This window comes from Nicotiana attenuata, chromosome 6, assembly GCF_001879085.1.
Source record: "Nicotiana attenuata strain UT chromosome 6, NIATTr2, whole genome shotgun sequence".
NCBI classification, from domain to species: Eukaryota; Viridiplantae; Streptophyta; class Magnoliopsida; order Solanales; family Solanaceae; genus Nicotiana; species Nicotiana attenuata.
Window position 1 is genome coordinate 43,315,013 of NC_031994.1, and position 72,089 is coordinate 43,387,101.

General features: G+C 37.7%; 2 protein-coding genes across 4 annotated transcripts; both read right to left on the reverse strand.

Moving 5' to 3' along the window:
• On the reverse strand, nucleotides 13,417–17,638 carry LOC109226908 (mitochondrial import inner membrane translocase subunit TIM17-2-like). Of its 2 annotated transcripts, none has more exons than XM_019391820.1 (3): nucleotides 17,537–17,638; nucleotides 15,807–16,674; nucleotides 13,417–13,741 (listed from the first exon to the last, which is right to left on the reverse strand). In XM_019391820.1, the coding sequence occupies exon 2, from the start codon at nucleotides 16,540–16,542 to the stop codon at nucleotides 15,832–15,834; it is 711 nt and encodes a 236-aa protein (XP_019247365.1). In that variant the 5' UTR covers nucleotides 16,543–16,674; nucleotides 17,537–17,638; the 3' UTR covers nucleotides 13,417–13,741; nucleotides 15,807–15,831. The 2 variants fall into 2 exon arrangements, with proteins under 2 accessions (XP_019247365.1, XP_019247366.1); XM_019391821.1 differs by lacking the exon at nucleotides 17,537–17,638 and adding an exon at nucleotides 17,372–17,441.
• On the reverse strand, nucleotides 21,372–26,206 carry LOC109226909 (mitochondrial import inner membrane translocase subunit TIM17-2-like). 2 transcript variants are annotated; one of them, XM_019391822.1, is made up of 3 exons: nucleotides 26,091–26,206; nucleotides 24,146–25,011; nucleotides 21,372–21,674 (listed from the first exon to the last, which is right to left on the reverse strand). In XM_019391822.1, exon 2 carries the CDS (start codon nucleotides 24,879–24,881, stop codon nucleotides 24,171–24,173), a length of 711 nt encoding a protein of 236 aa, XP_019247367.1. In that variant the 5' UTR covers nucleotides 24,882–25,011; nucleotides 26,091–26,206; the 3' UTR covers nucleotides 21,372–21,674; nucleotides 24,146–24,170. The 2 variants fall into 2 exon arrangements, with proteins under 2 accessions (XP_019247367.1, XP_019247368.1); XM_019391823.1 differs by lacking the exon at nucleotides 26,091–26,206 and adding an exon at nucleotides 25,446–25,517.

The window sequence follows — 72,089 nt, forward strand, 5'->3', positions numbered from 1 at the left end:
ATTTATTTTGAAATGGGACCTCAAATCGAGGTCCAAATCCCCAAAATTTGAAAATCCTAGGTTCTACCCAAAACACCCAATTTCCCCCATGAAAATCCTTGATTTTGAGTTGAAATCATGTGAAAAGATGTTATAGATTAGAAAAAATGAGTTAGAAATGACTTGCAATCGATTTGGAGAAGAAATTTTCTTTAGAAAATCGCCCAAGAGAGTTTAAGTTTTGAAAAAGTTGTAAAAATAGTTGAAATTCCGTCTGAAATTCATTTTAGCAGGTCTCTAATGTCGCAATTGCGAACCCTTAAGAAACCTGGTTCCTTGCATTTGCGAAAATATTGTCGCATTTGCGATATCGCAATTGCGATAAAGGTGTCGCATTTGCGACTTCTGGCGTGTACTGAAGGCTTCGCATTTGCGAAGCATACCTCGCATTTGCGAGGTAATGCTAGCCCTGGGTTATTCACATTTGCGTCAAAAGCCTCGCATTTGCGAACCTTGCTTGCATCGCAATTGCGATGCCTGATCTCGCAAATGCGAGATCAGAGGCCTGCTACACACCTGCAACACACCAGCAATTTTCCTAAGTCCAATTTCACTCCGTGGCCTATCCAAAACTCACCCGAGCCCTCGGGGCTCCAAACCAAACATGCACGCAAGTCCAAAAATATCATGCGGACTTGCTCGTGCGATCAAATCATCAAAATAACATCAACATCTATGAATTAAACCTCAAATTCATGAAATCACTCAAGAACATCAAAATTACTATTTTCTCAACTATAGGTCCGTTTTATACCAAACCAATTCCGATCTTTACCAAATTTTGCCGATTCAACTTAATCATTATTTCAAACTTATACTGGGCTCCGGAACCAAGATACTGGCCCGATACCATCAAGAAAATGCATCAATTCACTTCTAAAAACCTTTATAGTTTCCAGAAAACAATTTTCTTTAAAAATTTATTTCTCGGGCTTGGGACCTCGGAATTCGATTCCGGGCATACACCCAAGTCCAATATTTTACTACGGACCCTACGAGACCGTCAGATCACGGGTCCGGGTCCGTTTACAAAGAATGTTGACCAAAATCAACTCTATTCAATTTTAAAAGCCAATTTCCTTATTTTACTTAGTTTCCACATAAAAGCTTTTCCGGAAATGCGTCCGGACTGCGCAGGCAAATCGAGGTGAGACAAAAAGAGGTTTTTATGGCCTCGGAACACAGAATATCACTTTCAAAACGAGTGATGACCTTTTGGGTCATCACACTTTTAAATTTTAAGTAGTTTATGACCCGCTTTTCTACAAAAAAGTTGGCTAGTTACGATCCAAAACTTGAAAAATCTCTTCGATTGTGCAGGAAAGGACAAACATCATCTTCTCAAAGCATAGCTCGTGAAGGAATGGAGAATCAGGAAGTAGAAGACATTCAACCACCAGTCCATGTAGAGGATCAGTTTGATGAAGTAGCACCAAGGCCAGCAAACAAGATCCTAAGGGATTATGCTAGACCTTACCGCTTCAACTGTGAATCTAGTGTCAGAAAACCTCCAGTGGCAGCCAACAACTTTGAAATCAGGACGGTCCTGATTCAAACGATTTAACATTCTTGCATCTTCACTGGAGACACAAGTGAAGATCCACACAGTCATTTAATTAACTTTCTGGAACTTGTTGAAACAGCTAAGTATAATGGAGTACCTCCTGAAGCTATCAAGTTAATGCTATTTCCTTTTTCTTTAAAAGGAGATGACAAGACTTGGTTGCGAAGTTTGCCACAAGGTTACATTACCACATGGGACCAAATGACTCGGAAATTTTTAAACAAATATTTTTCCCCAGTTTATCAAGCTTGGGAAAGATTAAAAGTAATGTTAAGAAAATATCCACACCATGACATTCCTGAACACATGCAACTGTATATTTTTTATCACGGGTTAAAACCCTCTGCTAGAAATGTGATTGATGCAGCTGCAAGAGGTTCTGTAATGGGAAAAACCACCGAGAAAGCATTGAAATTGTTGAACGAGATTTCTGAGAATGCCATCCAATGGTCATCTGAGCATGTAATCATCAAGAAGGCTGCTACGGTAAATCAGGTTGATGCTTTAAATACACTAACGCAGAAATTGTTTCTTTGGCACAAAAGTTTGAATCTTTTCAAGTAAATACATAACAACCAAGCCAATCTGAGACTTGTGATATGTATGGAGGAAACCATATGAACCATGAATGTCAAGCAAACAATAAAATGACGAACAGGTCCATTCTGTCGGTTATAAACAGTACCCTTTTGGGAGTCCAATGGCACAAAAGCATCCAGGATTTCAATGGAGCAATCCAAATGGGGCAAAAAACTCTCAAAGCTTCCAAAAGCAACAAGTACAAGGTCCGTCGGGACACCAGAATCAGAACCGTGGGCAACCAAACTATAGACCTTATCAACAAGCAGGGCCATATCAGCAAAGGTCTCAACAAGCTCATTCAAGTCTTGACGACCTTTTGTATAAGTACATTAAGTTCACTGATGAAAAGATGGAAAGCCAGGGTGCAGCCCTCAAAAATATAGAAATGCAATTAAGCCAACTGGAAACTCTTGTGTCAAAAAAGATTCAAGGTCCCTTGCCAAGCAATATAGAGAAAAATCCAAAGGAGCACCTTAAGGCCATCGCCTTACGATCAGGTAAGGAGCTTGATGAACCATATGCAGACCAGTCAGAACAACAGGTAAGAATGTCGAAATACCCTCTGAACTATCTGAAGAGAAAGAAGTCAAGAAAAAAGAAGAAAACAATATTGAAAAATTGACTCCTTTCCATGTGACAATTCCTTTTCCACAAAAACTGAAAAGAGAAAAACTTGATAATCAATTTTCAAAGTTTTTGGAGATTTTAAAACAAATTCACATTAATATTCCTTTCGCTGATGCTTTGTTGCAAATGCCTTCTTATGCCAAATTCCTAAAAGAAGTTTTGTCATAAAAGGAAATTGGAAGAAGTTTCTGTTGTGATGCTTACTGAAAAATGCAGTGCTATACTTCAAAATAAGCTACCACAAAAACTTGGTGATCCAGGTAGTTTTACAATTCCATGCACTTTGGGAGGAGCATATTTTGAAAAAGCACTTTGTGATTTCTGGAGCTTCAATTAACTTGATGCCATTTTCTATCTTTAGAAAATTAAATCTTGGTGAAATGAAAGAAATAGGTGTTTTTCTTCAGTTTGCAGATCAAAGTACTAAGGAACCTAAGGAAATAATTAAATGCTCGTAAGAGTAGATAAGTTTGTTTTCCATGTAGATTTTATAGTACTTGAAATGAAGGAATGTCCAGATGAACCAATCATTTTGGGTAGACCATTTCTTGCCACAGGTAGAGCCATCATAGATGTCCATCAAGGACAACTAATATTGAGAGTTGATGAAGAAAGAGTCATTTTTTATATGCAAAAGATAATAAGATTTTCAGGAGATGAGACATCATCTTCGTGTTTTTCTATTGACATGCTTAATTATCTTACAGATTAATTCAAAGATGATCAATTAATTCCAGACTCAATGGAAAGATGTTTGGCCAAATTTGGCACCATACAAGATGATGATCCTATCATTAGAAGAGAAGCCGAAATACTAGAAAAAGATTCTGAAGAGGAGGAAATGGAACCAGAACAACTTCAACCAAAAATTGAACTCAAAGTTCTCCCATCTCATTTAAAATATGCTTATCTTGAGGAAGAATTATTTTCAGTAATTATTTCATCTTCTCTTACTGCAGGACAAGAAGAAAAACTGATTAAAGTGTTGAAAGCACACAAAGGAGCCTTGGGATGGACTATAGAAGATATCAAAAGGATTAGTCCAGTTGTTTGTACGCACAGAATTCTCATGGAGGATAGCTACAGGCCAATAGTCCAGCCCCAAAGGAAATTGAATCCAGCAATGCAGGAAGTAGTAAAAAAGGAGATCGTAAAGCTTTTGGCGGCAGGTAATATTTATCCCATTTCAGACAACCCTTGGGTAAGCCCTGTTCAGGTAGTACTAAAGAAAGGAGGTATGACGATTATAAAAAATGAAAGTAATGAACTTATACCTACCAGAACTGTCACAGGATGGAGAGTCTGTATTAATTACAGATGTCTCAATGATGCCACTAGAAAAGATCATTTTCCTTTACCATTTATTGATCAAATGTTAGAAAGAATTGCAGGATATGGTTTTTACTCTTTTCTTGATGGCTATTCAGGGTATAACCAAATACCAATTGCACCTGAAGATCAGGACAAAACAATTTTCACATGTCCTCATGGAACATATGCCTATAGGAGAATGTCATTTGGTCTATGCAACGGCCCTGCTACATTTCAGTGTTGCATGTCAGCAATTTCTTCTGACATGACTGAAAAATTTCTTGAAATTTTTATGGATGATTTTACATGATTTTACACTCTCTGGCAAAACATTTGAGGATTTTCTTCACCACTTGACCTTAGTTCTTAAGAGATCTGAAGAGACAAACTGGATTCTTAATCGAGAAAAATATCATTTTATGGTTACTGAGGGAATTATTTTAGGACATAAAATCACTGCTAAAGGGATAGAAGTTGATAAGGCTAAAATTGATCTTATAGCAAGATTATCCCCTCCCACAACTGTTAAAGGCATTAGAAGCTTTCTAGGTCATGCAGGTTTTTACACACGGTTCATAAAAGACTTTTCAAAGATTTCAAAATGGTTGACTAACCTTTTGATGAAAGATATTAAGTTTGATTTTTCAGGTGATTGTTTGAAAGCATTTGAGACCCTTAAGGAAAAGTTATCAACCGCCCATGTAGTTGTGTCCCCAGACTGGAATCAACCTTTTGAGGTCATGTGTGATGCTAGTGATACTGCAGTTGGAGCTGTTTTAGGCCAGAGAAAGGATAAAATCTTTCGTCCCATTTACTATGCTAGTAGAACAATGAATGAGGCTCAACTAAATTATGCCACTATAGAAAAAGAGTTACTAGCAGTAGTATTTGCTTTTGATAAGTTTCGATCTTATTTGATAGGAACCAAGGTCACTGTTTTTACTGATCATCCAGCTTTAACATACCTCTTAGCAAAGAAAGATGCTCGACCTAGATTGTTAAGATGGATTTTACTTCTACAAGAATTTGACCCTGAGATAAAAGACAAAAAAGGAACAGAGAATCAAGTAGCTGACCATTTGTCTAGATTAGAAAACTCCCCCTTGAGTTTAGCGAAATAAAGGAAGAATTTCCTGATGAACATATTTTCTCAGTTAACTCAATTGTGACTCAACCACCCTGGTTTGCAGATATTGCAAACTACTTGGTTGGAAAGTGGACACCCCAAGATCTCTCTTACCAGCAAAGAAAAAAGCTTATATCTGATGTAAAGTATTATTTGTGAAATGAACCTTACTTGTTTAAAAATTGTGCAGATAATATCATTAGAAGATGTGTGCCTAAAGAAGAGATGAACAAAATTTTATATCACTGTCATGATGGAGCAATTGAAGGTCATGATGCAGCAAACCGAACAGCCTTTAAAGTTTTGGAAGCTGGATTTTTCTGGCCGACTCTCTTTAAAGATGCCCGAGCATATGTTGCACAATGTGACATGTGTCAGAGAACAGGTAACATCACTAAGAGAGATGAGATGCCATTGCAATCAATACAGGCATGTGAAATATTTGATGTTTGGGGAATAGATTTCGTCGGTCCTTTTCCTTCCTCTCATTCTTTTGAATATATCCTTGTGGCTGTGGATTATGTGTCAAGATGGGTTGAATCCATCCCCACAAGGAAAAATGATGCTCGAACTGTGTGCAATTTTCTCAAAAAAAATAGTTTTACCAGATTTGGCACACCATGAGTCATCATCAGTGACCAAGGGACTCATTCTATGAATAGACAAATTTCTGCTTTGCTGACAAAATATGGTGTGACTCATAAAACAGGAAAACCATATCATGCTCAAACTCAAGGTCAAGTTGAAGTTTCCAACCGTGAGTTAAAAAGAATTCTTGAAAAAACGGTTGGAATCTCAAGAAAAGACTGGGCTTTAAAATTAGATGATGCATTATGGGCATACCGAACAGCGTTCAAAACGCCAATTGGAACATCCCCATATAGATTAGCCTTTGGGAAAGCTTGTCCTTTGCCAGTTGAATTAGAACACAAAGCTTTTTGGGCACTAAAAGCATTAAACTTTGAATTAGCCTCTGCTGGTAAAAATAGGTTTTTTCAGGTTAATGAGTTGGAAGAAATAAGGTTGGAAGCCTATGAAAATGCAAAACTTTTTAAAGAGAAAACAAAAAAATGGCATGACAAATTGATCCGACAAAACAATTTTAAAATTGGAGATCAAGTGTTGCTTTACAATAGTCGACTCAGGCTATTCTCGGGAAAATTAAAATCAAAGTGGACAGGTCCTTATAATGTAACAAATGTTACTCTATATGGAGCAATTGAAATCCAACAGAACAATGGAGGCGACAAGTTTAAGGTAAATGGTCAAAGACTAAAATTGTAATTTGGAGGACATTTTGAGCAACATTCATCGGTCACTTTGATAGACTGATGAATTCCACAGGTAATAAGTCGAGCTGGCGATGTTAAACTCATAACTATAGTGACATACCCGTAGCCATTGAGGGTGAAGCAATGGAGCCTTATAAGTCCAACATAGGTTTGATAATTAAATGATTAACCAATTAACCTGGTCAATATCCAGGTTACTGTACAACCAGAGCATCTCATGAAGGCCTCTATAAAAACAGAGTCACCTACACAGGAGCAACTCCATGGTGATCGGCATGCCTAAGTAACTAGTTGGTGAACCGTTTAATGATTCAATTCGAATGTTGGCTCAGGTAATTTTTGGTTTATATTTAAACCAGGACCAAATGACTGATAAGGCCTTAAATTAGTCAGTCTATCATACATAGAACATGTGTAGTCACAGTTTCTTTCAAGCTTTCTTTTGTGATTGTTAATTTGAAAGCCAAAAAGGTTTTTTATTTTATTTTATATACATTAGTAGTAATTTTTTCTTTTCCTTAAATTAATACTTATATATGTATATCTCTTATCACGTGTTTTATCCAAGATGATGAAACAGTTCACGTGTCGAGGGGGTATGTTCTGATGCATCTCTAGTATATGTTATATATGAATCTAATTAATTATATATATAAAGTTCTATTTTCTTTATATCTTTATATATAATTATTTTTCTCTCCTCTATCCTATTTATAGGTTTTTAATTAACAAAATAAATTCTTTACTATATGTCCAATGATTAATTCTTTTCATCTTCACCGTGTAAATTCCATATCTATGATTTTGATTTTGTGAAGGCAGGAGCAAGCATCTTTATCTCCGGAAATCATTGGAATTGAGAACAATTATGATCGCAAAACAGGTAGAATCAATAAACTTGGCTTGAACTTGCTCTAAATGTTTCTCAAAGCGAAATAATAGGTGACACTGAAATTAGGCTTTCTTTGATTTACCATTTTCTAGCCTTCTTATTTTCTAACCAAATACATATAAATATTCTATTAGAACCCTTCTTTGAGCCTTTATCCCATTTTTTTTTCAACGCCTTGATCTCTTATAAAGAAGAAGAAAAAGAAAAAAAAAAGGAGTAATTATATATATACATATATAGTCATGAGATCTTCCGGGTAAAAATGAGCAGAGATTGGTGTATATATTTTTTTTTTTTAAAGGATGGAAGAATAAAAATTATATGAATATAAGATATTTGAAATTACAAAAAAAAAAGACAAAACAAAAAAAAATTGTTATCGAAGGGAGGAAATGTCGAGCACCAAGAAATGTTTGCTCCAAGCTGGGGAAAAGAAGTCACTCTAAAAATATCCTTATCCTACCAGCCTGAAGCCTAACATTACAAGCCAAGAAAAGTCCTAAAAAGATTCTAAAAATCAGTGTTGAACCTATATTAGTGGAGAAAAACATAAGGAGCAAGCATATGGACAAGAGTATTGCCACGACCCGAATTTCCCACCCTCGGGAGTCTTGATAGCGCCTACTAATAGGAGCTAGGCAAGCCAACTCAATTTACTTCTTTTAGCAATTATCGTCCATTTAATGAAACAAAACATAATATGATAAAACGGAAGTCTCAAATATAATTAACCGAAAGAAATGCGGAAGTTTAACAAAATTCTCTACCCAAGACTGGTGTCACAATACTCACGAACGACTAGAGAATACTAAATACAAGGTTTGAATGAAACATAGAACTGTCTGCTTCGGTACAAATGATAACAAACTGAATAAAATAGAAAGGGACTCCAGGCCTACGGACGTCAGCAGGGCTACCTCGAATGTCCCTGGACTGAAAGCTCGCTCCCAGAATGTTACTGCTACTCAAATGCTGCTCTAACACCTGGATTTGTGCAAAAAGATGCACAGAGTGTAGCATCAGCACAACCGACCCCATGTGCTGGTAAGTGCCTGGCCTAACCCCGGTGAAGTAGTGACGAGGCTAGACCAAACTACCAGATAAACCTGTGCAGATATATATACAAGTACAACAAAATAATAGCGAAAAGTAAATAATTAAAACTGGGAGGGGAACATGCTTATTGGGTAGCAGATAAAACGGAATATCAGGAATAACAAAAGAAACTACATCTGATTTCTTCTAACACAGAATAAGGGAAAACAAACCACTTTCACTTGTTTCAATTTCCTCTCGTTGCAGGCGTGCAACTCGATCCCATTTCTCATAATATCACGTGGTAGGCGTACCACTCGCTCCCATTTCATAATATCACGTGGTAGGCGTACCACTCGCTCCCATTTCATAGTATCACGTGGTAGGCGTACCACTCGCTCCCATTTCATAATATCACGTGGTAGGCGTACCACTCGCTCCCATTTCATAATATCTCGTGGTCGGCGTGCCACACGATCCCATTTCATAATATCTCGTGGTCGGCGTGCCACACGATCCCATTTCTTTCAACACAATACACAAAATAATCTCGGCAAGGGAGAAAGATGTTATAATAAACTATCCCGGCAAGGGAAAAAGATAATATAATAAACTATCCCGGCAAGGGAGATCCAGCTATAACCAAACTTACTCAATTTCTACTTAACACAATTAAATGAATACTCAGTCTCATCAATTACTGGCTCAGTGTTAAAGATTTCCAACCAAGTCCTCATAAATAATAATTAAGAATTCGATAATATAGCAATTCAGGACTCACGGTCATGCTCGATACCAGTGTATAAATACTCGTCACCATGCCTATACACCGTACTCGACAAATAGCAATTACCAAAAAAGACTCTACTCCTATTCCCTCAAGCCAAAGTTAGACCAAACACTTACCTCAACTTCCACGGCTAAATCAATCCACAACGACCGCTTTCCCTCTCGAATTCGGCTCCAACTCAATCAAATCTATGAAATAACAACTTTACAACATTAATATAAGCTAAACAAATCAAACCCAAAGCCTAAATATAGTTTTCTAAGCTTTCTTCCCAAAATTCCAAAAATCGACCCCGGGCCCGCTTGGTCAAAACTCGAGGTTCGAACCAATTTCATATCACCCATTCCCCCACGAGCCCGAATATATAATTTGTTTTTAAATTCGACCCCAAAACGAGGTCTAAATCAAGAAAATATAGAAAACCCTAACTCTACCCATTTCCCCCAATTTTCACCCTAATCTACATGATTTAAGCCTAGGAATTTGATTAATAATGATGGAAAATAAAGAAAACAAGTTGGAATTTACTAACCCAAGTGGTCTTGATGAAAGGAAGCTTCAATGGATGCCTAAGGACCTTGGAGAAGAAGAAACTCGGATATTTTTATGAAGGGTCCGCGACTAAACTGTTCTGGAAATTAAAAATATAACTGGGCAAAATTACCCTTCGCGTTCGCGGAAAGGGAGTCGCGTTCGCGAAGGGTTGACTTAACTAACCATCGCGTTCGCGATGGGGAAGGATGCGAACGCGAAGAGAAAAGGCTGGGGGTCCAGGATTTAGGTCTACGCGATCGCGTGTACACATACGCGAACGCGATGAAGGGGGTTGAGATGCTACGCGTTCGCGAGTGATGGCATACGAACTCTAAGAAGGAAATTTGGCCAAGTCCCCCAGGATCAATTAACGCTATGCGATCGCGAGGATGCTGACGCGAACGCGAAGAGGGATGAAGCTGAAGCTTCGCGAACGCGTGGGTTACATCGCGAACGCGAAGAAGAAAAATAAGTTCTGCAACAGCTGAAGCAAACCTGCACTTTCCCTAAGTCAAAAATCATCCCGAAACACCTCCGAAACACTCCCGAGCCCTCGGGGCTCCTAACCAAACACATACACTAACTCAACAACATCCTACGAACTTAACCGTGCGATCAAATCGCCAAGATAACATCAAAAACAATGAATCAAACCTCAAAATCAATAGTTTTTCTTCAACTTCATAAACTTTCAAATTTAGAACTTATAGTCCGAAACAGGTCAAATGACGTCCGATTTCAACCAAACTTCACAGAAATATCTTAAATCACATATAAGACCTGTACCGGGCGCCGGAACCAAAATACGGGCCCGATACCAACACGTTCTAATCAATTTCCTTTTCAAATTTCCATATTAATTTCTAAAAAACAATTTCACAGAAAAATTCATTTCTCGGGCTCTCGACCTCGGAATTCGACTCCGGGCATATGCCCGAGTCTTATATTTTTCTACGGACCCTCCGGGACCGTCAAATCATGGGTCCGGGTCCGTTTACTCAAAATGTTGACCAAAGTCAACTTTATTCATATTAATATCAAAATTCATCAATTTTTACACAAAATTCATATTTAAGCTTTCCGGCTACGCGCCCGGATTGCGCACGCAAATCGAGGCAAGTAAAAATGAGATTTTCAAGGCCTCGAAAGCACGGAATGAAAGAAAAACAGGTGATGACCCTTTGGGTCGTCACAGGTATGGTATTAACTGAATAAGTGATCAAAAATCTATCAATTCTGAAAGATTCAAGGGAAGAAGATTGCAAGTTCTTGTTGATCAAAGCAGAATTCAGAAATAAGGTAAAAAAATTTGGTGAATTTAAAAAGGTTAATTGTATTGACCATATTGGAGGACATTTATTTTGTATAAATTTTCTATCCTACAATAGTCATGGATTTTGGATGATATATTTTAAAAGTATTCTTTTTCCTCGAGGACGAGCAAAAGTTCAAGTATGGGGGCATTTGATTGATATAAATTATTCATGTAATTTCATATGTAAAAAAAATAAGTTTTTCAAATAAACTAGGAATAAAAATATCCTATCCTTGCATATTTTCTAACAAATCTTGTAGGAAAAAGAAGTTATGAAAATAAGGAAAGAAGCTAAAAGACAAGAGAATGAAGCAAAGCCACAGTTGCACACATCATTTTTATATTCGCAAATGTGGAATATACATATAGGCTTATGGAAAGATACAATTAGAGATGAAAAGGAACATATTTGTATATGTGGAATCTATATGTCACATTCGCATCCATGGAACCTACATTTGCAAGTCTAACCCATGAAGTCATGAATGGAAGCAAAAGAGCTATAGATGCATATGTGGAATCAATATACACAAAGGTCACATTTGCATATATGGAACCTACATTTGCAAATCTAACCCATGAAGTCAAGAATGGAAGCAAAAGAGTCATATATGCATGTGTGGAATCTTACTTGCAAAGGTCGCATTCGCATACATGGAACCTACATTTGCAAGACTAACTCATGAAGTCAAGAGTGAAGCACAAATGTCATAGTTGCATATATGGAATCTACATACACAAAGGTCACTTCACATACATGGATTTCACATTCGCAAAAGTGGAACATGACAAAAGCTACTCATTTTTTCCTATAAATAGCAAGCTATCTTTGTATAAGCATATTCAATCTTTGTAAGACAAGAACTAGTCTTGGTCTTTCTTTCTTTTCTTTTCTTATAGTAAAAATATTTCTAGTCTTCTAAATATCCTTTTTAGCTTTTCTTACTCCATAATGGAGTAATTTCTTTTTGTTGGGATAGTTGATGAAGCATGATATATTTTATAATATTTTCTTAGTTTTTATATATTCTTGGCTGGAAACTTTTTATTTACATTTCATACTCTGCTGAAATGATGGTTTTTAATTACTCTATCATCACATCTACATATTTTATCTCTAAGTTATTCATATATTAATTTTATAATTCTCGCGGAGCAAAATTAATATATAATAGCTGATGAATAAAATAGTAGTGTGAAAGTAATTTTTTCAGTAAACTATTATTTCAAGTCAGTAATCTTGCTTGCCTCAGTTTTAATTCTCACGGAGGAATTGTTATAGGCAAGATTATTGATCCTTGGTAAAAATATTCTCACGAAGTTTTTACTTTCTTTTAGCACAATTCAAGCAAGAAAAATATTTCGGTTTAAACGTCACTAGTCTTGAATTGATTCATTAACATAATTCTCACGAAGTGTTATTAATTGGTTATTTCTTAGTGAGCCAAATATAATTATATTAGAAATAAGCAATTATTCTTTAGAGAAATAAGTGTAAAAATTGAGATTTTATTATAGTAATATTATCAAGTGAATTCAATGATTCCCAACTCTTTTTTAAATTATAAATTTTCCAAAAATATTTGTTTTGCTTAAGTAATTAACAAGTTTTAAACCTCACTCATTTTTCATCAATTTGATTCTCTCAAATAGTAGTTAAAATATTATAAATCTGTAGCATAGATTATCCAGTCTCTGTGGGACGATATCTTAAACTATATTAGAATTTGACAGAGTACGAGCAGAAAATTCCAATACACATTGGCCTCGTCAGCTAGACAACTTAAAGAGGAGCCCAAAGGCTCGGACACATATTAGAAAACTTCGATTTATCGGTTTAAACGAAAACCGAAAACTGAGCACCGAACCGAATACCGAAACAATAGAAAACATAATCCGCAAACTAACCAAATAAGCCGAAAAACCAAAACCAAATAAACCGAAGTTTACAATTTGGTCGGTTTTTTGGGTTCAGTCGATATTATATGAATATAGCAACAGCCCTTGTGCATTTGCCTGCTGCCATGATTAGAACGGTAGATATTACATGTATTTTTCCAAGTGTATTTGTATTCATTTGATTCTTCAATTCTCTATGTAATGTTTCAAGAATGAAATAAATTGTTTGTTATGATTTAAGGAAGTTTAAGAGTTCTAACCCAATGTTTCACATGTAACTTAGCCCCCATTGATTAAGTTAGAATATAGCCTCAATATTGAAACCACAAATGACCTCCCTATCTCCTGGAATAAATAAAATAGAAATACATTACTTTGTTAGTTGAGCAATTTAAGAATCTCAGTACATGTCATCCAGAAAAGTGGCCCTGCAAAAAAGATCTTTATATGCTGCCCAAGGTGTTTCCATATACAACCACAAACATGGCACATTATTTTTCCATTTGTTTGATCATTCAGGATTGAACAAAACTTGGCAACTCATACAATAATCAAAAGTTAATACCATTAAACCTATGATGCAATATATCTTAATGTCAAGTACTGTAGATTAAACTGCCTGCATCAATATAAACCCACTATGTCATTCAGATCCACAATAAGCCATTTACTAATCCCAAAAATCGGCACGGATCAAGAAGTGTGATGAGTGTCCTGACCACCAAGATGCTCCCCCTACAAAACAGATTCAACGAAATGTGTTGATTATAAATTGCTCATAAAGGATAAGAGTTAAGAAACAAGAAAACATGTCAAACAACAACAAAGACGGAAGATTAATATATCCTGCTTATCAATGATCTATAGGAACTCAAAGAACTTATGCTTCCAGATCCGTCTTACATTAATTCTTTTGGTAACAAGTTCTTTTGGATGTTTCCCTCTTTCTCCTTTTCTTCTTTGAACATAGGAGATGGACGGGGAAAATTCCAAACCATAGCACACCACTGAAGCTCACAAAACCAGAACCAACACAAAATACAAACAAGAAAAGAACAACGAAATGAAGAGGACGTGCCAAGAAACGAGCCCTCTGCTACTAGGTCTACAGCTTCTACTGAAAGCAAGGTGGAAACGGAAAGTACTAAAATCTTCGCTGGTCTTCTGACTGAAGCAGAGAACCTAAAGTATCTTTGTTAGAGGAGAGACATGCATTGCTGGAGTTCTTATTGTGAGTTGTGAACATGGTATATCACTAGAGAGGGGAAGAAAGAAATGGTTCCAGTGCTGGAAGAATGAGACATAGAGAAAGAAGAAAGAAAGAACATAATGTTAGCGTTTACACAAAAGATAACAGATAGAAGCCTCACTAAACAAAAGGTCCAATATTTTATCCCTAAAAGTGGCAAACACAGAGAAAAAATGAATGTGCAAAACATTGAGCGATGAGCACAAGCTTTTAGATGTAAGGTAAACTCTCTCCCAACAACATAAGGACACGGTGGGAAAAGAGAGATCTTCCAGAGAAACTTTGATAAAGAGTACTAACATCTAGCATGCCAGCCAATTACATATCTTTGACGTCCATCCCAACGAGTGCAGCACGAAGGTCAGAAAGAAACTTGCTGTTGTGGTGACAGAGGAAGGGAACCATGTAGTGACCAGATGGGAGGTCTCTGTAGAGGATTGTAAGCAGAGGCATGAGAAATTGGAAAGCTTTTGAAGGGTTGGAGAATGACTTTGTACATTTTAGTTAACTTTGGGTGCATCACTGAGGTCCCTGTTAGTTTTTTATTAATGTAAAGAGAATATGTTCTGTTAATGTATAGGAAGATTGAGAAATTTGTAGATTTGCCAACAGGCAGACTGACAAACTTGTAGATTTGTCCATGCTGGTATAGAAGATTTGACTGTCTTTTTAGAGAACCATCTTTTGGTCTAAGCTTTCTACTTCTCGTATACTGCTTGCATATCGGGGAGTTCTCCCACGTCAATTAAATTATATAACTTACAAAAAGAAAAAAGGAACTAATCATAGCTCATGTTCCCAATACTAGTTATCTATTCTATGTTCTTCTCCATTTTTAAGAAAGAACAAACTTGTGTGACATATAAGTATTTCCAATATATTTTTATAAACCAGAAAATCGGGAAGACCAATGGCGCACAGCTTGAAACTCAGTGGTAATGGGCCCTCCCCTCTACCCTTCTCCACTCAATACCAGGCTTTTGTTTGCGGCAGGTTCGAATGACATGCACCCAACACACACATCACGAGCAGCACTTTTACCACAAGAGCGAAGGCCTAGGGGTCACCAGTATTTCCTATATTACACGCACATAACATACCGATGTGCCAAAAAGTTATCGTCCGGATGCTAACAATGAGGCATCTCGAAGAGTTAGTACTGTTTTCTAAGGTAGAAAAGTCTATTTCAGAGATATAATACAAGTCCACTAATGAATTCAAGAATTTCAAAACCTACAAGATTCAAATATACCAAAATCAGAACACATCTAATTAATAAGACACAAGTAGTCAATAACAAGTTCCCAATTTTATGGTAATCTTCATTCCAAGAGAGCATGTCAATGCATATAAAGCGAGACTTTATTTCCTTTGTCCTGCACAGTTTCCATAGAGACTACAGAGCACATAATGTCTTTTGAAGGAAGACATTTATTCAGAAATCTATACTTTCCATGAAACGTCACAAAACCTTGGCTACACTGATAAATTAATATACTGGTTCACACTACATAAGGAATCCAAATAATAAAGAAAATAACAGTCACCAACCTGCAAAGAATTTCAGCTCTTAAACTCATTTATATTCAAAAGTAGGTGGGCTAGGAGCATCAAAGCTCTCTAAAACCTGTGTCTTGCTACCACTGTTTGACGCTGTCTCCTCTTTTTTTCCACCGCCAAAAAGCCCTCCAAGCCAGGAACTTGAGGAAGAAGAGGACGGTGCTGAAGATTCAACCATCATGCCATCAATACTTGCTGGAGCTTGACCAGGAAGCTGCCCCATTTGTTGACCAGGCAGCTGCCCGGTTGGATACCCAGGCACACCAGGGGCATTTGGTAGTGGCTCATCCATGGGCGGGAAATTCTGGGGAGCACTCATGACTTTATTCAACATAATTCCAGCTCCCTCTATCAACGCAAGTAAAACTCCACCAAACATTGCTGATCTAGAAGCAGCACCTAATCCCTGCCGCATCTGGAGAAAGCCACCAGTTGCAGCACCAGCAATGATTGAGTTCCACGGATCTTCTTTCTGACGGAGATAAACCATTGTACAATCAAACGTGGAGAACAGTCCACCCCACACAGCAAAACTACCACCAATACGAGGTGCATTCATGCGCACAGCCTGTGTACCACCAACCAAGCGCTCACCTTTGGGTGAGTTGTATGTGCCTTTTATGAAGTGGAAGGCCGCACCTCCAACAGCACCCATACCAAATGCTCCGCCAACATCATCAAGTATACGGTCAGGGCAAGGTTCACGAGAGGTCTCTGGTGTTCCCATTGTTAAAGCGGTCGATCCCTAACTGGGAGGAAAACGGTTAAAAGGGGGAAGACACCAACCACGCACACTTGCTTTTACTTTCCAAGTAAGTGATTGGTTTGATATATTAACATTAAAAATCAAAGATTTCACCTGCATAAAAACAGTTCTCATCAAGCTGTGCCATCATTTTGAGAAACACCCCTTCCAGGGGCTGTTAAGTGAAAATCACACTGAACACTGAAAACAACAGTATTCCATTAACACGAACACAAACTTTGCATCGAACACTTATACCAAGAACAGTTTTTTTTCTTATAGCTCTCAAACTCATAATTCAGCTTAAGTAACAAAGTAAATTCCGTTTTATATATGAAAAGGTTGATAACTTCTTTCTCAGCTACTTATCCACTCGCCAGTTTCTTTATAAGCCAAAGCATTATTCTTCATAAAGATTAAACTATATGTTTCGTGCAAACAATTATTGACGACCAGATATCTTAACAACTTTAGATCACTCTTGGAAAGGATATCTTAACAACAGAAAATATTTCAGCGAGCTAAACAAGCCAAGCTATAAACATTTTTTATAACCAAAAAATCCCCGAGGGCCAATGGTGCACAGGCTTTTGTCTGGGATAGGGTTTGAACACCCAAGCTATAAATTTAATAAATAAATAACTAAACCCTCCTTCAACAAAGCTAGAAAACACACGAACCCAAAATTACCAGAAAACAACAACTTGCGCTACAAAAGCTGAAATCTTTAATTAATCAATCAATCAACTTCGCCTCAATCCCAAATTAGTTGGGTCAGCTATACAGATACTCAGTATCACTTCTTCGTTACCTGGGTCTAGAACTGACTATATTTGCGAAACTCACATAAACAATGAAAAAGCTGAGATCTTGAAGTTTAAAAGTATTTTTTTTCCAACAAAACATCTGAGAGTTAAAACACTGATAGCAAAAGTGTTACAGAACAGGAAGGTTAGTTAAAAGAAAAAGATTTTACCTGAGAGAGACGTCGAAGGGAGGCAGTGACACCGACCCAGGTGTGAGAGACGCAGAAAAATTGAAGAAGCTGAAAAACCTAGAATAACTAGAAAAGGGGTGCGCCTTGGGTCAAGAATTTCATGGGTAGTACCCATAAGGTACATGAACCGGGTTGGTTCGGTTTTTATTAAAACCAAACCAAACCAACTATATCGGGTTGGATTGGTTCGGTTTTATCGAATTTTTCGGTTTCTCGGGTTTTTTTGTTATGTGAATATTATTTCAATCTTACTTTGTTAAATTTTTTATAAGTAAATATATGTTTAGTAAAAATTAAAAAACTTGACAAACATATGATCTATTTAAATATTTTTTACGGTAGCATTTTATTAATAACACATGATAGTTATTTTTTTAGTCCTCTTATAATAATTTTTCGTTGATGTATACTTATAAGGTTAAACGAATTTAATAATTAAACATAAAAATCAACATGATACCTAATTAATGATAAGTTCTATTTTATTTTAGATTATCAAAATACCACTTTAAATTTGAAAAAGATATAAAAATTTAATAAATCTTGATATATGAACAAGGAAGAACAAAGAAATTGACGCATTTCAGTAACACTTGATAAGAAAGTGATCATATAACCCATTATTTAAGGTTAGTAAAAATGGAGTACTTCATATTCTATTAAATATTACATTCCATAAGAGAATCCCAAATATTTCTAGAATTTTTGTAAAGAAAATTCTATATAAAGTCTTAAAAGTATATATAAAAATTATATATTTATATGTCGGTTTGGTTCGGATTTTTTAATACCAAATCAAATCAAACCAAACCTAGTCGGGTTTTTTAATCGGTTTGGTTTGACTTTTCGATTTGGTGCGGTTTTCCGGTTCGGTTTGTACACCCCTACCGATAACCATATGGGTTAACGGGTTACTTATTTTCTTTCCTTTTTTGTTTTTTCTTCTTTTTGGTTTTTTGATCGAGCGACGTGTTAATTATTTTCTTCTTTTGATGCCCACAAATTAAAGTAATTCAAGTAAATACACGGAAGAGTTAAAAAATTTACTATATTTTAATATGTTATAGTAAATTACTTATTATTTTTATTAGATAATCAATCAATGCTTTTTACGAAATTTATATGTAATTCTTTATAAGTAATATGATTGTATAAATATTTTTATACCACTAATGTATATAACTCAAAAGTTAAAATGCGTTAGATCATTGTATTTTAGCTCTCATTATTCTTTCACAAATAGACAAGCAATTTTATGAAATTTCGTGGATGAACTGGGGGATGACCCAAATTAATGTAAGTATAATAAAAAATATAAAAAATGGAAAAATGCGTTGCATTTTTTTTTTTCGTGGATGTCATGGTCTAATAAAAGTGCATTGCATGTAGCCATGTACAATGGAATTGAGGGATTGCAAAAGATCCAATAATATATGAGTTTCTATTTCAAGAACATCAACTTGGGAATTTCTGTAAAGCTAAAATTGGTGTGACCACTCGGTTAAAAAAATAAAACACAATGACTAATTCTTTTTTCACTAATAATGTAACTCCATTCATGGCTAAAAATGAATCTTAATCAAATATTAAGGATATAGCGTATATGTTATTGGAAGGTTTCTTTCTTTCAACTCTTCTTCCTTTTTGATGAACCTAAGTAAAGGAAATAACTTCTTTTAGAATCACAACTTTGTGACACAGGCTCGAAAACTCGAGTGTATGTCTCGGGGCATTTGCATCTATACCCGTTTTTTGTGTCACGTTTTAACTTGTGCCTGCTTTGCAAAAAAAATTACAAACGTACCCGCTTTTTCGCATAGCTTCAGCATACGGGGCTGAAATAGCAAAGGCAATCACGCAAAACTTCAGCATTCTAGTAGCCGGACCTGAAGTTCAGCGCTAGAGCTGAAGAACTTCAGCTGTAGAGCTAAAGTTCCCCAGTTACAAAGACAAAAACTTTAGCTCTAGAGCTGAAGTTCCCAGTTACAAAGACAAAAGCTTCAGCTTTAGAGCTGAAGTTCCCCAGTTACAAAGACAAAAACTTCAGCTCTAGAGCTGAAATTCCCCAGTTACAAAGACAAAAACTTTAGCTCTAGAGCTGAAGTTCCCAGTTACAAAGACAAAAGCTTCAGCTCCAGAGCTGAAGTTCCCCAGTTACAAAGACAAAAACTTCAGCTCATGAGCTGAAGTTTTCTTGTAGAGCTGAAGTTTTCTTAAAAGAGATCCTTTTTTCCTCTTGAATGTATGCTTTCACTGCAGCTATTGTATCCTCTGGTTCAACCATTACGACAAGTACGGCCATCTTTAGTTCTGTGATACTTGTAAACGTTTTCGAATTTCTCTTTGCATTTCTTGGCACTTCTATGATTACCAAGGTCAGCCAATTTCCTGCACATAACAATGAAAACAATTGGAACATAAACGAAGGACAGAAAGTCTCATTCAGTAAAAATTAATGCTTGATTCTGTCTTTTGATATTCAATTCTCAAAAGGGTGCACAGGATATTGATGCATAAATTTGTATTTTCTTATTGATTACTAGCACAATTAAGTAGATGTATATTGCCTTTTTGCAGTTATTTTTTAAACCCATCTCTTAAATGACTATGGATTTAGATTTTGTCTGTTGGACGCATATAGGCAAAATGCATTTCCATGCATCCTACTTAAACAATAGCAAAGCTTTTTCATCAGGACTTCTTGACGTTATTGAACTCCACAAGCCTCAAAAAGCATCTTAAACTAATAACTGGAAAAAAAAAAAAAAGAAGAAGAAGAAGAAGAAAACGAAGGAGGAGGAGGAGAAAGGAGCTGAAGTTGTTTAAAAAGTGGGTACAAGTTAAAAGTTTTTTAAAAAATGGGTATAGGTTAAATGAGGGCGACCAAATAGGGCGCCCCGTGCAATTTTTACGTATGTCTCTACCCCTTTAGGCCTTTACCCTCCTCTCAACTTTAATACCATGATTCTTCGGGAGAAATTCAATCAGATTTAGAAGTGGTAATTGAAAAATAGCCATAATTCTAAAAGTAATTTACATTTAACTACTTTTCATGTAAAGATAAATCTGAACGAAAACACTGTTCATAATCCGGAAAATACTCCAGCATAATATACCAAAATTCCAGTATAATATACTAGTCCAGTATATTATACCGGAGTTCCAGCATAAGTATACCTGAACTACAGTATATTATACTGGGTTCCAGTATAATATACTGGAATTCCAGCATAATATAGTGGAGCTCCAGTATAATATACATGTCTAGCATAATATGGGAAGCACGGGCGAAGCTACACTATGGTAAGGGTGGCCAAATGACCACCCTTCGTTAAAAACTACACTGTATATATAGGTAAAATATTAGGTTTTAGAGGTATATAACGTATATTACACACCCTTTTGTCAAGATTTCTTTTACTTCTTTCAAGTTTGAACACCATAGAAAAAATTATATATTATGCTGGAACATTTCGTGTTACAGCAAAATACTGACTATTTTTAAATGACTTTGCAAACACTGGCTATTTTTTAATTATCAATCCGGAAACTGGCTAGCCCGTGCTATTTTTACTGATACTTCCGTGGCAAGGTTGGAACTATGACGTACGCCTGGTCGCACATCAGATGTTGCGTCCTTACCATTGAACCAAAGCCCCAAGGTCTATCTAGAGGCATTTGCTCTCTGAGAAAAGGTTTTACTATCTAAGCATGCTTTCCTTTTTTTCAGAAAAGGGCATTCACTTAAAAAAAAGTACCAATAGATGTAATATCTACTCTAGTCGAGCAACTTAAAAAACAAGTCATCCAGAAGTGACTCTACAAAAGCACTTTATATGTTGCCCAAGAAGGTGTTTCCATATACAAAAGAACTTTATTTTTGCATTTGTTGGATCATTCAGGTTTGAACAAAAATGGCCAACTCATACAACAATCAGAGGTTAATACCATTAAATCTATGGTGCAATACATCTTAATGTCAAGTACTGTAGATTAAGTTGCCTGCACCAACAAGCCCACTATGTCATTGAGATCCATAATACGCCATTTACTAATCCCAAAAATTGGCATGGATCAAGAAGCGTGACAAGTGTACTGACCACCAAAGAGTCTCCCCCTACAAAACAGATTCAAGCAAATGTTTTTATTATAAATGCTCATAAAAGGACAAGAAATGAGAAACAAGAAAAAATGTCTAGCAACAACGAAGACGGAAGATCAAGATTACCCTGCTTATCCAGGATCTAACAGGTTGTCAACTTCACCTATGTAAACAAGAAAAGAACAAAAAATTGGCTAAGAATTGAGCCCTCAGCTACTAGATCTACAGCCTCTACCAAAAGCAAGGTGGAAACAAAAAAAACTAAAATATTCTCTCATCCTCTGAGCGAAGCAGAATGTAAAGTACATTGTTAGAGAGAGGAAGACATGCACTGCTGGAGTAGGTGGTTGTGAGTTGTGAATTCGGTATTTCACTAGAAAAGGAAAGAAAGAAATTCATGGTTTCAGTGTTGAAAAAATGAGACAGAGAGGAAGAAGAAAGCGAGAACTTAAGGTTAGCGTCTCATATAACAGATAGCAGATAAATACCTCAGTAGATAAGAACTCCAGCATTTTATCTCTAAAAGTGGCAAACAAAAAGATAAATCGGAAGTGCAAAACATTGAGCAACTAGCACAAGTTTTTAGATGCAAGGTAGGATCTCTCTTGACGACCTGTTTAGATTTACCACTCGGAGCATCACTTAAGGATTATGTTGTGTATAATCCAGAGACAGAGAGGATTAAGAAAAGAGCTGAGTCCCAAAAGAGAGAGCTTTCAAAAGGAGGGAACTAAACTTTGATAAAGAGTACTACGTCTAGCATACCAACAACCTATTACATGTATTTGATGTCCATCCCAATAATGCGGTAAAAATGTCAGAACAAACCCAAGGGAACCCTGAAGTGACCAGAAAGCTTGCTCAAACTCAAAGCTGCTGTCAAATTTGACTTTGAGATTCTACAAGACATCGCTTTGAATTTTTTGGGCAGTGCATTTAACAGCATTTGACTATTGTCAGTCTGGTTCAAGCAATATTAAGGAGTTGCCTCCTTGATATTTCCTAGTCCATAAAGTTGAACACAGCATCCCTCTTATATTCTTGAAAAAAAAAATGACAATAAGAACTCCCAGGAGGAAGGAGGATAAAAGAACCGACCATAGCTCATAGCTGAAATCACGAGAAAGATAAGGCTCACATATGTTGGTTGGTGCTTTATGTCAGATACTCAGGCGAAAATATGAACTTTCTTCTATTGCATTTGTCATGTGGCAACCCGACTATGTTGGGTGATACTAAACTAGTCCGTAGAAAGAACACACTAAAAGATGTGCTACACAGTTGAGCCTTTAGAAGTGAAAAAAAGATATACGGCATGGGATGTTTCCCCGCTAGCCCTCATATGGGTCCTAAAAAGGACGGAAATTGGAGAGCTTTTGTAGGTTTATAGCATGACTCTATACATCGAGGAATAATTTGTTTTAGTTAACTTTGAGTGCACCCATGAGGTCTCTGTTAGTTTTGTTAATGTAAAGATTATGTTCTGTTGATGTATAGGCAGAGTAAGCAAATGTTCTGTTGATGTACAGGCAGACTAAGCAATCTGTAGATTGGTCCGTGTATAGAAGATTGACAGTCTTTTTTTATAGAGAAGGACATTTTGGTGTAGGCCCTCTACTTTGGTATATTGCTTGCGCATAAGTTGTCCCGCATCAAATGAATTATTTACCTCACAAAAAGAAAAGGAACTAATCATAGCTCCCGTTTCTACTTCAAGATATTCCAAAAAGGAGCAAGTGTATAATTAGTTATGTATGTTAGAACAAACTCGTGTCACATATAAGTATTTCCTATAAGTTTTTATAACCAGGAAATCCTCGGGAACCGGTGGCTCGCGGTTAGAACTTGGTGGATAATGTGCCCTCCCATCTACCCTACTCCACTTGAATACCAGGCTTTTGTCCGCGGCAGAGTTCGAACCTATGACTTGTGCCCAATCCACACATCACATATTGCGCTTTTACTACGAGACTAAAGCCTAAAGGGCCACACGTATTTCCGATATTACACCCGCATAATATACCAATGTGGCACAGAGTTATAGTGCATGCACCAACGATGAGGCATCTCAAAGAGACTAGTACAGTTTTCTACACGTAAAACAAAGTTCATTTCAGGGATATAATACATGTTCAATAATAAATTCAAGAATTGCAAAACCTACAAGATTCAAATACACACAAGATCAGAACACATCTAATTAACAGGACACAACAGCTTAGAAAGCAGTCAATAACAAGTTTCAATTATATGGTGATCTTCATTCTGAAGAGCACGTCAATGCATATAAAACAAGATTTTATTTCCTTTCTCCGGCGCAGTTTCTATAGAGACTAGAGCACATAATTGCTATTGAAGGAAGAGATTTATTCAGGAATCTATCCTTTCCATGAAACATAGCAAAATCTTGGCCACACTGGCAAATCAATATACTGGTTCATACTACATAAGGAATCCAAATAATAAAGAAAATTACATTAACCAACCTGCAAAAAATTTCAGCTCTTCAACTCATTTATATTCAAAGGTAGGTGGGCTAGGAGCATCAAAGCTCTCTAAAACCTGTGTCTTGCTACCACTGTTTGTCGCTGTCTCCTCTTTTTTTCCACCGCCAAAAAGCCCTCCAAACCAGGAACTTGAGGAAGAAGAGGACGGTGCTGAAGACTCAGTCATCATGCCGTCAATACTTACTGAAGCTTGACCAGGAAGCTGCCCCATTTGTTGACCAGGCAGCTGCCCGGTTGGATACCCAGGCACACCAGGGGCATTTGGTAGTGGCTCATCCATGGGCGGGAAATTCTGGGGAGCACTCATGACTTTATTCAACATAATTCCAGCTCCCTCTATCAACGCAAGTAAAACTCCACCAAACATTGCTGATCTAGAAGCAGCACCTAATCCCTGCCGCATCTGGAGAAAGCCACCAGTTGCTGCACCAGCAATGATTGAGTTCCACGGATCTTCTTTCTGACGGAGATAAACCATTGTACAATCAAACGTGGAGAACAGTCCACCCCACACAGCAAAACTACCACCAATACGAGGTGCATTCATGCGCACAGCCTGTGTACCACCAACCAAGCGCTCACCTTTTGGTGAGTTGTATGTGCCTTTTATGAAGTGGAAGGCTGCACCTCCAACAGCACCCATACCAAATGCTCCGCCAACATCATCAAGTATACGGTCAGGGCAAGGTTCACGAGAGGTCTCTGGTGTTCCCATTGTTAAAGCGGACGATCCTTAACCGGGAGGAAAAAGGATAAAGGGGATGACACAGACCAAGCAAACTTGTTTTCACTTTCCAAACAAGTGATTGGTTTGATATAATAACATTAGAATGCAAAGATTTCACCTGCACCAAAACAGTTCTCATCAAGCCGTGCCATCAATTTGAGCACTGAAAACAAAAGTATTCCACTAACATGAACGCAAACGTTGCATCGAACACTATAACAAGAACAGTTTTTTGTCTTATAGCTCTCAAAGTCATAACTCAGCTTAAGTAACAATGTAAGCCCAGTTTTAAATATACAAAAGGGTAATAACTTCTTTCTCAGCTACTTATCCATTCGCACTTTCTGTATAAGCCAAAAAATTGTTCTTCATAAAGATTAACAGCAGTTTTATATAAAAAGGGCAATAACTTCTTTCTCAGCTACTTAACAACTTCAGAGCACTCTTGGAAAGGATATCTTAACAACAGAATATTTCAGCAAAGCTAAAAAGCCAAGCTATAAACTTTTTTTTTATAATCGAGAAATCCCCGAGGGTCAATGGTGCACATACTTTTGTCAGCGGTAGGGTTTGAACACACATCCTTGAGCCGAGGGTCTCCCCGAAACAGCCTCTCTATCCTCATAAGGTAGGGTTAAGGTCTGCGTACACACTATACTCCCCATACCCACTTGTGGGATTATATTGGGTTTGCTGTTGTTGTAGAGTTTGAACATACAAGCTATAAACTTCCATAGACTAACATTGAAAAAAACAAATCTATAGGTTTCTTAAAAGTTGGAACAAATGTAATTTTGAGGACCGAACATATAAATAACAAATACTAGTATTCTTTTCAATAAATAAATAAAGAAAAAAAAACCTCCTTCAACAAAACTAGGAAACACAGAAACGCAAATTACCAAAAAACAACAACTTGCGCTACAAAAGATGAGATCTTTAACTAACCAATCAATCAACTAGACCTCAATCCCAAATTAGTTGGTCATCTATACAAATACTCCGTGTCACTTCTTCGTTATCTGGGGTCTAGAACTGACTGAATTTGCGAAACTCACAAAAAACAGTGAAAAAGTTGACATTTTGAAGTTTAAAAATTTTCTTTTTTTTATCAACAAAACATCCGAGAGTTAAACACTGTAAGCAAAAGTTTTAGCGAACAGAAAGTTGAGCTAAAAGAAAGATATTTTAATTTACCAGAGAGAGACGTAGAAGGGAGGTCAGTGGCACCGACCCAGGTGAGCGAGACGCAGAAAAAATGGAGAAGCTGGAAAACCTAGAAGAATTACAAAAATAGGGGTTTGCTGATATTTCATGGGTAGTAACCAATGTCTTAAAAAGGCGGGGCGATAGGTGAAGCTTTTTAGGCGAGGCGTAACGCTGAGACATAGGGCGTAAGTCCCACGGATCTTTAAATTTTATTAATTTTAAGAATTTTAAAATAGTATAAAATAAAAAATAATTATAAAAATTATATTAAAATTATAAAATTATACAAAACAATATATTTAAAAATATTTATAAATTATAATTCAACTATGAATAATACGAAAAGTATGACATATATCATAATATGCAAATAGCTGCAACGTCGTTACAGCTCAAATATCAAAAGTAATGTATTCGATACGAAATCTTATATGTATCTCTTAAGTGTAATGAATCTTGAAAGAATTTCGATATTATAATTTGATATTTTTCTTAAAATACTCCTTTTATTTAATATGCTTTGTATTTGAAAGAGAATTTATATAAAAACATAATTCATAATTTAAATGTGATTCTCAAGCATCGTTCATTTTTAAGTTTCAACAAGTTCATAAAGTGACACGTACTTCACCATACAATACCATGATGTAATTATTTGTAAATAGTTACTAATACTGAGCTATTAAATTAATAAGTATTATGTCTCATAAACATGGAAAAAAATTTAGAAAAATAATTATAAAAAATTTATGGACTAGTATATAGTAAAGACATAACAAAAGTTAATAAATAAATACTTTTTAAATGAAAGATTTATTTAAAATTAACTACAATAGCAGTCTTAGTGGATAACGTGCAATAATTTTCACTTTAATTATGACATAAAATACTCTCAATTAATGATTTAAAATTAGAAAAAAAAAAGTAAATTTGAATAGTCAACGATTTATTAAGAAAATTTGAGGATTTACAAGGTTAGTTGCATACAATTGCATAAAGTTCTATTAGGCGAGCCTAGTACGCTGGGCGTGTCCGGGGCGTAAGTCCCAATAGTCGAGGCGTACGTCTCACGGAACTAAGCCCCACACATAAGCCCAGGGGCGTTTTACGAGTGATCCGCCCCAGGGCGAGCCCGAGTCCCAATTGTACCTTTTAAAACAGAGGTAGTAACTGATAACCATATGGGTTAACGGGTTATTGTTTTCTTTCCTTTTTTTTCTTCTTTTTGGTTTTTTGATCAAGTAACGTGTTAATTAATTTTTTAAAGCAGGACTATAGGAGTAATATACACGGAAGAGGAGGAATTGTTTATACTATTAATATACTTTAATCTACTAGTTTATATGTAGTGAATGAATATGAAATATAGGACCAATGAGGGGTTTTCCAAAAAAAATGTCTACCAGACCTAGTATATTCCAGCAGAGAATAGTCTGTATATAGACCTTACCCTTACCTAATGAAGGTAGAGAGGTTGTTTCTAATTGACCCTCGGCTCGGATACGGTGAGAAGAAGAAGGAATGAAGGTAGAGAGACTATTTCCAATAGACCATCGGCTCGGATACGGTGAGAAGAAGAAGGAGGAGGAGGGGGAGAAAAACAAGAAAGGAAGAGAGAGAGAAAAGAGGGAGCTAGAGGATAAGTAGTACCAAATAATTGTTGGACTTTAAAGGCATTGGGCTTCAAAGACTTTAAGCATTGGGCTTTAAAGTCTAAGAGTGTGAATTGGAAATGGTGGGAAATAAAATGGAGGGAAATGAAAATTTGAATAAAGTGAGCTTTTGACTTGCACTTTGTCCCTCATTGGTGAGGGACAACTACATTTGTGTGCTTATATATAGAATCACTTATTAAAGCTCTTAAAAGGAGTTGAAGAGAATGAACCCTCGCGCCGTCGTCGTGGCTCGCTCGGCTCGGCTTCGGCTTCGGCTTCGGCTTTGGATTTGTCAAATGATCGATAAGATTATTTTTGGACAAAATTTATTTAATTAATTATTTAATAATTAATTAAATGCGACAACTATATTTGTGTGCTTATATATATTTAACTGCCAGATCACTGCTGAAGATTCAGAAGGATAGTTTGGCCGCGGTCCTGGTGTAACTGCGGTAGGACTGCGCCAGAACACTGCTACAGATTCAGAAGGCTAGTTTGGTCGCGGTCCTGGCGTAACCGCGGCAGGACGCGTAAGCTTCTGAACAGACACCTTTTCCAGAACAAACATCACACATCTTCCAATAATTGCTATAAATTTTGAGGCATGGCTTCGTTTTTAAAAACACCAAAAACATTACAGAACTTCCTTCTTTCTGAAAATACTGCATTCTAATTCGCAGTCTCTCTCTCTCAAATTCGTAAGTGTGATTTTGCTCCGTTCTTTAAGTTCGTTGGTATCCTGCAGTTTGTATTGCCACTGTTGCAGGAAGGTTTATTCCGTTTCATCCTGGGAGGATTTAATCCATTACCTTGGCAACGTGTGAGGGGGTTAAAATTCCTTAAGGACGCACAAGCAAATTGTGGACTCGGAATATTTCTTATTCTTTACTGCTTTCCAGTTTCTTTTATTCTTCTAACAGTTTTTTTGATTTTTGTGTTTTTAACACTAGTTAGCGGATCACAAGCTTAAGGGATTTTAATACTAACGTTTCTGTGTTGAAATATATATTAAACTGTTATTTATATTTTGTATACTGGTTTGGAGACTAAAGCCTTCGTGCTTTCTACTCCAATAATTGTTCTATCCGGTTTAAAGTATATCAAAACTTTACCGGAATAATAAACGCACGGGTTTGAAGTATATAAAAACTTCACCATTGTTACGTGTTGTATGTTTGGTTTGGTATTCAGTTTGGAGATATCAAAACTTCATTGATTTAACAAAGTTCTGTTTTGTTTCCAACATTACAGAAAAAATGACGAATGAAAACCAAACTAATGGAAATGTTGCGGGAACGGATGCTACTGTTACGAATGTTGCTGCCTCGTCAAGCCGTTCAACTCCTGCTCATGCTATGGCACCAGCAGAAAAACCCGGGAAGTTTTCCGGTATCGACTTCAAACGCTGGCAAATGAAGATGCTCTTCTATCTTACTACGTCGAGTTTGCAGTGATTCATCAAGGAGGAACCTCCGGTCCTGGCTGAAGACACTCTGGATGATGAACGATTTGTTGTAACTGAAGCATGGAAGCATTCTGATTTCTTGTGCAAAAACTACATTTTGAGTTGTTTGGAAGATAGCTTGTACAATGTCTATAGTGTCATGGAAACTTCAAAAGCGTTATGGAATGCGCTTGAGAAAAAGTACAAGACTGAGGATGCCGGACTTAAGAAGTTCGTGGCTGCAAGGTTTTTGGATTTCAAGATGATTGACACGAGGTCGGTCATAACTCAAGTCCAAGAATTACAAGTCATTGTGCATGACCTCCTTGCTGAAGGTATGGTCATAAATGAGGCCTTTCAAGTCGCTGCTTTCATTGAGAAGTTACCTCCGTTGTGGAAGGACTTTAAGAACTATCTTAAACACAAGCAGAAGGAAATGACACTAGAAGACTTGATTGTTCGTTTGAGGATAGAAGNTCTTCTAACAGTTTTTTGATTTTGTGTTTTAACACAGTAGCGGATCACAAGCTTAAGGGATTTTAATACTAACGTTTCTGTGTTGAAATATATATTAAACTGTTATTTATATTTTGTATACTGGTTTGGAGACTAAAGCCTTCGTGCTTTCTACTCCAATAATTGTTCTATCCGGTTTAAAGTATATCAAAACTTTACCGGAATAATAAACGCACGGGTTTGAAGTATATAAAAACTTCACCATTGTTACGTGTTGTATGTTTGGTTTGGTATTCAGTTTGGAGATATCAAAACTTCATTGATTTAACAAAGTTCTGTTTTGTTTCCAACATTACAGAAAAAATGACGAATGAAAACCAAACTAATGGAAATGTTGCGGGAACGGATGCTACTGTTACGAATGTTGCTGCCTCGTCAAGCCGTTCAACTCCTGCTCATGCTATGGCACCAGCAGAAAAACCCGGGAAGTTTTCCGGTATCGACTTCAAACGCTGGCAAATGAAGATGCTCTTCTATCTTACTACGTCGAGTTTGCAGTGATTCATCAAGGAGGAACCTCCGGTCCTGGCTGAAGACACTCTGGATGATGAACGATTTGTTGTACCTGAAGCATGGAAGCATTCTGATTTCTTGTGCAAAAACTACATTTTGAGTTGTTTGGAAGATAGCTTGTACAATGTCTATAGTGTCATGGAAACTTCAAAATCGTTATGGAATGCGNTTTTAAGCTAAAATGTAATAGCAGTTCCTATCAATAAGTTAATGCTTCTTCTTACTTACTTGAGTCAAACACTTTATGGCATGCAACGCCTAGGTCACATCAACTTCAAAACATTGCGAAAAAATGATAAATTTAGAAGTATTGCCAAAATTTGATTGCACTAATTCCAAATGTCAAATATGCGTGGAATCAAAGTATGCTAAGCATCCTTATAAGTCCGTCGAAAGGAATTCAAGTCCTTTAGACTTAATTCACACAGATATTTGCGACATGAAGTCAACACCATCTCGCGGTGGGAAAAAATATTTTATTACTTTTATTGACGATAGTACGAGATATTGCTATGTTTATTTACTTAATAGTAAAGATGAAGTAATTGATGCTTTCAAGCAATACAAGAGTGAAGTTGAAACACAACTAAACAAAAAGATCAAAATGATAAGAAGTGATAGGGGTGGCGAATATGAATCTCCTTTTCAAGAAATATGTTTGGAAAATAGCATTATTTACCAAACAACTGCCCCTTACTCTCCACAATCTAATGGAATTGCGGAGAGAAAGAATAGAACGTTGAAAGAGATGATGAATACGTTGTTGATAAGTTCTGGTTTACCACAGAACTTGTGGGGGGAAGCTATACTTACAGCTAACCGAATAATCAACCGTGTACCTCATAGTAAAACACAGTCCATTCCTTGTGAAAAACGGAAAGGAAGGAAGCCCAACTTGAAATACTTCAAAGTGTGGGGGTGTTTAGCTAAGGTACAAGTTCTTAAACCTAGAAGGGTTAAGATAGGTCCAAAAACGGTTGATTGTGTATTTATTGGATATGTAACCAATAGCAAGGCATATCGTTTTCTGGTTCATAAATCAGAAAATCCTGAGATCCATGTTAATACGATAATAGAATCAGATAATGCTGAATTCTTTGAAACTATTTATCCATATAAAAAGGAAAGTGAATTGTCCTACCAAAAGTCAAAACGACCTCGGGAGGAAACAACAGATGGTATGCCTAATGAGGAAAATCCGAGAAGAAGTAAACGTCAAAGAACATCTACTTCATTCGGTCCAGATTTTCTGACTTTCCTGCTAGAAAATGAGCCTCGAACCTTCAAGGAAGCAATGTCTTCCTCAGAAGCACAATATTGGAAAGAGGCTGTCAATAGTGAAATAGAATCCATATTGAGCAACCACACCTGGGAATTGGTTGATCTTCCTCCAGGTAACAAAACTTTGGGTTCTAAATGGATTTTCAAGAAGAAAATGAAAGACGATGGTACTATTGACAAATACAAGGCAAGACTTGTTGTCAAAGGATTTAGACAGCGAGAAGGTCTTGACTATTTGACACATACTCGCCGGTAACAAGAATTACATCCATTCGGATGCTAATAACATTAGCCGCCTTGTATGGTCTTCAAATCTATCAAATGGATGTAAAAACAGCCTTCTTAAATGGTGATCTAGAGGAAGAAATTTACACGAACCAACCTGAAGGGTTTGTGGTTCCGGGAAAAGAAAAGAAGGTGTGTCGACTTGTTAAGTCCCTTTATGGACTAAAACAAGCACCCAAGCAATGGCATGCGAAATTTGACCAAACAATGTTGTCAAATGGCTTTAAGATTAATGAATGTGATAAATGTGTTCACATTAAGAACGTTCCAAATCATATAGTCATTGTTTGCTTATATGTTGATGATATGCTAATAATGAGCAAAGACATTGCCGACATTCAAGCTACTAAGCGTTTGCTTGCTAGTAAGTTTGATATGAAAGACTTAGGAGTTGCCGATGTAATTCTTGGAATTAAAATCCAGAGGACTCCTCAGGGTCTGGCTTTGTCTCAATCACATTACGTGAAAATGGTACTTGAAAAATTCAAACACTTGGAATTTAGAAGTGCAAGAACTCCAATTGACTTAAACCATCATCTTGTAAAGAATAAAGGCGAAAGCACGTCTCAATTGGATTATGCTCATGTGTTGGGAAGCTCAATGTATATCATGAACTGTACACGTTCTGATATAGCTTGTGCAATAACTAAACTTAGCCGATTCACAAGTAATCCCAACAAACATCACTGGGTGGCAATGAAACAAGTTCTGGGATATTTGGAAAATACCCAAGACTACGCTTTGCACTACAATAAATATCCTGCGGTTATCGAAGGATATAGTGATGCAAATTGGATAACCGGCTCAACAGAAATAGGAACAAAGTCCACAAGTGGATATGTTTTTACTGTTGGTGGAGGAGCAGTATCTTGGAAGTCTTCCAAACAGACGTGCATCGCTCGCTCTACAATGGAATCAGAGTTTATAGCTTTGGATAAGGCCGGCGAAGAAGCTGAATGGCTTCGAAATTTCTTAGAAGACATTCTGTTCTGGCCAAAACCTTTGGCTCCTATATGCATACATTGCGATAGTGAGGGTGCAATAGGACGGGCAGGGAGCGTTATGTATAACGGAAAGTCTCGTCATATACGATGAAGACATAAAACCGTTAGACAACTACTCTCTAGTAGAATTATCACTATTGATTATGTAAGATCAAAGGATAATGTGGCGGATCCGCTTACAAAAGGCCTAACTAGAGAGGGAGTTGAGAAATCATCTAAGGGGAATGGGATTATAGCCGAGGACAAGTCATCATGGCGGTACTCTACCTAGAATTTTGGATATTCCGTGATCTAGGTTCAAGGAGCTCAAACAAAGTTGTGATTGACCAGTTCAACATTGTCAAAGTAAAATCTTTGGTCCCTTCTCGTGATGAAGACAATGTTCAGTAACAAGGATAGAACTTTACACGTTCTTTAATGATTACCTAAGTTTGATGTGGTATTTATCAAATAGTATCAATCTAGAGGATTACACATTTAGGAATCACCTATGTAAGTGTGAAGTAGAAGCCGCTTCAATGAGAATTCTGTAAGGCCAATTCTCTACGCACTTATGAAACCAGGCGGTGTTCATGGCTGAAACGAACACAACAATGAGAACCAAAAGACGGTTAAGAGTTGGTTGTATGAAATATGGTTGTCTAGGTATACACTAAAGTTCGACGGTTCAAAGATATCAAATCTACCGATTGGCCGAGTATATCCACATATGCTCACTACGGAAAGTTCAAAGGAAAACCTACTTATCCAGATGCAATTAATCCTTACTTGCAAATCACACAGCTTTCATCTATGTTCATTCTTTCTACAGTCATTCCCATTCATGTGGGGGAATTGTTGGACTTTAAGCTATTGGGCTTTAAAGACTAGAAGTGTGAATTCGGAAATGGTAGGAAATAAAATGGAGGGAAATGAAAAATTTGGAAAAATTTGAATCAAGTGAGCTTTGTGAAGTGAACTTTGTCACTGATTGGTAAGGGACAACTACACTTGTGTGTATAAATATAGGATCACTTCTTAGAGCTCTTAAAAGGAGTTGAAGAGAATGAAGCCTCGCGCCGTCGTCGTCGCTCGGCTTCGAATTTGGATTTGGATTTGGATTTGGATTTGTCAAATGATCGATCGATGAGATTAATTTTTTGACAAAGTTTATTTAATTAATTATTTAAGAATTAATTAAGTGCCAGTCAGTTCATTAACGGAATTAACTGGAATCCAAAACGTTGGTTTTCCCTTTTGAACAGACACCTCTTCCTTTCAAATATCTGTTCACATTATGAACAGACATCACACCTCTTCCGACAATTGCCTATAAATTCCAAGGCATGGGATTTGTCAAATGATCGATCGATGAGATTAATTTTTTGACAAAGTTTATTTAATTAATTATTTAAGAATTAATTAAGTGCCAGTCAGTTCATTAACGGAATTAACTGGAATCCAAAATGTTGGTTTTCCCTTTTGAACAGACACCTCTTTCTTTCAAATATCTGTTCACATTATGAACAGACATCACACCTCTTCCGATAATTGCCTATAAATTCCAAGGCATGGCTTCCTTTTCACACACTGAAAAAATACAGAACTTCCTTCCTTCTGAAAATTCTGCATTCTACTTCGCAGTTTCTCTTTTAAATTCGTAAGTGTGATTTTGCTCCGTTCTTTGAGTTTGTTGGTATCCTGCAGTTTGTATTGCCACTATTGCAGGAAGGTTTATTCCTTTCATCCTGGGAGGATTTAATCCATTACCTTGGTAACTTGTGAGGGGGTTAAAATTCCTTAAGGACGCACAAGGAAATTGTAGACTCGGAATATTTTTTATAGTTTACTGTTTTTCCAGTTTCTTCTAACAGTTTTTCTAATTTTTTCTTTGACACAGTAGCGACAACATGTATAACAAAGAATAACTGAATCATAATTCATACATATTGCTGTCCAAAAAGAATTAGGCTATTATCCTTTGAACCATGCATATTGGAGGTGGGTAATAGTCCAAAACGAATGTTAAGTCATAAATGGATTAGATGTATGATCTCGGCTATGTAGAGTAGTAAATTACGGCTGGCATATATGTAGTTTAACTCGGAAAAGAATTTCTTGCTTAGGTAATATTTTAAATATTACAATTATATCCATTTTTAACATAAATATTTAAGGGCATAAAAGTCAACTAACATTTCAAGAATATTTTAGTCGTATAACATTTAGTGTGGAACATTTGTGCTTTTATAATAATATTATATAATATAAATATAAATAGATATAGATATAGATATAGATATAGATATAGATAGAATTATAAAACCTATTTAAATTTATCTTTAAGATAATGTATCTACCTAGTTTGACAAACTTTGCTTTAAAAATTTTATGCTTGGTTAACAAACTAAAAGTCCATTAAACTCGGCATCATATAACAAAATCTGAATTCCTTTCCTTGCTTCATAACAACAACAAAGTTATTGTTTACAAAAAAAAAATCGTAATGAAAGAGTTTATAAATAAACTAAACTAATACAAATAATTAGATAAAGAGAGCTTATAAGCCAAATAATAATAAAAATATAAAACAAGAAGACAATATTGAATAGATAAACGTTTCAAAATAGACAAAACTAAAGTAAACTACAAAATAACAAATTATTTCAACAAATATTCTTGCATGTTTTACTGGAAACTAGTGAGAGAAAAACAAATTAACTTTGAATTAAGTTTTAACTTGAAGTAAATAAAGCCGAGCCCCATTCAAGCGTAATGTCAAAAACTGCCCAAAACCAAGAAAAAAGACATAAACCCACTCGACCATCGCTACCACAGTAAGTTTGACTTCAAAGTGGGTTCAATTTATTTATATATAAAAAAGCTGTTTTGTTTTATATGACATTTATGTCTATACGCGTATAATTTTTCGACAAAACGGGTTCATATGTAATTAGTATTCAGATATTGACAAACATATCTCTCTGATTAATATCTTACAAATGACCATATTAAATGGAGTAAATTTTATTAAAAACATATCACAAGACGAATGGACTTTACTTTTCTATACTAGCAGCATAAATTTTTTTTATATTATCAGTATAATTTTATCGCTTGTATCAAATTATTTGTTTTATTTTATAAGCATATAACGAACAATTACTTCATATTATTTTTTGATGATAATTAGCATAAAACAATTTCTGTTATGACCCAAAGGGTCATCTTATGTTTTAGAATTCGATCCCGTATTTCGAGGTATTAAAAACTTTATTTTTATCTCTCCTCAATTTGCGTGCATAGTTCGGGCGTGTATCCAGAAAGCTTTTGTGTGGAAAATTCATGAAATAATAATTTTGTGGCCTAAAAATTTGATTTCTGTTGACTTCGGTCAACGTTTTGGGTAAACGGACACAGACCTATGTTTTGAAGGTCCCAGTGGGTCTGTAGTAAAATATGGGACCTGGGCGTATGCCCGGAATCGATTTTCGAGGTCCCTAGCCCGAGAAATAAATTTTTGATGAAAATTGTAAGACTGAAATTATAAAGGTTTTAAGAATTTGGTTAATATTTGATCTCGTTGGTACCGGGTTCGTATTTTGGTTCCGGAGCCCGGTACAAGTCAGTTATGATATTTATACCTTATTTGTGAAATTTGATGAGAAACGGGACTGATTTGACGTGATTTGGACCTTTGGTTGAGAAAATAGAAGTTTAAAAACTTTCTTGTAAATTTCATGCAATTTGGTGCTAAATTCGTAGTTCTAGGTGTTATTTTTGAGATTTGATCGCGCGAGCAAGTTCGTATGATGTTTAAAGACTTGTGTGCATGTTTGGTTCGGAGCCTCGAGGGCTCGGGTGAGTTTCGGATAGGCTACGAGATGATTTGCACTTAGAAAATCTGGTTAAGTTGCTGCTTCTGGTGTATAGGTATTTTGTGTTTTGCGATCGCGAAGTGTAAGCTGGGCTGGGGACGGATTTATTCTATGCGAACGCGAGGCCGTAGTCACGAACGCGGAGCACTGGGGGTTTGCCCTCCGCGAACGCGACAGGCTATCGCGAACGCGAAGCATTGGGGCCTGGGGGAGGGGAATTTTACTCTTCGCGAACGCGGAGGCTGGTGGGAATAAGCCTTCGCGAACACGAAGAGTATCTCGTGAATGCGAAGGCTACTAGAGCCGCTGCTTCGCGATCGCGTCAGACCCTTCGCGAACGCGAAGAAGGTCTGACGCCTGCGTATTAAAACAGAACTAGCACGAGATTTTTCAAAAAATTGACAACTCTTTCACTAGAACTCGACCTAGGGCGATTTTTGAAGAGGGACTTCAACACCAAATCATAGGTTTGTGTTTTTTCACTCATTTCCTATTCCATCAACACCCATTAGATTCTAGCCCTAAATCTTGTTCTTTCATGGTAGAATTAGGGATTTTTGTAAGAATTGGTTTGTTTTTTATAAATTGAGGATTTAGACCTCGATTTGGGGTCGGATTCCAGAGCTAATTATATATTTGGGCTCGGGGGTGAATGGTTTTGGTCCAAACCTCGAGTTTTGACCAAGCGGGTCTGGGGTCGGTTTTTTTTTTACCTTTTTGGGAAAAATATTGGAAAACTTATAATTATGTATTGGAATTGATTTCTTTAGCGATATTTGATGTTATTAAGTTAATTATGACTACGAGTGGATTGGAGGTGGAATCTAGAGGAAAAGCGGTGATTGAGCAGTGAGTGGCCTGTGGATCGGGGTAAGTGTTGTGTCTAACTTTGACTTGAGGGATTAGGGATCCCCGACTTAATTGCTGTGTGAAAATCCATGTGTGTGGCGTATAGGCGAGGTGACGAGTACCTATGAGCCGCCAAATTATCTGTTTAGCTTGTTCCCTTCCGTTCCTAATATATTGTCTTCCTGTCTTGACTGTTACATGCTTATTGGTGTTTCCATATTTAATTGCTTCTTGTTAGATGTTGTTTTCTTTATTGAAGGTAATAACTATTCTGTAGTTTCGTTATATTACATTATTGGTTTAAGTTGGTTTATCGGTATTTTATGGTATATTTTGGTTGGTCTCGCTGTGTTGTATTAGTTGAGTGAAGTTTCTGAATTGTATAGGCTTCTGTTTGCTTTGGGTTTGAGGCTTAAATATTGTGGAGGGTTTTGAGCCAAATTGTGAAATTTTTGTTAATATTGTGTGATTGGTACTGATATGGTGGGATTGGGTTGCACGTCGCAACAGGAGGAATAAGGTGATATATTGAGGAGGAATAAGGGTGAAATGTGATTGTCTGGTGGGATCGGGCTGCGCGCTGCAACAGAGGGAATAATGGTGATATATTGAGGAGTAATAAGGGTGGATTGTTATTGTACGGTGGGATCGGGTTGCACGCCACAATAGGAGGAATAAGGGTGGATTGATACAGAGTAATAAGGGTGAATGTTCATATTGTTACTGATTATATGGTGGGATCGGGATGCATGCCATATCAGTTTATTGTTTATGTATCCTTTTTCTGCTGTGAATTTATTCTGTAGCTTTGTATCTCACCCTAAGGATAGGTTATAGCTGGGTACTGATAAGATATTGGAGTTCCGTATTCATTTTTGCTGCAAGTTACCGTTTCATTGTGTTCCGTACTTCTTTTCCGCTTTATTATATACTGTATGCAGGTTATATTGTAATTGTCCCGCCGTAGCCTTGTCACTACCTCGTCGAGGTTAGGCTCGACACTTACTAGTATATAGGGTCGGTTGTACTGATACTGCACTCTGCACTTTCTGTGCAGATTTTGGAGCTGGTAGTGGCTGATCGAGAGGTCGGTTGCAAACATTTCATCTAGGAGACTCAAGGTAGTTCTGTTGGTGTCCGCAGGCCCTGGCGTCCCCTCCTATGTTTCTACATTCCTGTTTTCTTTTCTTTCGAGACAGATGTAATTTCTTCAGACCATTGTTTGTAGATATTCATAGTATGTTCGTGGATTGTGACACCAGACTCTGGGTAGTAGTAATAGCTATGGTATTGTGAATAGACAAAAGGTTATTTTCGTATTTTCCCCATTTATTTCTACTTGATTTAGTCTGTTGAATTTTAATCCATGAAATGTAAAGGAAAAAAGGGTAATAGAACTCTAACGTTGGCTTGCCTAACGAGTTCGATATTAAGCGCCATCACGACTCCGATGGTGAGAATTCTGGATCGTGACAATTTCCATTTTGTATATTATCCCTACTTTAGTCGTTGGACAAATTTGATCAACACTTCAACACCACGAGAAGGACAACGAAGTCATATTTATATCCAAGTGTATTATCAAAGAGAAGTATGAATTAATTGTGAGAAAACAAAAATAACCAAAAAATAAAAGAGATAGGAGATATTATCTTTTTCCTTCTTTGTTCAATATCCAACATTTTCCCTCTCATTTAAAATATTGTGAGCACCATGTGCTGGTACATAGTAGCTGCAGTGAGTTCATCATTGCATCCAGAAGACTATTTGTAAAAAGAACAAACAAATAATTATAAGGGAAAAAAGGAACAAAAAGACTTACAAGTAAATCCAAGAAGAAAGAATTAAATAAAATTAAAATTGTCTATAAAGTTCACAAACTTGTATGTTTTTGGACGTATATGTTGCAATGTCAAACCTTATTATAACCAGCAGTAATCATTCCCTTTGGAAAAATATATATTACTACTGTTTAGTGTGTTAGTATATTGTATTTGTAAAATAATTTTGGAGAATATAAAATAACGTATAAACAGAAATAAAAAATAGAAATAGAATTTATCCGAGCCCACTAAATTCACAGTGTTTTCTTAAGGAACTTAATCCCCTCCTAGTACCCAAGGTTGTGGATTATTTCCTCCCATGATAGAACGAATTACACACTGGTGTAGTGGTACTTCAAACCCAGTGTTTCAGCGAACATAATGATCGGTAGCAAATCACACTTATTGTTGCTTTCTTTGTAGTTAAAACAATGCAGAAGAAAGAAGGAGTATTCAGAAATTCGTATGGAAAATCCGAGAGAATGGACAACTTATTTATAGCCCCAACCTGTTGAGTTCAAACGAAGAGAGGTCAGTTACGTAAAACGGCCATAACGTAATTGGCCATTTACGCAAATTAAGGAAACATTTTCTGTTATAAACAAGTATATTTAATAATATTACATTAATATTAACAAATAAATTTGGTCCAAAAAAAATCAATCAATCATTTGACCGAAGCCGAAGCCGAAGCCGAGCGAGCGACAACGCGAGGCTTGCCTTCTTCTTAATTCTTCAAGAGCTAAAAGAAGAGCAATTGTATATATACCCATCAAAAACCTTTTCCTCTTTCAATATGGGACAATGTCCCATTGTCAAAGAGGAAAACTTAAAAGTTTCATTTTCCCTCCATTTTTTATTCACCCTCTTTTAAGCTTATTTTAACTTTAAAAAACTCAACATTGCTAAACTCTGTAATGGCAAACATAGAAAATAGCTACCCTGTGACTTTTTTACGCACAATATGGTTAATTTTCTTTAAATAGATTTCTTTAAGTATAGGAGTTGGCCCCACATTTGTGATCCTATATAAGCACTGATTGATAAAAAGGTAGTTGTATAATTTGCGTCAAATTGTATATTTATTATTGTTATGTGATTTAAGAAAGTAAAAATATGCCGTATTAATTAATCAAACACATAAAATATATTTATTGACTTGACGTAAATAATTTGCACGTATTTCTAAAAAAATTAAATTTGGTTTCGCAGGTGTTCCCATTCATGTACAGTAGTATCGATTTAGCAAAGCAGAGGGCTTTCTAAAACCAGTTGATAATCAATTAAAGAGTACTATTATTGAGAAAGTTTGAAATTAGTTCACATAAAACACAGACCAAATGACCAAAAAGAATGTTTAGTACCTTTAGCAAAACAATTTGCGGCCGAGTTGATTGAGCAGAAAATCCTCCAAATGGGAGGTCGCAGGTTTAAAACCTATTGTATGTTTTCTTGATCGAGCTCGTCGCACGGGATTTGTTTAGTACTGTTTACCACTTCAGTGTAGTGTGCGAGCTATTGCATTGGAGCAGAGTTTATTTAGAGCGCACTCGAACGATAGCGATTACGAGTTCCCTAGTTTAAAAGAAAAACAACTTTAGTCAAACTAGAGAAAAGTTGTTATTACAAAATTCGAAGACAAATAGATTTATTCTACACTGTGTATTTCACATCTACAGGAGCTCCTTAAACTTGAAAAGGACTCTGTCAAAAAATCTTACTATTTTGGAATATTTTTGTGTACTGTTTGGATTCCCCAAATTTAGTTTTGAAATAACGAGCTTTTGATATATACTTTGACAATTCAAGAAAAAGGGAAAATTACTTTTAGAAAGGATGAAACGGTAAAGAGGGTCGGTGGTTACTGACATTAATAAGTTGTCACGATTCGGAATTTTCATCGTCGGAACCGTGATGGCGCCTAACATCACATTTGCTAGGCAAGCCAACGTTAGAGTTTTATTAGCCAATTTCCTTAACGTTTTAGTGACTAACAATAAACAAACTAAACGAGTCGAAATAAATGCGGAAGTAAGTAAATAGCACATATTCTATTACTATTACTGCCCAAAATCGAGTGTCACAATTCACGAACATTCTAAGATTTTACTACAACCATTTGTCCGAAAGAAAATACAACTGTTTAAGAAATAAGGAAAACAACAAAGTTTGGGGTATAGAAGGGGACGCCAGGGCCTGCGGATGCCAACAGGACTACCTTGAGTCTCCAAGCAAGTGAATCCTACAGCTAACCTCTTGATCAACACGAACCCGCTCCAAAATCTGCACAGGAAGTGCAGAGTGCAGTATCAGTACAACCGACGCCATGTACTGGTAAGTGCCGAGCCTAACCTCGACGAGGTAGTGACGAGGCTACGGCAGGGCATTAACAATATAACCTGCATACATTGTATAATAAAAGCAGAAAGAAGGACATGATAAAATAAAGCAATAACTTGCAAGAAATAAATACAGTTCTCAAAACATATCATCAGTGTTCAGCTATAACCAATCCTTAAGTACAGTTTAAGACTACCGTTCACCTAACATAGTCAAGGGAAAATATAAGCATAAAGATTGTTGCGGCGTGCAACCCGATCCCACCATATCACAATAACACAATCACAGTTCACCCTTATTTCACCACAATCCACCCTTATTACACCTGTTGCGGCGTGCAACCCGATCCCACTGTATCACAATAATCACAATCATAGTTCATCCTTATCTCACCACAATCCACCCTTATTACATCTGTTGCGGCGCGCAACCCGATCCCACCATATCAATAGCATTTACTCAGCAAGTACAGATATTACGCAATTCAAATCACATAACTCTTCACAAGGCTCAACTTCAAACCAATGCATTTAGAAAGATTATACACTATGAGGCTTTACACAAGTAATACTACTCAGCGAGACCAATCCATAATATGCCTGTAAGTACCAATAACCAGCTCAAACAATAATAGGAGACAACGAAGCATACTAAAGAACTAACACTTCCAACAAAAGATACAATGTCTAACTGTTACACCCCATATTTTCATACGTGGAAGTATACCATAAGTAAATTGATATAAGATCGGAAATGAGATGTTATGTCCCGCATTTTCATACATTAAAGTTTCGTCGTAAGTTAATCGACGTAAGTACGGGAATGAGATTTATTTTGGGATTATAGGTAGTACAATTTCAAACAAGTGACAAATTAATTCGTGAAGCTGAGAGGGCTAAGCGAATCAAAGAAAATGAGTTTCGTCGAAGTCTGACATTTTGGGATAAAATACGATCCGAGCTAAAATACCCAGTATTTATGGACTAGTACCATACAAGGTACCACATAACATGATAGTAAGGTACATCAAGTGTGTCAAGTGAGTAGTATTTTAAGTAACTTGAGGTAATTCTTAATTATGTAAGTATTGATTAAATATTGGAATAGTGGGAAATTAATAAATTGATTAGGAAGTTGGTGATGGTTAATTAAGATCTTTTGGATAAAGACCAAGGGATCTCACGTGGCAGCAAGGCCTTGTCCAACTTATAACTCTTACATTGGAGTGAAAAGGTGGCATGTAATTAATACATGGCTTAGTCATCACATAAAACCCTGACACCTTTCTAATTCAAGATAAAGGTTATCAAAGTAGGCAACGGATATTCATATTCACTCAAAGGATTCAAGAATTCAGGTGGGAAAATTCCTTAAGCATCTTAGCAACGCGACTCTAAAGAAGTCCGGTATAATCTTTCTCAAGAATATCATACGGATTTTTCCCTACTCCGATCTTGCCGTTACGAGTTTTGTCGCAATTGTTGTATGTTAGAAGGATTGTCCAGAGAACCGGCTCAGGTATGTTAAGACTATCCCTTCTTTCCTTTTGGCATGATCTATACGACACTAATGTAACGAGCAAATGCACAACTTCCATAAATGACTCTATTCATTGAAGTATTAGAGGTGCCTATGTTCTTGAATTCCCATGTGTCTTATTATTCTATAGTCTGTTCACGGGTCTCAGAAAATACATATGTTGATAAATTTTACTTCATGATATTAATCAAAGACATAATGGTCTTATGATACTCCGAAAGATTTTATTGACGTACTTATCAAGCATTACATTCATTTACTTTGATCCATGACCAGATAGCATTATATACACGTATATATGTATATTATATGTATATGGAATATGGGGTTATGGCGTTATATACGTACCACCACCTGATCAGCTGGTATACGTTGATGATTTGCTCACGGTGGCCGAGATGATATGATTGGATTCCCTCAGAGGTCTTCAGCAGATCATGTGTGTACCAAGATGTGTAAACTTCTTGTTAAGGACCCCTAAGGTAAGAATATCTATCCGCCCATATGGTGAAAAGTAACGAGAGAATTAGAAGGTAGATAAAAGTTTCAACAAGTAAAAGAAGCAAGATGAAGAAGGTTACGAGGCGCCCAGTTAATGAAAGTTAACAGTGTTTACAATTCAGGCAGAGGAATATAAGCTTTTTGAGTTACATTTGACAGTAACAGAGGTATGTACAATTGGCCGTACCCATATTAGTTATGCCCTATGGGGGCTAACAGGTGTAGTTTAAGAAAAGGACGGAACATCAGGATCCAGCTGAGGTAAGTAACCCAAAATAGGGAATGGATTATTTGTGTTAGTTGACATTTTCGAAGGATATTACAAATGTGCTAATAGATCTTCTTGTGAGACACCCAGATGGTGCACTCTAGAATATTACAATTAGATGTGAATACTAGCATAATCAAAAAAAAAAATCAAAAGATAGGCACTGAAAGCCTGAAAGGGATAAATATTACCTTAGTGTGACTCTCATCCCTAGTAGAGCGAGGACGTTGAGCAACCCAAAGAGCCAATGAATGAAGCAAGGGGAGCAAAAAGCAAAAGAATGTCTTGTTGAAGTTTTCACAAGAAAGGGATAGGTAGAAATATTAGCAGAGTAACGAGAAGAGCGATAAGGAAGAATTATGAGTAAGATGCGATACATGGATGAAAACGGTAGATCAAAAATATGACGGTATTACCGGGTCCATAGTCAGGTGAAGGAAGAGACTAGAGGTGATAGGCCTTAAGACAACAAAAGAGTATAGGCCATGAAGTCATATTCTCATTTCGAGAAATAAGTTCGTGACTCTAACGTGATTACCAATAGGAAAAGTTAGACCCCAGAATAATAGAGATTAGTATGGGCTGGTGAACAAGATAAACTAAACATGAATTAGGGATTTAGTGATTTGATAATGGTCGACATCACGAGAATTTTAAATTTCGTACCGGCAATAATATAATAAACAACAGAAGAAGATTCATGAGAAATTCAGAGAATGGTCATTCAGGAAGATGCTTCCCTAAAGTAAGCAATGTGAGCAAAGTTAAGCCTAAGAGATTGTATGTGCCAGTTATAGTAATTGTCACCTCGCAAGTAAGGAATTTCGTTATCCTTAGTACAGAAGGATTACCGCAAGGATAGTAAGGGTCATCGATGATGTGAAAGGACGCCAAAAATGAAAAGGTAGAACATCTATAGGCATATTGTCGTAGCTCCAACTCGTAGTACTCCCCTAAAGGGGGGAATATGGAGTGACGTGATATTAAGTCAGAATTAAGTGGTTCTAGTAACTATGGAATGGTAAAAGAAGATTGCGACAAAAATAAGAGAGGGATGAAATTGCACTTATTCAAATCCTACAGATATGCTACGATTCCAGAACATTATGCAAACACGACGTCAAGGAAAGGACGTAAGGGTTCCTGCCTGGGATGTTATTGATAAATAAGGAGCCAGTGCGAAAGGTAAGTTAGGACAAAGGAAATAAACCAAGAAAGATTACGCGGAACATTGATATGAGAATGAGACAACGAGTAGTTGGTAGTTGATTCAAGAAGAGCCTAGTTATGGCTAAACAGGAGGTTACAGATGAGTCAGCAGATCGTGCAAGATAAACATGGTAAAACCCAATATAGTGAATTCAGCCTCGCAGTAATGTCATTGTAATACTTGAGAAATATTCAGATAGGAGTTGGGGTAGTTAAAGGTATCGTATGAATGTTATAGAAATAAAAGAGAGTGCCACTGGGAAGACAGTCAAAATATCAGTTCAGAAGCAACCCTACAAGCTCAAGGGCGTGGAGGTAAGAACTACAGATAATTATAGGTGAGTACGAACATCAAGAATTCCATAGGGTATTCTATGTAATAAGCTCGCAGCTTTACAAGAGTCAGAAGGTCTTCCCTAAGTACTAAAATGAAAGACTAACTGAGGAAATAAGGAAGAAGGCTTCAACCTAAATATGGTAACTTGAAGGAGAAAAAAATGGTCATGTAAAAACAATCTCACTATAACATTGTATGCACGCTATAAAAAGTGGCACCTACCATGGCTAACGAATGGGAAGTAAAGTGAAAGGTAATATTCGAGACCATATGAGTTGCACGGAAATTCCGGCATGCGTGGGAACTAAGATAAGCTAAGTATGCACGCAACAAGGAGGCAGAAGACCAGGAAAAGTAATAGCTTACGTTTACCGAAAGTTGAGAAGGAACGAAAGGAACTAGTCGATCAACGATCCAGAGTTGGTTACGTTATGAATGCACTTGCGATTTTGGAGTATACATATATGTTGACAATCATACAGCCGTAGAAGACTCCAATATAAGTTAAAAGAAAGAATTGAGTCCAGGTCATAGACAAATAATTGAATTGTTAGAAGATTATATCCTGGATATTCAATAGCATCCATGAAGGACTAAAGTAATAACTAATACCATGAGCCGCAGATCGGAAGATAGCTTAAGACTACATGAAGGTTGATCAAAGGGAAGAGGAAACTAAAGAGTATACATCAACTAAGTAAATCAGGAGTCTGATTATTGGACTAGAAAATTATAGAAATCGTAATCGAGAACATTGCAGGACCAGCCTTAATATCGGAGGTACAAGATAGATAGTACAACAACCATAGTCTATAAAAGCTCAACGATAAAGCAGTTAGAAAAGTAACAGCCTCATAAGAAGTCAGTATGAAGCTCCCACCGGATTTAGTATTATAATAAAGCTCCAAGTTGTGGATGTGAATCATACCTATGTGGAAGGGAGGTTATGAAAGAGATAGAAGATGTGATACGAGATTTTAAGGTAAGTAAGGTAAAGGTGGACAACGTACGAGATACCCAAATGCAGAAGGTTGTGAATAGGCATAATTCGGATAGAAAGCTAGAAGCACGGGGATTCAGTATCCAGGAATGATAGCAGCATCATCAATGGTATATTTTCTAGCCTATGGTTTCTAGGTATTGAGAGGCCTAGTCAGGAGAGCAAAGAAGAGTTAGAGACGATGTGATATCTCGCTTGATGTTCCAGAAGAACATAAGGAAATTTATGGTGCAAGCAAGTTGAAGGAAGGTTGCAAGTAGTATAAATAGATATGTGTAGGTCGCAAGCTAAAGTATGGTAAGCGACAAGGTTTTAGGAAGACATGAGTAAGGATAAGAAAAGGTGAGTGAGAAGGTGACGAGAATGAATAAGTTCTCGGGATTAAGACCATGAAAACAAGAGAGCTGATGGGTTCTCTAAGTTATAGAAGGCTTAGTATAGCTTGAATGAACTCAAAGGAGTCTAAGACTAATAGCATTTAGAAGAGATGGAATGCTGCCCTGGTAGTGAAATGAAGGTGTAATTGTGACAGATAAAGATAACGTTTGGGCCTTCGATTGAATAATGATTTGAAGAAAAAAAAGGAGAAGGAGAAAAGATTTCGCGGACGGCACGAGATTAGAATACCCTCATAAGGTGAATCACATCGAGATACTATGAAATACTATTATGGAAATCACTTCAAATATTCCTCAATGCAACGTAAGCCCTAGTGACAAGGTTTTACGTAAGAAGTTTCAAGTTAGCAGTGGTATATTGTAGATCAATATTGAGGCAAATCATAATGGATGGACAAAAGTCACAAAGTATGAGCTGAGATTAGGTCGTCATTCTTAAGATGAATAGTAATAAGGAAGCATTAAAGGACTTAGATTTATACATATGCGATAAGCAACAAGAGTAAGCTGGAATTTGGTAGCAGACCTCCGCAACGATAAATCGAAGTAAGAATTATGGTATAGTATGGCCTACTTAGATGTAGTAAAGCAGATGACGCCCAGAGGGACAGCTTGGCATAATTTTGTATATGTTCACAAAGTGAAGCCTAGAGATTGGCTAAAAGCTGGAGGAAAGAGAAGAGAAGAGTCGCATAGGCGCACATACAAAGTTAGAGTCGTAAAGGCTGCATGATAGAAGGTAGAAACAATTACGAGATTAGAAGGATTACGACTACAATTCATGGTGTGAGAAAGAGGCTTAAAGGGGGGGGGGGGGATATCCTGGCCTTTGGGATTCATTTACAGAACAATCGCCTAGATGTCAAGAGGAGTACTAAAGTATTCACAAGAGCTATGGGTTATGAGATTGATAAGTGCATCAGTCAACATTCGAGGATGAATGTTCCAAAGGGGGGAATGATGTTACGCCCCATGTTTTCATACATGGAAGTACGCCATAAGTAAATTGATATAAGATCGGAAATGAGATGCTATGTCCCGCATTTTCGTACGTTAAAGCTTCGCCGTAAGTTAATCGACGTTAATTGGTTAAATATTGGATTAATGGGAAATTAATAAATTGATTAGGGAGTTGGTGGATGGTTAATTAAGGTCTTTTGGATAAAGACCAAGGGATCTCACGTGGCAGCAAGGCCTTGTCCAACTTATGACTCTTACATTGGAGTGAAAAGGTGGCATATGTAATTAATACATGGCTTAGTCATAACATAAAAGCCTAACACCTTTCTAATTCAAGAGAAAGGTTATCAAAGTAGGCAACAGTTATTCATATTCACGCAAAGTATTCAAGAACTCAAGTGGGAAAATTCCTTAAGCATCTTAGCAACGTAACTCTAAAGAAGTCCGGTATAATCTTTCTCAAGAATATCATACGGATTTTTACCTACTCCGATCTTGCCGTCACGAGTGTTGTCGCAATTGTCATATGTTAGAAGGATTGTCTAGAGAACTGACTCAGGTATGTTAAGGCTATCCCTTCTTTCCTTTAGGCATGATCTATACGACACAAATGTGACGAAATGCACAACTTCCATAAATGACTCTATTCATAGAAGTATTAGAGGTGCCTATGTTCTTGCATTCCCACGTGCCTTATTATTCTATCGTCTGTTCATGGGTCTCAGAAAATACGTAAGTTGATAAAGTTTACTTCATGATATTAATCAAAGGCATAACGGTCTTATGATACTCCGAAAGATTTTATTGACGTACTTATCATGCATTGCATTCATTTACATTGATCCATGACCAGATGACGTTATATATGCGTATATATGTATATTATATGTATATGGGATATGTGGTTATGGCGTTATATACGCACCGCCACCTGATCAGCTGGTATACGTTGATGATTTTCCCATAGTGGCCGAGATGATATGATGGGATGACCTCAGAGACTTGATAATATTATGAACACATGTACCTATGCACAACATGACATACATACGCATATGCATGACACTATGAGTATTTTATTATTTACAGAATTATTCCGACTTACATGTCGAGTCTTTTACTCCATGTTTCTCTCATGTCCATTATATACTGATTTTCATTCCTTACATACTCGGTATATTATTTGTACTGACGTCCCTTTTGCCTGGGGACGCTGTGTTTCATGCCCGCAGGTCCTGATAGACAGGTCAAGAGTCCTCCAAGTAGGCTATCAGCTCAGCGGAAGATGCTGATGCACTCCATTGCTCCGGAGTTGCTTATTTGGCCAGTATGATTAGTACATGTATTGGTTGGTACGGCGGGGTCAGTCCTGACCTCTATGATAAGTATGTACTCTTAGAGGCTTGTAGACAGATGTCATGTGCACGGATATTTGTATGGCCTCGTCGGCCTATATTTAAAGTATATAATGGATCATGTTGGCCTTATAGGCCCGTATGTCACAGGTATAAGTTTCTATATCAGGTTGGGACGTTCTATGTTGGGTATTCCCTCATGTTTACTCTAGTTGTATCATGACACGCCTTCTGGCCCACCTATCTATGATGATGTAATAAGAAAGACACATTACGTTGTTACTCGGTTGAGTAAGGTACTGGGTGCCCATTGCGGCTCATCGGTTTGGGTCGTGACACTAACAAGTAGCAATTAGGCATGGAATTACAATAAAGCATGTAGCAGTTAAGGCAGGAAAAGACAATATAAGAAGAACGGGAAGAAAACAGGCAAAACTGATAAATTGGCGGTGCATAGGTATTCGTCACCTCACCAATACACCGCTCACATGGATTCTATATAGCAAATAAGTCAAGGATTCCTAATCCCTCGATTCAAAGTTAGACACAACACTTACCTCGCTCCGCGGGCCACTCAATGCTTAATTACCGCTTTTCCTCTAGTATCCACATCCGAACCACTCGTATCTAGCAACAATTAACCCAATAACATCAATTATTGCTAAAGGAACCAACTACAATGCATAAATTTAGGTTTCTCAAACTTTTCCCCAAAAGTCAAAAAACCGACCTCGGGTCTGTTTGGTCAAAACTCTAGGTTCGGACCAAAATTCATTCACCCATTCACCCCCTAGCCCGAATATGTAATGAGTTTTGAAATCCGACCCTATTTGAGGTCTAAATCCCAATTTCTCAAAAATCTCTAATCCTACCAAAACCCCCAATTTCTACCATGAAAATCCTAGATTTTAGGTTGGAAATTCATGAAATATGATGTGAAATTGAAAGAAAGTGGGTTACGATCACTTACCAAAGTTTTGGGGAAGAATTGGTCTTGGAAGAATCGCCTCTAGGGTTCTAGGTTATGGGAGAAAATCCCGTCTAACTTACGTTTTGAACAGTTGCAGGTGTCGCATTTACGATCTGGGGTTCGCAATTTGCAAACCCCGCAAATGCGAAGATTTGGCTGAACTGAACCTTCTGACCTCGCAAATCCGACCTAGTGTTCGCAAATGCGAACTGCCAGGATCGCAAATGCGATCAAAAACTTCGCAAATTTGAAGGTGTCCCTCCCAGCCCACTGCTCGCAAATGCGATGGCCTCTTCCTAATTGCGAGGCTCGCATTTGCGAGCCAGACCACGCAAATGCGAAGTCTGCAGATCTCGTGCATCAACTGTTGATTTTTTCTAAGTTCAAACACTCCGTAGCCTATCCGAAACTCACCCAATACCTCTGGGCTCCAAACCAAACATGCACACAAGTCTTAAAACATCATACGAACTTGTTCGCGCGATCAAATCGCCAAAATGACACCTAGAACTACGAATTTAGCACCAAATCAAATGAAATTCTCAAGAACACTTTAAAATTCTATTTTCTCAACCGGACGTCCGAATCACGTCAAACAAACTCCGTTTCTCACCAAATTTCACAGACAAATCTTAAATATCATAATGAACAAGTACCGGGCCCTGGAACAAAAATACGGACCCGATACCAACAAGATCAAATATTAACCAAATTCTTAAAACCATTAGATTTTTCAGTCTTTCATTTTTTAACAAAAAATCATATCTCGAGCTAGGGACCTCGGAATTCGATTCCGGGCATACGCCCAGGTCCCATATTTCATTACGGACCCTCCGGAACTGTCAAAATACGGGTCCGGGTCCGTTTAATCCAAATGTTGACCGAAGTCAACTAAAATTAACTTTTAAGGCAAAAATAATTATTTTCATCAACTTTCAACATAAAAGCTTTCCGGAAATACGCCCAGACCGCGCACACAAATCGAGGAGAGTAAAAATGAGATTTTAAGGCTTAAGAGTGCATAATCGAGTTCTAAAACATAAGATGACCCTTTGGTCATCACATAAGTGTAATTTACTATCATTAATAAGTGTAATTCTCCACCGTCAATTTTCATTCCCATGACACTCACAAAATGAACACACAAAAATTTAAGGAAAATAAATCACCGCATTCACACGGTCTTACCATCACTTTGATCGTCTTATTACTTATTCTATTACTCTTTTATTTCTGCCAAAATTATCGGTCCTAAACCATTGTAACCCAGTTTTGCCGCCACAATAATATGGCAAATGACTTAGGAGCTGAATTCTATGTACTTCATTGTTTTGGCATTAAGAGGCCTCTTTGGAGCTGTGATATTGCTATTGATGATTTGAGAAAGTTTGGGTGATGAAATTGTTGTTTGAGTTTCATTTGGGATGATCTAAGATCAGGATGTTTAATTCAAACTTGGGGAATAGAGACATGTGCATTGGAGGTTCAGAGTGTTGAAGAAGACAATTGCCGTTGAAACAATGACCCCGTTATTCTTATTCATAGTTCAAGGGCAAATTTGGACTATTTTTCATAGTTCAATGGAAAAGTTGATCTTTTCCATTATAAAAATAGACTCATATGTTGAAGCACTTATGTAGTTAGTTAATAAGGCCAAATCTAACCCATTTTTATAACAACAAAGTCGTGTAAATACCTCCCCAATTATCAACGACGGATAAATCTTGAATATTTTACAAAATTTGAAGAAAAATTAACCTTTTTCCTACAACAATAACAACAATAATCGATCCAGTGTAATTTCACAAGTGAGATCCGGAGAGAATAGTGTTGTTTATAAAGATCTTACCTCTAGCTGTGAAGATGGAGAGGCTATTTTCAAAGACCTTTGGCTAACCTTTTTCCCTACATTAAGCAATAAAATAATAATTAATTATAATATACAATTCTTTACATTACTACTTGAGTCCGGAACCAAAAGGTTGCATTTTAAGACTCAATAGACAGCAATAAGTGAAAAATTATGCTGAATACAATTCTATGTATATCGCATATTTTAAATGCGCTATACCTTAACGACCAATTACCCTATTAAGGTATAGCGCATGTAAGACATGTGCTATATTCACTATTTGCTGACTATAATAATTGCTAAATATAACATATGTATTATATGCGCTCTATGTACATCTCATATATCACCGGCGTTATACTTAGCAATTGACATCCCCACGCATTAGATAGTTGCTTATTTAAGGATGCACATTCGTTCTTCAAAAAATCATTCTGAAAAAATCATTCTTCAACATCCTTTGTATCACCTCATATGCATCAATATTTTTTGAATTTTGCTACAATGTCTGATGAGTGAAAAACTAGGGTTGCATTATATTAAGGTGGTGAAATTATGGTGGAGAATAACTCGGTATACTATAATTATTCTCCATAGAGTATAGTTAAGGTGCCACTCACATAGGAGTACGACAGATTGGTATCTCTGATTTGTAAAAGAATGAGTGTGAGTAAACATTTGGTTAATCTTAAGGTAACCGGAAAGATATCCGTATTCGCTTACTTCACAAGGGGTTGGTTGTTATACCGAGTTTAACATTGAAGACGATGAAACTCTACAAGATTTTTTGAGGACTCCAGATGAATACCGGGATGTTCTTGTGTTAACAATGCTGGAAATATACGTCAAGCCTGAATACATCAACAAGATAGCTGTTATGCAAAATAAGGCTAACACTCAACCATCTAGTGGTATTTTTGGAGTTGTTTTATCCGAACATGTTCAATATAAAAGAGTTTGGCTAGATGTGAAGTTATCTCCACGGGCTAATGAGGAGCGAAGACGTAACTTCTCCCTAATGCATCAGCATGGAGGGTCGCCAAGTTTGCATAATTCACAAGTCAATTGGTAATTTCAATTTTCCTTGTTGTAGTATAATTGTTCCTTTTATGTATCATAATAGTACTAACTCTTATATCCATAGCGGTTACCGGCTAGATATAAATTTTACAAATTATGAACCAACAAACAGTTGGAATATACCTAATTTTGGAGGTGGAGATCACGCTGGTCCATCTGTGAGTCATCAACAACTCGATAATGTGCATCATGGGCTATCTACAAATTATGAACTGTACGTTAAGAGATAAAGTTAATATACTATGTTGGGATGATTCTGAAATACACATTATCTTATTGGTTGTGCAGCGAAAATGAGAAATATGACGGTTCTATCCTAACTCACTTGGGAAAGGACAATATATTGAATCAGGATATGACAGATGCAGAAAGTGAGGAAGATGACAACGATTATGAAAACAACGCTGACGAGTCTGGAGATGATACACCCTTCCCTAATGAGAGTGCCAATGAGGAACCACACTTCACAGATGAGAGTGAGAATGAGCAACCTGATTTGACGAGGGAACATGATGCCACAACTGAGCATGCTCCGTATATCCAGACTCCACCTATCGTTAGAACAATAGTGTACGAGTCGTGTGTGCCCTTTCATTCCATGTAAATTCCCTACCTTGATAAAACTGTGTAAGAATATGTTTTTCGGTGACAAGTTGCGCCTTAGCAGGTCGGTGCGAGTTTACAGCATAAAAAATTGCCGTGAGATTGAAGTTATGGAGTCATTTGAGCAAATATATAAGGTGGTTTGTCGAAGATGGGACCAAAGTTGTAAGTGGATATTGCGTGCAAGAAAGTTGAAAACTAATATGTGGGTCGTGGGGAAAAACATTGGCAAGCACACTTGTGATATGGACACATTTAATAAGAATCATTTTAACTTGAGCGTTGATTTGATTTCCTTTGTCTTGATTCCATACATTGAATCGTCCATAAGGTACATGGTGAAAGAGTGTATAACATCAGTTGCTTAGGTATATGGTTGTACAATTACCAAAAGAAAGGCATTTATCAGGCGTAAACGTGCGTTTGAGATTGTTTATGGCAACTAGGATAAGTCATTTGTGGCTCTACACGAGGTACATGGTTGTTTTGCAACACTTTAACCCCGGAATAGTTGTTGAATGGAAGCACGATCAGAGTTCTGACTTTCCACAAAACATAATCAGATATGTGTTTTGGGCATTTAAACCATCCATTGATGATTGCTGTTGGAATAGATTCCGATGGAAGAATATTTCCCCTTGCCTTTGATATTTGGGCCAATGAAAGTCAAGAGACTTGGAAATAATTTTTAAAGCACTTGAAGGAGCACGTTGTGAGATAACGTTCAGGTATTTGTCTAATATCTGATCGACATGGTGGGATTTTAATTTCTGTACGTACTTTGGATGCATGGAAGGAGCCGTACGCCTACCACCGTTACTGTTTTAGGCACTTGAAGGCCAACTTCCAACGGGCTTATCCGAACAAGAGTTTACATGATCCAATGTGGATGGCTCCAACAGATCATCAAGAGTGTAAATTTAGGATATAAATGGAATTGATTAGGCAGGGAGACGAAGGAGCTTATCGTTGGTTGATGGATTATGAGCTTGAGAAGTGGACTCTGCATAAGGATGGTGGCAGAATATGGGGAATTTTGACTGTGAATGTGTCAGAGTTTTTCAACGGGTTGTTGAAGTCTGCCCATGGGTTTCCAGTCATTGCCATGGTGTGGATGTCGTTCAAGCAGCTGGCGGAGAGGTTTGTTGATTGATTCCACAATGGGTCGTCCTTGTTAGAAAAAGGTGTTCAATTTATGCCACAATCGATGCAATGGTTTGAGCGTTATAAGAAGCGGTCACCAATGGCATACATATTTGCAATATTACAGCGACCGAAATATATTTGAAGTTCACACTGATTTGTATCGAGGTCTGTTTGACATATCCAGTACTGTTGCAGCACAGTCATACATTCTGGCACCTCAGGTTCCTCCGACAGTGGAAGAGACATTGAAAAAGCTCCTGGAGAACCATACCACCATAATGAACACTTTGGTACAGCATGGGTCAGTGATTGAGGAAATGGGAAAGGAAGTAAAGAAAATGAGAAAGTCCCAGGCTTCCAAGAAGTCAGTTGACAAGCTCCGGAGACAGGTGACCAAGATTGCAGCAGCCGAAGATCTACCATTTGAGATACTGATTGATTCAGCTCTTGCAGCACCAGCAACACCATCAGCTCCATTGGCACCAGCTAGCCAGTCTGAGGAGCCCGACATGGCTACAGACACTACCGAGGCAGTGCGCCAGATGTTCATCAACCTAGTCACTCTCAAAGTGGAGGATGATGAGATCCAGTTAGAGGAGACTGAGGGCGGCGATGTTGTTGTCGACACAGAGATGTCCAAGGAGCCATAGGGAGTCTTCCTCACTCTTTCCCTTCCTTTAATCTTATTTTGTAAACTTTGAGTATAATGCTTATTTTTATTCGGGAAGGAGGGAGGAGGGGGGTGGAGTTTATTTGATCTTATTTGCTGATTCTGGGACATTTGGCCTATAATTAACTTGATACTATTTTCTTCTTCTATCTCATTATGTATATATTCTCTCTCCCCTCTCATTATGTATATTCGTTACGCTTTCAATAGCTTTTGCTTTGTGGCTTCATTATGTTTGTTTTCTTATTAGTTAGTGTTTAATTTAGTAGTTTCTTTTTTATTTAGTAGCTTTTTTTTTTAATATTTTAGTAGATAATAAGCCTTTGGTTTTCTTAACGCCACTGTTCTTTCCAAAGGTATTTTTTAGTGAATCGGGTGACTCTTCTAGACGATGGATGGCATGACAACCTTCTTAAGGGAATGAGTCTGTTTTGTGTTTAGGTAATAATAGTAGTAGTAATGAATAAAAATACCTGATTAAGTCAAACTGGAAGAGTCAAACATGCTTCATTTGGCACCAACAAATTTAACTGCATGCTTATGGTTAGAGACAAGGATTTTTAAAAGGAAATAGCTCTAGTTAGTGACTTTGTGACTCCTTTGTTGACTTTGATACCTTTTAGAGGGGTGAGATGCTTTGATGCTAGCCCAATTACCAGTGCAAAGGTGTAGAACTTGCCCCGAATGTATTTTAAGGCGAAATCGTAAGTTTTTCTTGGCTTGAGAAGTGATTGTAGGCTTTCCTTGGCCCATTTGAGTTTTCTATTGCCTACCAATGATGTCATCCCTAGTCAGCCCCTTTGAGCCTTTAGCCTTTCTCATTTGAAAACCATGTTACAAGCCTTTACCCGTTCTATCGTGACCCTCTCTTGGCACTCGAGCTTTCCTTAACACTCATATGAACCAATTGGCTAAAAATGTAAGTTTGGGGGAGAGACGAGAAAATTTAAAAAAAAAGATATCAAGGCACAAAAAGAGAAAAGAAATGCTGAGAAGGAAAGGCAAAGAAAAGAAAAGAACAAAAAGAGAAATGCAAAAAGTGAATAAATGAAAGAGTTGAAGGAATTCAAAGAAACGCAATGATCCCAAATATAGAGAAATATGAATGTAATGATCAAGAAAGAGTGATGTTAAGTCTCTCTAGTCCCTCAAGGAAAAGAAAGTGCCTCAAGGAATCGGCAAAGTGTGAGCCGAAAATTGAAAGATGGAGTGCTTAAGGAAAGTGTAACCACTTATCCATATTGTATCAATTCCTAATCCAAAAGCCTTCATTACATCCCAAAATAAGCCCTACTTGATTTTGAGCCGAGTGAGCTACATGAGGGGCAAGCTTATAGTACCAGAAGCCGTACTTATGGCATTCTCTTGAGAAAGATGAATGAGCTTTTCATAAATTTTTGAATTGAGTGTCAAATTCATAAGTGAACTTGGAAAATGGAGAGTAGATGAGGAGGAATTTGGGATCCACCATGACCAACAAGATAGAGCGAAAGTCCTTGATGAATAAAGTCAACCCTTGATGCTCGAACGTCACATTAGAGCTATATGTGCATAAATATTTAACTTGTTGATTTGTCAACAATGCATGAGCGGTATGGGTAATTGTTGGTCCCAACTGAGGTGTGAATGATTCACCCATGGCTAGCTGAAATGTCCCTTAACTTTTGGATGTGGGAACTATTTTATTTGCTTTAGCTTTTGTTTTAGCCTAAAAGCATTGAATTGTGTTCCCGAGACTGATGAAATGAGCTAATTACATGAATTTTAGAAGTTGGACTCTCGAGATGAAATCCGACTCAAAAAGGAGTAATCTAAATTCAAGGCAATAAAAGGCACATGAGCACACAAAGTACGGACCGTAGAATTTCATCTGCGGCCGCAGATGATGAAGGACAGCCAGCAGACTTTTGAGGATATTGCGGGTCGCACATGAATTGTGCGGCCACAAAAGCTGGGCTAGGAACAAAGTTCAGAGAGTGTGCAAATTCCCAAGTTCCAAGTCCCTCGGAATTGCGGACCACACAAGAATTGTGCGGTCGCAGAAGAAGTGCCTTGCGGCCGCAAAGGTGCGGACCGCAGAAGACCAAGTTGCGGCCGCAATGGTAAAACCGCGGACTGCAGATATGTTTCCTCACGACCGCAGTTGAGAATTGTGCAGCCGCAGAATCCCAGCTCCTGTAAGATGAAGAATTATGCGGACCGCACATGGAATTATGCGGTCGCAAAACCTCCCGAGGGGAATTTTTGTCCGAAATTATCAGCTTTGTTTAAATACAAGAGTTTCACGAAAATAGGTCAAGTTTTTGACATCAGCAAGTACTGTAGCCGTTTTTCTTTGCTTCTTGAGGCAACTTTTAGTCTATTTTGGTGATTTAACCTTCGATTTCTCTATTTTAATCCTTCCATATGAGTTTTATTATCTTTTCTTCTTTGTTTTCTTCTACACCCACTATGAGTAGCTAGATTTTTACTAGGGTTGTAACCCAACCCTAGTGTGTGAACCTTATGAGTGATTAGTTTTATGCTTATTTATGATTGGATGTTTATTATTTAGCTTAGTTCATGCTTTATTTGTAAAATTAATGGTTGCAAACATTGATTTATGCCTATTTGACTTAGTCTCTTCTTGAGAAAGAGGGACCTAGTCTAGGTTAACTTAGCTAACAAGGAATTGGATCAATTTTAGAGATTGATTAACCTAATTAAAGGGTTCAACCTAGAGATAGTAACAACCCGACTTGAGCTCTTATCAACCGTTTTGAAGCCAAATTGGGCAAACCACTCTCTAACCGAGAGATATTGAGTGGGTAACACAGTATTGTGAGCTATAATACACCACAGTCAATAAGACGAGCATAAAAGTCTTTATCCCATTAGACAAACACCTAGGTCATGGTCACAGCCCTAGACCTTTTACATATTTGGAAAACACTAAAAAACAATCATTTCTAGTTTTATCTTTAAATTTGCAATCATTAGTTTAATTTTAGAAGTAGAAACAAAACCCTATTTGTGAAAGTGCAATCTAGATGCTTCACTTACTCATTCCGAATATATACTACTAACTCCCATTTTAGCTCCCTGTGGATTCGATCCCGACTCTTGTTGAGTTTTATTATTGCAAACGAAAGTGTCATACCTCTTTAGAGGCGTGCATTTGGACGTGATCGATTTTTGGACAAGATGAAGGTTGTGCCGTCTCTACCGGATGTGATGTCTCCCTCGATATTCCAGGAGAATCCTCTACATCCCTCGATGCAGATCCATAACTCAAACAACTACCACTATGTACATCTTGCACCGGACGATCCTCTGCATCCCTAGATATTTCGGAGGATCAGGATAGTACTCATACCAATTAAACGCCGTAATGCTAGTGCCCGCGATCAATAATGGAGCCGTTGGGACAAACTGTGAAGTCCCTAGTGACAACAGTCTGAATGTAGGAATATAATCACCAGCATCATGTGCTTCACCAAGGTCACCCGGCAAATCCTGACGAATATCCTCAACGGGTGCCTCGGGGCCCCCTTGTTGGCCACCTCATCCGCGCCGATTACCCCGACCACGCGAGCCACCCCTTCTTTTCTAGACGCGCTTGGCACGTCTACCACGTGCTAGGGGAACACCTGGCCTATGGTGGTAATCCTCAAGCGGCAAATACGCTACATCAAAACCTAATCGCGCATCTGCTCGTTTAGCTACCAATGTGGCAGTCGCAAGCGCAGAAACCTGATTACCCCCTGGTGCATTAATGACACTCCATTTCCTACATGATGTTGCATCTCTAGACCCATCTAATGAAAACGGTGTAAGACAATAGCCTGCATATAATGTACCATATTAATTAAAGAAGATAAGAAATTCTTACATTTTACGTAAGTATATCAAATAACATACTAGTGCCTCGTGCCTCCCGGCGTATGGAATGTATCAGCGACCCTCCCGATGATCAGGATTACCTATCAGAGTGTGAGTAACATAACAATACCAAGCCATGTACTCATGCTTACAGTCAACACCGCCACGTGGAGGGTCTGACGTAATCCTAAAATGTCTCTGATCCCAGTCCTCTATCTGGGCCTCTACCCAGGCCAAGTATGCCTAGTCAACTCTACTACGATCATCCTGCTCGCAATGTGTGTCATGCCATGGGATGAGCAGGTATATGCTATCGCTGGCTACACAGTCGCAGGACTCTCCTGGTCAGATGATGCTCAACTATATCGAGACATATCAATGGGACCTCAGATAGCCACACACCTCAACCTCGTGAGCAATAGTCTGGTAAACTAGCGATGAGCTCGTCGCTATATGGCCTCCATAAGAACTATTTAATAAACGCAAGAATAGTAAGTAAACGCAAGACAAATCAAGTATTAACGAACGTACTTAATCGAATATTTACGTGATTCCATCTAGTAGATCCAATATATCCCTGTAAAGAGGGAGATGAAGTCGAGCCTCGACGTCGTGGGCACGGCCTCCTATCTACCCATCTCCTAGCACGTGGTAGAAGCGACGGAGGTGGTGCATCTAGAGTTAGCGGTCGAGGAGGGGGCTGCATATAAAAGAATCTCTCCCAAGCCCAAACCTAATAATGATTGTGGATGTAAATTGAGTAGTTTTTACTATATCTATGATAATCATGAAATGAATTGATAATGTTATCATCTGTAGTAGCGGAAGAAATCCAGCGACATTTCTCACGCTACCCATCGACGCCTTACACCGCTGCCTAAAAAGGTACGCTAGAACGATATCACCCTAACTGTACATGGGTAAGTCATCTAAGTGCTCCAGATGAGGCCAAAAATGTAGGATGACAAGGTTTCCGAAGTGTTCGGAAAAAGAATTCCACCAAATATCATCAAAAGCAATAGCCTTGGCTGCCGCTCAATAACCTCCAATGGTGTCTCCTCTGTGATCTGCTGGTGAAGCTCCTCCGGCTGCTGCCTAACGGGCAATAGCTATAATCGACTAACGCCTCTAATCGGAGTCTGCTTAGCCGGCAGGAATCCAGTAAGCCTCTCCAGCATCTCTAGATATTCATGCCTCATATAATCCATAACCGCGAGCGGGTAATTGACAGCAAGACCGCCCGTGGGTGATCACTGCTAACTCGACACTACACCAAGGTAAGAAGAGCGGGTCGCAATAGCTTTTACCCGAATAGTGGTCGGGATCGATTTCCACAGGGTGCTAGTAGTGGAGTTGGATTTTCTGTCTAGTCTAGAGATGTGTTTGTGCTCCTAATGTCACTTCAAACATTCTTGGTTTTTGATTTTTATAACTACTATGATAACACTACTGATTAACGCTAAATTATGCTACTAGAATATTGCTAAGTTGTATCAAATGGGAAGAAGGGCACTAGGGTCGTGGCATTACCTAGGTGGCTAATTGACGGGTAGATGCTACTAAGGATAGATTGACCTATTTGGGGCTTATGCTATAACAGTTGCACAATACCCACTCTCACACCTCTCGGTAGAGAGAGTGATTTTGCCCAATTGACTCTCTCGAGACCAAGTGGGTAGGCCAATTAGATCAAGCAACTAGGGTTCAAGTAGGGTGAGTACTCTCTCGAGATTTAACCCGTTAATTGGGACTATCATTTCTCATGAGTCCATCCCAATTCCTTGTTGGGTCAATTTTGGGGTCATAGACTCTCTTTCTCAAGAAGAGTCAAACCCACAAAGCTTGAATCAGTGTTTGCAACCATCAATTCTTAAATAAAAACATAAAATCAACCCAAATAGCAAAAACCATAATCAATCTAACCCTAGATGGCAACACCCATCAATTACCCACACTAGGGTTGAGCCACAATCCTAGCTAATAGGTTTAGTTACTCATGCTAGATACAGAAATTGAAGAAATAGATGAAGAAATAAGCATATTAACTGATTACTAAGAAGAAACTACAATAATCTATCGTTAATGAAAAGCAGAAGTGCCGAAAATAGCTACAAAAGTGTGTCTCACGAGCGCAGCTAAGTCTGGAATTCAAAACTTAACCTAAAAATGATAAAATGTCCTATTTATACTAGGCTGGAAAAACTGGACAAAAATACCCCTGTGGGGTCAGTGCGGGCCGCGCAAAATGGACCGCGGCCGCACTGGCTCTTGGACTTCAATTTATGCTTCTCTGAACTTGAGGACCGCGGACCGCGTGAAAGTGTACTGCGGCCGCGTTGGAAGTTGGCGCGGCCGCACAAAAACGAGCGCGGGCCGCATTGCTTGGAATTGGCAAAATTTGGCTCTCTGAATCTCTGCTCCGCGGACCGCGTAAAAGAGTAGCGCGTCCGCGGAGCCTGACCGTGGACCGCACTAAAGAGTAGCGCGGCCGCGTTGCCTCCAGCTTGAAAATACCATTCTCTGAACCTCCTAGTGCGGCCGCATTCACATTTGCGCGGTCCGCACTAGGTTCTCTTTTCCTCAATTTACTTAGTCTTTGACACTTGAGCAGGTTTCACTCCTTTTTGAGCCGATCTTTGACATTAGTCGCTTTTTCGATCAAACCTGCAATCAAGTACAACTTGTGAGCATTTTGGGACTATTTTGTAGCAATTTATAACCAAAGCATAAGCAAGTAGGGGCATAAAACATGTTAAAGTCCCGACTTATCAGTGGGCACTAAATAAAACTTCCACGTCCTGTAGCGTGATGGTGGCCTCTCCGGTAGACAAATGAAATATATGTGTCTCATGCCTCCAACGCTCGATCAGAGCCGTGATCAAGGGCCAATCGAACTACAACCGGACGACCTTAATAACTCGGTAACAACCAGTCCGAGTGAGGCACGCAACTGTATGATGATGAAATGGTTGGTCCCAAATAAACTCCCAGAAGTCATCAGTGCGTCTCGCGTGGAAGTTCTGGCTAAGCAACTCTACATACCAGATATGTGAAGACCTATGGCCCACCTGGAGCGTAAGTAGCTCACGAGAAACATGTCCAGGATGAACAGCCGGGCGATCCATAATGATGTTGTCACGACCCAAACCGATGGGCCGCGACGGGCACCCGGTGCCTTACTCAACCGAGTACCAACATAACGTATCTCTCTTATCATACTATTATTGGTAACTGGTCCAACATAGCCGCAACTCGTAATGTATAACTATAAGTGGAAAAGCACTGTATCAATGAACAATCTTTCTTAAACATGAGTACATATGGGTCGTCAAGACTCTGACATACTGTACAAAATGAATCTCTATCTACAAAACCTCTAAGAGTATTAGACATCAAATGGGACATGGTACCGACCTACCCATAAGTCTGTAGCAAAATTCTGACACGATTGTCACGACCCCGGTTCACCCTCCATGAACATGCTGTGATGGCACCTAGTTCCTACAACTAGGTAAGCCTAACAATGCGGAAATTAGTATAACTTGCGGAAACATTTAATTAAACTAAACAAATCTAGAAGGAAACGATATGTGTAAGTGCCACTTGTTATATACAACTCAAAAACAGAATGCGAAAGTCTATAATCTCATCCCAAAACCCGAAACTCACGGGAACCACAGGCTAATAGAAACGTAAAACACTGCTCTAACTCCAGAATGTCTAAACAACTGAAAGAAAAGACAAACTAACTACTAAAGCTGGAATAGAGTAGAGACTCCTGGTCTGCGCACGCGGCAGATATACCTCGAAGTCTCCGCTAGATCTCTCCGCCTCGATGGTAGTACGCCTGGGTGGAGGAACCTGGATCTGCACATGAAAAACATGCGCAGAAGGGGCATAAGTACACCACAACGGTACTCAGTAAGTGCCAAGCCTAACCTCGATTGGGTAGTGACGAGGAAGGTCAGGGCCCTACTGAGGTAAAATATAATAATAAATTAACAGTATGAAAAACTGGCAGTAATAATGAGCACAGCAGTGAGATAAGACAGGTCAACAAGGCAATAACAACTACACAAAGAACAAAGTAAACACGGAATGTGTACAACTCAATACCAGTGATAACAATGAGGAATGAGGATCTCCTAGGATACCGTCCTGTAGTCCTTTTTCTCAATTGTCCAGTGGATCTCCCGGGATACCTTCCCGTAGTCCATCACATATGTAAATCCGAAGGATCTCCCGGGATACCGTCCCGTAGTCCAACCATCAATATGCAGGGGGATCTATCGGGAATCTAACCCGCAGTCCCAAAGTAAAAGTGCAGGGGGATCTACCGGGAATCTAACCCGCAGTCCCAAAGTAAGGTGCAGGGGGATCTATCGGGAATCGAACCCGCAGTCCCAAAGTAAACAAATAAGGGGGGGGGGGGCTACCGGAATCCCACATCCGTAGTCCCAATGTAAATGCGCAACCACAACCAGAAGATATTCAGAAATGAAGTACAAAAGGCAAACACCAGGTAGTACTAGCCTAGCATGCTTCACGTAGTACAGTCCAGGCAGCTTAAACAATTAGGCAAGTTAAATCAACTAAACATGCTTTTCTAATCTAACACAGGTTATAACTGCAAGTAAAACAAGGCAAATATAAAGGAAACTCAGTCTCAATATCTTAAGTAAAAACCGGATTTTTTCAACAATTAGCTCAAGTACGCGCTCGTCACCTCACGTACAAGGCACTCAATTACCACATATCATATCCTAAGGGGAAAGGTCCCCCACACAAGGTTAGACAAGTCACTTACCTCGAACCGGCTCAAAATCAACTAGAAATCACGCCTTTGCCACGAGTATCCGACTCAAAATGGCCCAAATCTATTCAATTCAATTACACATTGTAAATAACATCGCAAACAACTGGTTTTACTATTAAATTCAAAGCTACGACGTGAAATTAGGTAAAATGACCAAAATGCCCTTCCGGCCAACGTCTCGGAATCGAATAATTTTTACATTTTTAGAACCCTCGTACTCTCACGAGTCTAACCATACAAAATCTCCCAAATCGGAGGTCAAACACCCACTCAAAACTCAATAGTTTAGCCTATGAAGTTTTACCCAAATTTTTCCAATTTTTGATCCTCAATTCGAATTTGAATGATGGATTTAACTACATAATGATGAAATATAACTAGAAGGGATTAAAGAAACGTTACCCAATAATCTCCTCTTCAAAACCCTCTCAAAATCGCCCTTTCCCGAGCTCAATTTGATTTTTCCAACTTTTGAAAACTAACCCTCGAAATCTCTACTTCTGAACAGGGATTTCCGCTTCTGCGGACAAGGGACCGCTTCTGCGGTCCCGCTTATGCGGAAAATGAGTCGCTTCTGCGACTTCCACTAAAAGGCCAGGTACCGCTTCTGCGGTCTTTTACCGCACCTGCGGTTCCCGCTTCTGCGGGGTACTTACCGCTTTTGCGGTTTCTCTCAAATGACCCAGGGCCGTATTTGCGATAAAAGTCTCGCAGGTGCGTAACCGCATCTGCGGTTAATCTTCCGCACCTGCGGAAAAGCTGAGGGAGCCCAAATTCCGCTCCTGCGATAGAATGGCCGCTTCTGCGGTTCCCAAGCCGCAGAAGCAAAAATACCAGAAGAAAAGAAATCAGCTGCTGCAACACTTCAAAAATTCCTCCGTTAACCACCCGAAATCATCCCGAGGCCCCCGGGACCTCAACTAAAAGCATCAGTAACACCTAATACCTCATTCAAACTTGTACCAATCCTTAAACCACCTAAAACAACGCCGGAAACTCGAATTAAACAAGGATTTGAGCCTAAGAACTTCAAATTTTTATCAAAATACACTTTCGATCAAAAACCTAACCAAAACACGTCCGAATGACCTGAAATTTTGCACACACATCCCAAATGACATGACGGAGCTACTGCAACTTCCGGAATTCCAATCCGACCCTCGGATAAAAAACTCACTATCGGACCGGAAACTTCAAAAATTCAAACTTCGGCATTTCCAAGCCTAAATGAGCTACGGACTTCCAAAATACATTCCGAACATGCTCCCAACCCCGAAATCGCCTAACGAAGCTAACGGAACCATCGAATTTCCATTCCGAGGTCGTCTTCACACGGTTCTGACTACGGACCATTTTTCAACACTTAAGCTCTCATTTAGGGACTAAGTGTCCCAAAACTCTCCGAAACCCAACACCAAACGTCCCGGCAAACCAAAATAGTAGAATTGAACTTAGGGGAAGCAATTAATAGGGGATCGGGGCGTTAATTTTTAAGACGACCAGCCAGTTCGTCACAACGATGAATCACTGACTCGACTGCACTCCGAATGAGGTGGAGTCTTACCGATCCTTTGCTGAATGCTAACCTCGTCTACTATGAGTGCTGTCAAACTGATTGTCTATACCTGCAAGCATGAGTGTAGCATCCCCAACAAAAGGACGTCAGTACGAATAATGTACCGAGTATGTAAGGCACATAAATAAGTATATACAAGACATGGAAGAAACATGGAGTAAAGGACTCAACCTGTAATTCTGGATAACTCTTCGAATCATGTAATACTTATAGTATTATGCATATGCATATGAATGTCATGTCGTGCATAGGTACATGTATTCATAACACCATCAAGCCTTCGAGGGCATCCCATCATATCAGGCCATTGTGGTCAAAATCATCAACGTATACCAGCTGATCAGGTGGTGGTGCGTATATAACGCCATAACCCTTTTCCATATCCCATATACATATACATACATAAATATACGCGTATATAACCCCATCTGGTCATGGATCAATGTACATGTATAAATGAATGCAATGCATGAGAAGTACGTCAATAAAATCTCTCGGAGTGTCATAAGACCTTTATGCTTTTAATTAATATCATGAAGTAAACTTTTTCAACTTACATATTTTTCTGAGACCCATGAACAAATGATAGAATAATAGGACACGTGGGGAATCAAGAACATAAACATCTCTAGCATTTCTATGAATAGTCATTTATGAAAGTTGTGCATTTTCTCGTTTCGTTTGTATCGTATGGATCATGCCCAAAAGAAAGAAGGGATAGCCTTAACAAACCTGAACCGATTCTCTTGACAATTCCTCTAACATACATCTTTTGCGAAAACACGTAACGACGGATCGAAGTAGGTAAAAATCCATTAGAAAGCTTAGCATCCAACGTTGCTGGTCCGTGGAGATTAAAGCTAATACGTTGCTGGTCCATGGAGATTAAAGCTTAACATCCAACGTTAGCAAGCTTTAATCATATCCAACTCCTAGGAGATTAAATCTTCTCCATGTAATATGTCTTTCCCACTTGCCAAATATGTATCACTTTTTGTTTATTTTGGGAAGTCTTTTACCTTAGTGGGTGTGGGCCCCACTTAGGTGATGACTTAGCCAAGAATTGCTCTAAATGTGCCACCTTGAAATGTGACTTAAGAGTTACAAATTGGAGCTAAATCTTGCTTCCACGTGAAGGTTTATTAGACCTTATCCAAATAACTTAATCACTTAGTTAATCTCTAACTAAAATCCTTAATTATTTATTACCCACATAATTAAGAATTATCTCAAATTAATTAAAATATTACTCACTTTTAACACACTTCATACACCCTACTATCATGATCATGTGGTACCTTGTATGGCACTAGTCCATAAATACCGGGTATTATAGCTTGGACCGTATTTTATCCCCAAATTATCAAACTCCGACGGAACTCATTTTCTTTGATTCGCTTGCCTCTCCTTAACGAATTTACTTATCATTTATTTGAAATAGTGTAATACTTATAATCTCAAAATAAATCTCATTCCCGAACCTACGTCGATTAACTTACGACGAAACTTTAACGTATGAAAATGCGGAATGTAATATCTCATTTCCGAGCTTACATCAATATACTTATAGCGTACTTCCATGTACGAAAACATGGGGTGTAACAGATGTATGTAAATTGAGTAATATTAATTAAAATATTATTCTCTTTACTAGTTTAACTTCTCGAAATATCTTGAGATGTTTTTATATTATTATTTAATTCATAATTTTTTATATTATTAATTATTTTGGTATAAGGTATTTATTTATATGTTAGTTTTTAGGATTTTACTACAAAAATTCGGCAGAGTCTTATTTGTATTGATAATTTTTTATATTTTCATTCGTCATTAAAGGAATACTAAATATTTAATTTTTAAACTTATCGAGATAATTTTAAATGTTTCATTAATAATTTTTATATAAAGTATTATTAATCATTTATTTCCTTCGAACGATTTATACATTAATTTGTTATAACAATAATAACAACAACGACCCAGTAAAGTCCCACTCCGTGGGGTCTGGGGAGGGTAGTGGGTACGCAGACCTTACCCCTACCCCGATAGGGCAGAGAGGCTGTTTCCGATAGACCCTCGGCTCAGGAAGATGGAAACATTAATTTGTTATAATATATGACAAAAATCCAGCATGGTCTCTTTTATACTGACAACTAATTATTATTTTATTCGTCATCAAAAACATACTAAATATTTTATTTTATAACTTATCGTGTTTTAATTGATTCTTATCTGATAATATTTTACGTATATGATTATTAATTGATTAGTATATCATCCATAATTGATTACTCTAACCGATTAATGACAAGTTATCTATTGTTCTACATTAAAGGACTACGCTAAAGGACACAAAGGAACATTAAATGGACATATATATTGCTCTACAATTGTAAAAATATTCAACAACTAACATAAAATATAACGTATTTATTGTTCTGCACTAAAGGACAACGCTAAAGAACATTTAAGGCACATATTTATTGTTTTACCACAATTATAAAAATATTCAACAACTTACATAAAATATTCAACAAATGTAAAACAATGGCATAAAAAAATAATATTAATTTTTTTTTGCTACAAATAACATAAATTCGGGTAAAAAAATTAACAAAACAAACACAAAATCATGGAATAGATTATTATGAACTAATTACTCAAATTTATATACAACTTATACGAAAAGAGTGTTTCGAAATACTTATTTTTTAATGTTTTTGACCGGAGAAAGTAAGTCGCTTTTACAACCAGATCGAGCATAAATCGTGTTCAACTCCATGAGGCAGCCGTGAATCGTGTCCTTTTTTAATAAATATAATAACGACAAGTGATTTCGGGGATCAGAAGTAGGCTCCAATGGAGGTTTTAAAGTAAAAATAGTGTGTTTGTTTGTGTGTGTGTATGGGGGGGGAGTTTGAGTGTTCAGTCGGGGAAGAAGAGGGGATGCTATTTATATAAGTATAGCGCACGTATTACATGCGCTATACCTGATCGACTTTTCAGGTTCAGGCATAGCGCATATATTGTATGCGCTATATTTAGTGTTTGAAAATAGTGAATATAGCACACGTGTTACATGCGTTATACATATAATTGCTTTTCTCACCTATTTTTGTCTCTTCATCCATCTTTTTTAACCTGATACCTTTGCAGAGGCCATATCTCAACCCTGAGTCTAATAACGCAACCTTTTGATTCCGCACTCTTACTAGTAGTTTTCGCAGAATATATTCACAAACTAAAGCACACCTTATTGTACTAGCAACGAGAGGCAAACAGCTCTCATCTGTCAATCATATTACATAATGGGGCTATATATTCAAAGTGTCAATTCTAAGGTCACCTCCAATTCGATGGCAATGATTACATACACCCTCCAACTAATATTCCTGGGAAATGTACATATTGCTATTTTGCTCTCTTTGTTTACCTGTTTTTTCTTTTCCTTCCATTTGATGTCTGATATTTGCAGCAGTAAAGTTCGACTAGATTTAATTCGGATTCATGCTGATTTGTTTTTTTACATTAAGGATAAAACATTCTCTAATAAAAATAATTTTATACCTAAAACTCGAAATCAAGACCTGAGTATTTGTCCTTCATCAATCAAAACTTTAGAAAAATTTTATTTTGTTTGTCTTACAACTGTGTGGGTCCCAGAATATTGTGGACCCAGATGTGTAAGATATGAGTCCACAAATATGTGAGATAAAAAGAGGTCTCACACAACTAGTATAAATAAAATAACTCAAAACTTTATATGTCTTCTACATTCATCATCTTTTGTATATAAGGAAGGTGTCAGAATCTATAGATTGGGATTTGGATATGATATGCTGAGCTGAGCAATTAAGACATGCCTCTGTCTTGACAATGACTTGTCTCTATATTCTCTTGAAATTTCTACTACTCCTCTTCCTCACCAATGATGAATACTATTTTCCAGCTACTACACTATCCCATCAGTCACAAACCTGCTTATTTCCTCTTATGGCCCATCTCCTATTGCTTTTTTCGAAAATTTTTATTTTGTGCCTCACACAACTGGCACTAGTTGTGTGAGGCCTCTTTTTTGTCTCACAACTGTGTGAGTCCTAGAATTTTATGAACCCAGATGTGTAAGATATGTGTCCATAAATATGTGAGATAAAAAGAGACCTCACATAATTAGTGTAAGTTGTGTGAGACACAAAATAAAATCACTCGCTTTTTTCTCATTTTCTTTGCTCACCAACAATGTTAACCTTTGCCCTTCGGTTCTCAAATTGCCCCTTTGGTTAATAAGAAATTTACAAATACATTTTAAGTTTAAGAAAATTACGCGCAAACTAAAAACCATGTCGATAAAAATACATTTTAAGATGGTTCATAAGACCACACTATTAATACGGGTTAATAATCCAGAGAAAATGACAAAAATGATCTCTTAAGTTTTATGTTAGAGGGTATGTTCAAAGTAGTCTTATAAGTATGTATGGAGCAGGTTGATCCTTTAAGTTTGTGAAAAATTAATTTTTTTGGTCTCCAAAAAATATTTAATAATTCATGTTCGTTAGATTTGACAAAAAAAATTATAGAAAGATATTTAACCTTAAACACTAGAAGAGTATCATCAAACCCTAAAAAACACAACACAGAAACTGCACTAGACACAAAAAGATATAAAAAGAAGAAATTACACCTCAAACTCTAGAAACAGATAAAAAATAGTAGAAATTACACAGAAGCTAATTGGGATTAATTAGCTTCGAGCTGCCCAAGGTAGAAATTGCTACGGAAATTACGTTAATTGTTTTTGACTTGAATTATGTATAGGATTAAACAATTTAACACACATAGTTATGTATTAGATTCAGACCTTAATTTTGATACACAAAATAACGACTGTTCAATACCGCAATATTGTAAAACTACTGACTTAACATCCTAAATTCAACTTCACCTAAGTCCACTTCACTCGCCCTTTGCCTAAGACAAGTACTTTTCCAAGCAAATTTTTCTACCACTTTCAGCAGTGCCACCCACTAAAAGGACATTTCCTCTTCACATATAGTAGTTCTTTTTCGCAATTCTTTTTAATTTAATTTTTCACCCGATATTTGGTACATGTTTTGAAGTTTCAATTAATCTGAAATCTCGTTGCATAATGTGACGACCCAAAGGATCATCACCGTGGTTCTCTTTTTTTTCGCGCTTCCGAGGCCTTGGAAACCTCACTTTTGGTTGCCTCGATTTGCGTGCGCACTCCGGGCGCGAAGCCGGAAAATTTTATGTTAAAATATATGAATTCTGTGAAAAATTTGGTGAAATATGATATTAATATTGATATAGTTGACTTTGGTCAACATTTTGGGTAAACGGACCAGGACCCGTGATGTGACGGTCCCGGGAGGTCCGTAGAAAAATATGGGACTCGGGCATGTGCCCGGAGTTGAAATCCGAGGTCTAGAGCCCCGGTAAAAGAATTTTTCTGATAAATTATTTTCTGAAATTAATAAGGAAAAATGGAAATGAAAATGAGTTAGAAAATATAGGTATCGGGCTCGTATTTTGGTTCCGACGCCCGGTACAGGTCTTAAATATGCGTTAAGCGCTTCCTGTGAAATTTGGTCGAAATCGGACGTCGTTTGACGTGTTTCGGACCTAAATAGCTAAAGTTGAAGGTTTATGAACTTTGAAATGAAAATTATGAGTTTTGGGGGTTGATTCTTTGATTTTGATGTTATTTTAGCGATTTGATCGCTCGAGCAAGTTTGTAGGATGATATTGAGTTAGTGTGTGTGTTTGGTTGGGAGCCCCGAGGGCTCGGGAGTGTTTCGGAGGTGGTTCGGGATGTTCTACACTTAGAAAAGTTAGCAGATTTTCTGCAATTTCTGCACAAGCCTATTGTTCTACGCGAACGCGACCTTGTCCCGCGTTCGCGATGCCTTGTACCCCAGCCTTCTTCGCGTTCGCGTGAAAGGCCATGCGTTCGCATAGCTTCCCTTGCCCCCCCTTCTTCGCGTTCGCATACCAGTCTCGCGAACGCATAGGCCAATATCTGGAACCCCAACTGTCCTTCATCGCGTTCGCGAGCCTCCCCCCCGCGTTCGCGTATAAGCCTGCCCAGACCCCCAGCATTTTCTTCTACGCGTTCGCCTTCCCCTTCACGCGAACGCGATGCCTGCCCGTTTTCCTTCATCGCGAACGCGACCGGGGTGTCGCGAACGCGATGAACAATTTTGCCCAGTTATTTTAAAAGCCTAAAACAGTAGCCATTACGGGATTTTGCCA

Coding starts and splice junctions, on each gene's coding strand:
- LOC109226909 (XM_019391822.1), bottom strand. CDS start 24,881: ATGGGAACACCAGAGACCTCTCGTGAACCTTGCCCTGACCGTATACTT.
- LOC109226908 (XM_019391820.1), bottom strand. CDS start 16,542: ATGGGAACACCAGAGACCTCTCGTGAACCTTGCCCTGACCGTATACTT.